The sequence below is a fragment of the Pseudoliparis swirei genome, chromosome 24 (assembly GCF_029220125.1).
Source record: "Pseudoliparis swirei isolate HS2019 ecotype Mariana Trench chromosome 24, NWPU_hadal_v1, whole genome shotgun sequence".
Classification (NCBI taxonomy): Eukaryota; Metazoa; Chordata; class Actinopteri; order Perciformes; family Liparidae; genus Pseudoliparis; species Pseudoliparis swirei.
Genome location: NC_079411.1, coordinates 15,134,733 through 15,206,821, shown reverse-complemented (window position 1 = coordinate 15,206,821; position 72,089 = coordinate 15,134,733). Strand labels below are relative to the sequence as shown.

Genomic DNA, 72,089 nt, shown 5'->3' with positions numbered 1-72,089 from the left:
TCTTTCTTTCTTTCTTTTCCTCAGTAATGCTCTGGTTAAAACATGTTTTTAAGTGCACTTTATGAGGAGCGAAATCACGTGACAGGGGTCAGAGGTGCGACTGATGGGCCCATCAGCGGGGAGCGACGTGGAAATACAGTGTGGATAAGTAGAAGTCTGCAAACATCAGTGATTACAGAACACTTTAATCAAAAATCTATTTTCATTTATTTGTCACACTGATTACAATTGTTTCAAAGTAACAGGGGAAAAAAGTAGATCACAAAGACGTTTCATAGACATATGCCAGATTTGACTGTTTATTGATTACGTTTTATATATTTTATAAAAATAAATAGAAAAATGAATATTTATTTTATAAAGATATATTTATATGTTGAACTCCATCACTGTATTTGAGCTGTTGGTAGGTGCATTGGAGCGGCACCGGCTGCATCTGAAACATTAACGTGGCTACGGGAAGGCGACGCGTTTGATCCGAGTCGTAATGATTCACTTCAAAGAGGGAGCGTAAACCCTGAGCAGAGTAGAGCTGCTGCTCATGTTGTGCATGCACTGAATGAAGACTCACATACATCGTGCAGCACAAAGGCCTCCTTAAAATCTGGTGAAGCTTCGGTGTGCAGAACTTTTTTGGTTGTTGTCATGTACTGTAAATGCAATGTATAAATAAATTTATTGCATTTACTTGTCCTGTGTGTGCTTTTGTTTGTCCATTTCTGACCAAAAAGTTTAAGAAAATTTCTGTTGCTTCAGGAGAAGATTGTGTATGAGCAGGTGGTCTGGGCTTATCGGACATAACGACAAGGTTATAGTATGTGGCGGCATTTTACTGTGGAAGGTTAACGTCGTGGCATTTATTTCATTCTTCATCGCCACAATTGGAAGGTAAATAAAATAATAACTGTACTTGTAGTCCACCAAGACTGACTATTGGACCAATGCACTGGAATTAATGAGGCTGCACCACTTTGACGCAGTGCTATTGTTGGTCTGAACCAGGTGGCGACCTCCGGCTCTGTGAGTGAAGCCGATTCGGAAGTGTCTTAAAACGTGCATTCTCTCAACTGCCCATAAGAAGGCGACACCTGCGGGTGTAAAACAAACCGGTTGTATAGAAGTCTATGAGAAAATGACTCTACTTGTCTCTTGATTTATTCCCTCAGTAAATATTGCAAACATGAGTTTATAGTTCCACTCCCTATAGTTTCATGTCTTCTTCAATACAGCATGATGTTCATTTAGTAAATGATGGTCCATTTAGAGTCAAACAGACCATAAAACAGGGTGGCACAGTACCATTAAAGGGCATATAGGCAAGCGCCTGCTCATTAGAACAGGTGTGTTGAAGGGAAGCAAATAGCTTTTGACCGTTGTCGTGTCAAGGTGTTAATTTTTTTATGCTTTAAGGTGAGCTTACTGTGATTGACAGGTCGCTATACCAGAGTCTCTACGTTACTCCTCCTCGGTTCAAAAATGGTGCCTTCCGTTTACCGGTTACAAAAAGCAAAGATGGCGACGGCCAAAATCACCGAACTCAAGGCTTCATAACAGCCGTCCACAAACCAGCGAGTGACATCACAATGACCAGGTCCACCTGATATCTGCAGCCCGGGGTCTGAATGCGGCCTCAGAGCCCATGCTTCAGTTTTACGGGCCAATCGAGATAGTTCCAGGTTCCAGCCGCTTCACATTGTCGCCCTCCGTACTTCTTCTTGGGTCCTTTTGAACTACACAAAATGGTCATTTTCTGGTCTGCCCTCTTGCTCCAGATGACAGGCAGTGGAGCACTGGTGGTTACATTCCTGGAAAACCAAATGTCTTGCTGTTGTACACTCTTGATTGATAATTATTTTCCGGCAACCTAATTATTTGACACTTTTACCACGTGTGTGCGTCTTCTCAAAGCATGTATTTTGTTACCCCGCCAGGCGACCTCTCTCTCGGCCCGGTGGAAGCCACAGAGCTGTGGACAAATGACTCAGCGCACACAGAGAGGATTAGGTTCCCATCGCATCTTTCCATAAGCAGGAATCCTACTGCAGGAAACGTCCATGTTCGATGGAGTTGTCACAACAGTTGTGGGGACTAGATGAACATCTTTGTCCTAAAGAATGAATGATTCGTCCTGTTAGCCCTGATGGTCTCCCAAATATGTGGGTGTCCTTGTCAATTGTTCTCTTTCGCTGTCTATCTTTGGAGTTTATGGTCCAGCATCAATAATCCATGTTTCTTCATCTGGGCTAACTATTGTCTAACAACTCTGTTGGCCCTGGATAATGTGTTGACGCCAGTGAACCGGACACCGGGGCTAGATTTTAATCTTTGGGCTGACGGATGAGTTTTTTAGTATTTTCCGACATCGCCGGAGTCACAAAGTCTCTGTGGTGTTTCAGATTATAATATGTGTTTGGAATGAAAACCATTCTCAAGGAAAGCCCCTTCACACTTTGGATCTGTAACATTGCCGGGTTCATTTGTCTGTTTAAATATCGGCTTTCTGACTTTAAACATGAAGGAGGCCTCATGCTGGTACAAGTACACGTGAAAGAACGGCGAGGGGCTGCAATTAACCAGCATTTTCACAAGTAATTTTTCTCAATTCATCGATTTATTGTCAGAAAATGGTGAGGAGAAAAGATCACAATTTCCCAGAGTAAAAAAAGAAAAAGAAACACATTGATATTTAAGAACCCAAAACAAGTGAAGATGTGTCCTTTTTGTTTAACAATTACAATAAAGATAATTAAGCAATTGACCATACCAACATCAGGTTTGTGCCGCTGAGTCAAATGTCACACTCTCTTTGTTTGCTGGTAACGTACCAGCTTTTACCCAAACTTGAGCCACGAAGAAGAAACTTACAGAAATTGTGCATCTTCCAGTATTCACAGCTTTACCTCCGAGAAGGTTCAATCCGGGTCCGTAGGAATCCCACGGGAGACGGAAGTGGAGGTGAGCTGGTCCAACAAAGCGGCGAGCCGGGAGGCCCACGTGACACGAGAACGTTGTTGCTGTTGTTGTTTTATCACGCAACTCCTTCACAATGTCGCTTTTTAAGCAACATTCCTATTAGTCACGGTACGTTGAACCCGAACAGCGATCTATTCCTGAACCTCAACCTAAACCATTTTCGCTTAGACCCGAACGGATTTGTTTCCTGTGAAGACAGGTTTATTTTGTAAAAGAAGCAACATAATTGAGAATAGCTTTTTGTAGGAGATCATATGAACCGGTGTGCGAGGGTGCGTTGTTTGAGTGGAGGGTATTCAGTTGGTTGCAACCTGCAACCCCACCACCAGGTGCCACCAAATACTTCACACTGGCCCTTTTTTAAGCAACATGTTAGATTGGCACAGCGTTCACTTGATGAGCAGAGTGGAGACATTTTGATTTCATGGCAACCAGAACACACTTTTATTTTTGTATCTTGTTTATATTTTACTCTGTCCTGGATGTTGTTCTCTCATAAGTAAAATGATTACTTATCAAAAATGTAACACATGCCTTTTTTTTAAACGTTTGGTCAAATCATTGTAAATATGCGACGGAAGTCAAACTTGTTTTGGTGACGGTGCGTATTTATTATTGATTGGATTCCTCAGTGGGTTGGAATGAATTGACCTTGGCTGTAATTTTAGTTGTCTCTTGGTATCTGTGACTTAAAAACAGATTGGCTCACAACTGTTGGTGATGAGTAGTGTGCTTGAAAGATGGGATTTATTTTTTTCTTTCGTGAAAAAAAAGTGTTATTTTACATGTTGAGTTGGAATATTAGCAGTACGATCATGTCTCTCTCTCTCTCTCTCTCTCTCTCTCTGTGTGTGTGTGTGTGTGTGTGTGTGTGTGTGTGTTTTTGTTTAACTGTAAGAAAAGACAGGATGTGTGTTTGAGCGAAAGGGGTGGAGTGTGTGTTTAAAAGGGTTTGTGTGTGTGTGTGTGTGCGTGTGTGCATGTGTGTGTGTTTGTTTATATGTGTTTATGTGCATGTGTGTGTGCATCTCTTCGCTTGTGTGTGTGTGTGGTTGTTAGGGAAGGAGTGGCAGCCAGGATGCCTGTGGAAGAGGGGGGGAGGTGTGTGTGTGTGTGTGTGTGTCTGTGTGTGTGCGTGAGTGTGAGTGTGAGTGTGAGAGAGAGAGAGAGAGAATATGTGTGTGTGTGTGTTCCATGTGTGAGAGAGTAAGAGACTAAGAGAGAAAATGGTTGTGTGTTTGTGTGTCTCTGTGTGCTTGTGCGCATGTGTCTGTGTGCGCCTGCACATTGGTGTGCACGTGGGTGTATGTGTCTGAGAGAGAGAGAGAGAGAGACAGAGAGATGAAAAAAGAGAAGGGGAGAGAGGGCAGCAAAGTGTGTGTGTGTGTGTGTGTGTGTGTGTGTGTGTGTGTGTGTGTGTGTGTGTGTGAGAGAGAGACAGACATATAGACAGACAGACAGAAAGAGGGAGGGAGGGGGAGAGAGAGCAAGCAGGAGACACAATGTGTGTATGTGTGTGTGTGCCTGTGAATGTTTGCGCAGGCATGTGTGTGTGTTCCGGTGTGTGTGTGTGTGTTTGTTTGTGTGTGTGTGTGTGTTTGTTCCTGTGTGTGTGTGTGAGTTAGTGAGTGAGTGAGTGAGAGTAGCACAGCAATAGAGGGAATGTGTGTGTATTTGTGTGTGAGGTTGTGTGTATGTGAGAGCGTGAATGAGCGAGCAAGGAATAGAGAGAGAGAGGACATGTTCGTGTGTGGATGTGTGTGTGTGTGTGTGTGTGTGTGTGTGTGTGTGTGTGAGTGAGAGAGAGTGGGGGAAGGGTGTACAAGAGAGATGTGTGTGTGTGTGTGAGTGTGTATGTGTGTGTGTGTGTGTGAAAGGAAAGAGGTGACGTGTGTGTGTGTGTGCGTGCGTGCTTGCGTGTGTGAGAGTGCCTGCGTAGGAGGGAATGTGGACTTGTGTGTGTTTGTGTGACTGTGTGTGTGTGTGTGAGTGTGTGTGAGTGTGTCTGACAGAGATAGAGGGGGAGGGGTGTGTGCGGGAGAGCTAGGAGCAAGCTCTGCAAATGGTGGGTGCGTGAGAGTGTGTGTGTGTGTGTGTGTGTGTGTGTGTGTGTGTGTGTGTTACAGCAGCACAATATGTGCCTGTGCTGAATGAAAGGGAAATGAATGCGGTGTGTGTGTGAGTGTGTTAGTGTGTCTATGTGTGAGTGTGCTGTGGAAGGGGATGTGTGTGTCCTTTATTGGAACTGTGTGTGTGTGTGTGTGTATCTGTGTGTAGTAGTTTGTGAGGACTGTACAACAGTGTGTTGCTGTAAATGTGCACTGTGAATGTTTGTCTTCAGTGAAGATTGTGTAGTTTTGTGAATACGTGTGTGTGTGTGTGTGTGTATTTGTGTGTATGCGAATACACACTTGTATTGGGGGTATTGGTGCGAGTGATGAAGTGTTCATGATAGTGTGCACACGCAAAGAGAGCAGAATTACAATTAAACCAAACTCCTTCAGCTGCTCCCAGATCTCCATACATTCCCTCTCACATCCTCGTTCTTCTCCTTCTTCTCCTTCTCTTTCTTCTTCTTCTTCTTCTTCCTCCTCCTCCTCCTCCTCCTCCTCCTTCTTCTCGTCTTATCTCAGCCCAGCATCATTTCGGTGCTCCTTGCTAACTGTGTGTGTGTGTGTGTGTGTGTGTGTGTGTGTGTGCGTGTGTCGGGATGTGTGCTTCATCGATCTTGAAATGGCCTTCATCATTTCTCCTCATAATTTCCAGTATGTTTGGTGAAGCCTCCATCAGTGGGGATATATAAAACACTAAAATAACAACTTGGCTGATGGTGTGTGTGACTGTGATCACCAGAAGTGGAGTGATATCAGTGTGTTGGTTTAGCTGTCAGACTGAAAAGCAGGGCCTACTACACTGGCTTCATGGAGTGTGCATGTACCCCCTAAAGGGGCTCTCCAGTGATGTAGTGTTAGTCAGTGCGTTTACATGATGGTATAATTCGAATCTTGCTTTAGTCGGACTATGCTATCTTTTGGGGGATCTGCTGTTATCCCAATATACATGGCAGCGAGTAATTCGAATCATTGGCTGAAAGCATGTCATATCCGATACGATAGGTGGCGCTGTTTTCATTACAACTCGTGGTGATACAGACATTTCCGCTTGACCTCTTCACCACTACCAACAACAACCAACAACAACAACATCAACATTTCGAGAAAGATGGCGAACAGAGAGCAAGGCGAAGCTACATCCCTCTACTATTCTTGCATGATGTTAATAGGAGTACAGCGAATGCAAATGGCGCTATTGGCGTTGTTTGTTTGTTTTCTGCCGGCCAGGCTCCCGGCAGTGACAACTTATCGTCTCTTTCGACTTCCGGGTCACGACATGGGAGGGAGGGAGGAGGGCGGCGGGATCTCAAGCATGCGCAAAGACGCAAAGTCCAGTTCCTAATCCAATTCACCGTTACATGCCGCGATAGTCGAATTATCAACCGGATCGGATCGAATTATCCAGGGGTGTTAATCGGATCGTAGTCGGACCGCACATAGTCGAACAAAGGTGTTTACATGAAACGGAGAATTCGATTTCAGTCCGACTAAGCCAGTTATTCGAATGCATGTAAACACGGTGAGTGTTGTCCATAAAGTTGGGTTCCTCCCATATTGAGACCAATCGAAGGAGAGTGGTCTCGATCCAAACAGTTTCAGTATCAGCCCAGACGAGCAGAAACGGAGACCTTTGAAAACAAACGATGACTCGGACACCCACAATGTCGTGATAGAAACCAGTATGAATACTTTTAGGAGGTGAATTTGAACGTTGCACTCATTCTTGCATGCGTGTTAGTGTTTCTACATTGCATTGCATCTTTACCACGTGTCACACTCTCATAGACGTTTGTGAGTTCGCTGCTATAGCATGCCCAAAGGAACTCCAGTGATGAACAGCAGCTAGTAGCAGTGATACACAGACACAGATGACCCAAAGGGAATTATGAGTGTCCCAAAACACCAATGGGCACAGTAAATACCCCCCCCCCCCCCACACACACACACACACATACACACACCTGCAACAAAAAAAACTGGTTACTCAAGAGCAGTTTCTTGTAGGAACTGTGATTGAAAGAAAGTAGTTCCCACATTTAACGTTTAAAAAAATCATTTGATTCCTGCCATTAGACTGTGGCACAAGTTAGAGCCCAGTTACGCCCATTCTACATATTTTAGCCTATCCACAAAGTTAGCACGGTATGAGTAAATCCTGCTGTTTACTCAAAACATACCACGCGCTAGATGCGTGCCAAATGTTTGGCGTCGGCGCAGAAATACTCAGATTACAGACGATACGAAGCCACCAGTCTCCAAGTTGCACATCGAAACGCTGGAGCGTGGCTGCATTGATCTCAGAGCCTGACGAACGTCCGCACAGCTCAATGAGCAGCCATCACAGGGGGGGCCGTCCCACCTTAGGAACAGGCCTTTTCTTCCTCTCCATATGAAACCCAGCAGGAGCTAATGGCTAACTTTGGGAGCTAATGGCTAACTTTGGGAGCTAAGGAGAGGCCTCCTCATTGGGGCAGGGATCATTTTCAGACAGTACTTTTGCGATTCGGCCTGCATTTACATCTCACTGATGTCAGCTCGTCTATAGGTCATGGCCCAGATATTCCAAATCACTTCGATGACGTCATCATCTTCATTGCATCCTTTGCAGTAAACCCGTTGATCAGCCCGTTGTGTCTGTGAGATACAACTCTTCTTTAATTAATACTGACGGATTAGATTTGTGCCTCAATTGGTCTGATATTAAACCTAATTTTAGTGCCACGATCAGTCGAGTTTGACCTATTAAATACACAGCAGCCGATACATTATCAGCTTGCTCCAAATCTTGGAATTTTTTATTGGTACACATTAATGTTTTCATGTAGCCCCGGGGAGTAGCGAAGTAGAAGAAGCTGCAGGTTCTGGAAGTACACCGCTGTTAGAGACTTATTTTATTGTTATCCTGAATGTTACTCAATTTCGAAACACTGGAGTTTTCTGGAGAAACAAAAAATGCTGTTGTAATGAAATTAGTTTAAATTATTTCAAGTAAAAAAGTAAGTCGAATTTTTTTGAAATCTGAAACAAAGTAGGACATTTCCATCAGTTGTGGTGCATTTCTCTAAATACTATAATACCCATGTGCCTCAGCTGACGTTACTTTGGAAAAGAGGTCAAACTGAGATTTTAGCCAATTTTAGCCTCATCGTTTTTATAGTTTTTACACAGAACCATACCTGCTTCACCCAGAATAGACCCAGAATCCCAGAGGGATGTATTATCTGTATTATCAGGTTTCCACAAGGCATACTTTTACTCATCTTCCACTCACTGATAGCATTACCAGAACAGATGCTTTAGTTTTGTTATTGTATGTTTCTTTTACCCTTTTTCACCACCAAAATGCGTGTGTGTATGCAGGTTTTTTTAAACAACTTTCCAATAATAGGCAATAGACACCTTTCCCATTGCCAGTAGAGCCATGAAATCAATCGATCTTCGAGAACATTATCGAATGATTATCGAAGAGTATTTTTGCTTGAAACGTCCATACCTATACTTATAGCATATATATTTACTTTAAAGTGCACCATACATGAAGGGGGTGGGGAGGCAATAGATACCTGCCGAGTAAATTTGTCCTTGAAATGAATGCCGATTCTATCCACTGAAGACACAAGCCAGATGCTAGTGGTTGTTAGTGCATTTTTTTAATGTCCAGAGGTAAAGGGTCTTTACAGAAATGCCTCCTTAGGTTTTTGTATACCCTGGTTTACCTTTGACTTTTCTAACACATTTGCTCATCTTTTGTACTGATGATTCATGTGAGTGTTCAAGGCTTGGAAGCATTCCAATTGCCAGTCGCCCACCATTGTCTATGCACCAAATGAACGGGACTTTTATTTCTGGAGCGCTGGATACCTTAGATAACCCCTCCTGACCGCTTTGATAGCCAGCAAGGCCCACCATTAAAATCCAATCCTTCATTGGGGAGGGAACACAATTTTTTTGGTGAAGTGCCAGATTTGGCATATTGGCTGCTATTCGTAGCTTTCCAGCCTACTGTTGTTTTTATGGTCAAATCAGAATGGGATACTGTAAAGTGGTTTGAATCTAAAAATGGACAACCTGTCTGCAAACACTTGATCAAATTCAGCGAACCAAGGAGTTTGACAGAATCCTCACCAGATCTGTGGTCAAAGCCTCATCAGGGGCTCACTTGAGCAACATTGTATTTGCAGGTGTTTTTCGACCTCTCCGGTGTTCTCCAGATGAGGAATCAGCAATAGACCCAAAGATCAACCAGCTTGGAGACTAGTCCAGAGATGACAAGGTTACTTAACAGGTGAAATTTAATCCATATGCAGCTATTTGATGGATGCGAAGATGCCTTCCCTGGTTCTGTTGTGGCACCTGGTGAACTGTAATGGGTCAACTTGCCAGACAGGCATCAGTCCAAATACATGGACAGTATATGGGATTTTCTATTATACCATAAGACCTCACGACCCACCTTATCATTGTCTTGCAATGCCATGGATGAATTAGCTTGTCAGATGTCATTTCTGCAAAGACTGTTCCATAGATCTTTGATATTTATTTCAATAATTTACCCATTAACCGGATTCTTTCTGCCTGGACGAAGGCATACGTTACTTTACTTCTGATATACCATCTCAACATGGATGGCAGCAGTTTTCCACACGTATCTCAAGCTATCCACCATAGATCCACCACAATTATTTTTGAATTCATAGACGAGAAATAGGTTACACAATTGCTTTTTTTTTTGTCGATGGCATTTGGGAGTTTGGGGTGAAAAAGCAAACTACATACTTGAAGAGGTTGAATTTATTCTTGAGTGGTTGTTTTAGGACCTACGTGTGTTCCACAAAGGTCGTAAGACTGAAGCGTGTCGGTAAAGCATCAAGTATAGATGAGTAAGTTGGCTTTGAATACTTAGACTTGGTTTTATAGTCTTGTTTACTTGTTCACTCTCTTGATCTAAAACATAACTTTTATGTGGCCGGTTTTCTGAAGATGACAGACAACATGATGCATTGAGAAGTTTGGCATATTTTGCTCATTGATTTTTTTTTAAAGGGGGTTCGTGAGAGATTATTTTTAGATGGCCTCAAACTGATGTTGGGAAGTGGCTCGACATTTGTCGCTGTGACGCAGCACAGTGGTGGAACTCTGGGCTTGTGTGGTGTCAGTCAGTCTGTCCCCCATCGCCTTGGTCCAGAGCTAACCTGCCAAATCGCCATCAAATTATAAACGGATATTTATGTCGCCCGGGGTGGTATTTCCTTGTGACCCCCTGACCTTTGACCAGTCCCTTTGTCATGATTTTTTTTAAAATCATGACTAACATGACAAGGTATCTCTAAAAACAGATAATCAGTGCTGTCACCGTGGGAGTTTTTAATCCATCCCACCAACGATTTGGAAATGAAACTGACAAACAAATCATACAATTTAAAAACACAAATACAGTAACTTAAGTGTTGATTTTGTATTAATTTATTTTTATTAAAGAAAAGATAATTGTTGGATAAGGGGAGTTTACAAATGCCCAGCTTCAGATGGCCAATGATGCTAAATGGACAGGAAAAACTCATTAATAGGATCTTGTTGACAGCAAGATGTGAAATGCACTATCAAGAGTGGCAGGAGGAGACCTAAAACAAAGACGTAACGAGGGATATTTGTGCATGCTGAGATGAACCAACTCTGTACAGGTCTGAGTCCACCTTTAATGGCATCACACTGAATATGTAACCAGCCAAATTAGGATCTGAGGGATGTTTGCAGCTATACAGGGAACGTAAGGAAAGCTCAAGTTAGTAGACCAAATGCTGTTTTATTTGCTAAAATAGATTATTTTAGAATATTGTTATATGTTGTCTCTTACCTCCTTATACGTTATTAATGGCCCTTTCAGAGCATTGGTGGAACCGTTTGACCTGTGTACTTACCAACAGACACAAAGTACAGAGTACTTGTATGTGTATGGTGGGTTGCTCTGGCAATACTACGGCTTTAGATTTCCCATTAGGACCAAATGGATAGTTTAATGTACAATCACTGACATTTTTTCTTTTTAATAAAATTGTCCTTTTTGATTTTCAGTGTAATGCATTGGCAATAACGAAAAGTTTCACCAAAAAAAGTGAACAATCATGATAATATAATGAATAATAAATAAAGAGCCCCCCAAGAGTCCATCCGTACAAAGAGTGCATATTGCTGATGATTGTTTTCTTTTGGAGGTATCAGTTTTCCAAACATGATCCCGGTTCAGTGGCACGTTTCCCATGTCTTTGGGTCCAGACCCGGTCCACATGCAGAGGTTTGTGAGAAGATACAGAACGCTTTAAGAACAGTTTACATACTCATCCCTTTGCTTGACCTTGTATTCAGAATAGCATGCAGTGGTTCAGTCCATGGTGCACCGTATGCTTTAATCTGCGGCCTTTTAGATATAGTTAGATAGAGAACAAATAATGAGCCAGGTAGGTAATATGTTTGCCATTCAATGAGCTCAGATCTTTCCCACATAGACATTTGCTTTACCATGTTGATGATGAATATGCTGTGAATACATAATAGATGGAAGACCTGAAAATTGACTTCTGAAAAGAAGCCCATGTTAGAAAGAGATGCATTCTCGGAAGAGAGAGGTGCTTCTTGTAGGCTGTGAATTTGGAGGTGCCAGCCCTAAAATATCAATAGAAAATATGAATTGGATGCAAGGCATTTTTTGACAGTGCCAGAAACTGATATTTGTCATTCATAATAAAATTGGATGTACCTGAAAATGCTGCTGTGGGTGTAGTATGTGTTTAACAACACAATGTTTCATCTGATCTCCCGAAAACTTCCATGAAATTAGAAATAAAGTGGAAAAATCGTATGATGTCATCATAATTGGTTTGTTTCGAGGGAGATTTATTTATTTGTGTGTATTTTAACACATTGTATGATTTACTTCCAGTATTGTACAACAAAAGAAAATTTCACTTATTACTGTTGTATGTGACCATTGTATCACACTTTGTTTTTGTAAATTACCTTTTGATTTGAATCCTTACAACTTGGTCCAGAAATCAACGTCTTACAACATGAAATGTGTGCAAATCAGAGGTGGAGGAAGTAGCCAATCAGTATTGTAGTATGCTTTCCACAGTGATTAGCATTTCATCAGCAAACCCGTGGAACACAATGTAATGTGTGCCACATACGTCCGTCCAGCACAAGCCTCACCCGCTTCCCTTTTAAACCCTGTATAAATTATATTCTTTTAGTTTTCTCACCCTATTTGGTCCAAGCTGTGTGTCAAGTGTACTTTATACTTATTCTGGATAGTGTCTGCCCCATGACATATCAGAAAATTGCTAAAAATAATAATAAAATAATTTGATTTTTAAATGAGGTGTTGGATGCTGTTAAAGGCAATGTCCCGGCACGTTCTGTTTTCAAAAAGGAAAATGTATAGAGTTTCTGAAAGAAACACAGTTTGAATGAGGTCTGTTTTGAAAAAGAATGTGATTAATAACTAATCAATGATCAACACCTTTACATGGTGTTATATTTTAAACTCACCAACACAAAGGACTCATTGTGTTAATATCATCGAGATAATTATTTTTTCGGACTTACATTTCAGGTGTAAGAAAAGAACATACACCTGAAGAAAAGTGTATCAATCACACATCACAGTTTGTCATCGTCACTAATGCATAATAATAATTTAAGCTGATACTGTCAGCTTTTCAGGTCATATAATTACACTATTGATTGCAAATGACATATTAATGTCAATTGGGAAGTTTTGAATCGTGATATACAGAATTAACAAAATGTTTGGGTCAGGATTTGTATTAACCTGTTGATGAAACAAGATAGTGCGCATATGCGTGTTTAAACAGTCCGCTACGAGAACATAGTTCTCCCCATACCTTCATGTTATTCTGTTAAATAAATACAAACTTGACCTTAATGTCGCCACCACTTTATTTTCAGGATTTCTTCTCTTAGTTCACGAGCTAATCACTCTTCTTAGTAACGGTCTACGATTTCTTTTCTCATCTGCTTGGTGGGCGCGTCCATTCCTCCATAGGGGTGGACGACACCGAAGTATTTATTAAAAGTGGGCAATAACTCAATGTCTACCACCCACAGGGCGGCTATGTGGACTGACTGTTATGAAATGCACGCCTTCGCGAGGTATCAGCTCAGCAAAAGGGCACAATAGCCCGTATTGACGGGTCATTATGTCGCTTGCGGCTTGCCGCGCACCCCCGCCGCTCCGTCGCGGTGGAAGCGGCTGGAATAACCTTGGTGTGAGCCCAGTTGAGCGGCAGGAGAGACGAGCGAGAGAAGCTGAACGGCGCGGCGGCGGAAGATCAGCGATCTCTGGGGTGAACATGGCGGAGACCGTCCGCTCGCTCTTCGACTACAGGGAGACACACAGCCTGGACAGCAACGGAGAAGGCGTCAAACCGGCACCGCCGTTGCGAGGGTGAGCGAGTCAGTTACCCCGCGACATATACAATTGTGAAAGAAAACTGCTTCATGACGGTGTTTTCCTCCCCAATGACAGCGAGACTCTGGTGGGTGTGCGCGCCCGAGTGTGTGTGAGAGAGTGAGGGTGTTTTTGATGGAGCTAAAGTTGTAAACACACGTCGTGTGTGAAGTTAAAGTCCAGTTGTAAGTAAATGATGAGAGGCCGCCGCTCGTTCGTCTCGTGCGAGGTCGTTTTTTTTTCGAACGTGAAACGCCACCTTACAAAGCTGCTCCGAAGAGGTGTGTGCGCGAGCGCAAGTGCGCGTTCGTTTTCGTGTGCGCGCCCCCATGTGTGCACTGTGTGAGTGTGTGTACTGTGTGAGTGTGTGTGACACTGAAATTGGCTATTGAATTCTAACATTATTAAGCGACTTTACCAAATACGCACTATTCCAACAACAGAGACACGTGATGAGGGCCGAGCTTGAATGCGTTCAGCCAAACCATGGAAGTTTGATAATGTTGTTTCTTAAACTGTAAATAACCAAAACAAACGTTTTCAGGATCATAACTTACAATGGAGCGGTTAAATGTGGTAAAAGTTATGAACATGTTGGAATTAACATACTGTCAGAGCCTCTCTCTCTGCGCGCGCCTGTGTGTGCGCGTGTCTCTGTTAGTGCGCGTGCGGATCCGCGTGTAGTGTGCGCGCGCATACACGTGTGTTTGTGTGAGAGTGGGAGAGAAAGGCACACACACAGGGAGGGGGAGAGAGCGTGAGAGAGAAAGGAGCAGCTCTCTGTGTGTGTGTGTGTACGTGTGTGTGTGTGTGTGTGTGTGTGTGAGAGAGTGAGACAGAGGGAGGGGGAGTGGTGTGTGTGGTGTGTGAGAGTGAGACAGAGAGGGAGGGGGAGTGGTGTGTGTGTACATTTGTGTGTGTGTGTGTGAGTGTGAGTGAGTGAGAGAGTGAGACAGAGAGGGAGGGGGAGTGGTGTGTGTATATTTGTGTGTGTGTGAGTGTGAGTGAGTGAGTGAGTGAGAAAGAGAGGGAGGGGGAGTGGTGTGTGTGTATGTGTGTGTGCGTGCGCTAGAGCAGAGGAAGGAGGAGGGAGTGTGTGTGTGTGAGAGAGAGATGGGAGGGGGAGAGAGTGTGCGTGACAGAGACAGACACTGTGTGTGTGTGTGTGCATGTGAAATGGGGAGAGGGAGGGGGAGCACAGTGTGTAAGAAGTGTGTGACAAAGAGAACAGGAGTGTGTGTGTGTGCATGCGTGTGCGTGTAGTATTGAGTGAGTGTGTGTGTGGTTGAGAGAATGAGTAAGTGTGTGTGTGTGTGTTGGGAAGACAGGGTGTGTTTGAGAGAAGGGAAAATGTGTTTTTTAGAGTGTGTGTGTGCGTTAGCAAGAGAAACTAATAGTGTGCATGTGGAAAAAGAGAGCAGGGAATATAGGTGTGTTTACTGTAAGAGTCTGTGAAGGACATGTATGTGTGTGTATGTGTACGTGAGTAACAGCATATAAAAAGTGTGTGCTTGTGTGTGTGTGTGTGTGTGTGTGTGTGTGTGAGAGAGAGATAGAGGGGAAGTGTGTTAGAGGCACAGGGAAGGGGAGGGGAGAGTGTGTTTGCGCATACGTGTGTGTTAGGAGAGTGGGGGAGGGAATGTGTTTGTTTGTGTGTGTGTGTGTGTGTGCATGAGTGAGTGAGTGAGAGAGAGAGAGATAGAGAGTGTGAGTGAGAGGGATGGGAGATGTGTGTCTGTGTGTGAGCACGAAGGACTGTGTTTACGTGTAACCAAGTTGTGTGTTGGTTTCAGTGTGTTTAAAGGGGATGGCAATCAAATGTGTGATGGGTAAAGAGTGTGTGTGATGTTTTGGATTTTTTAAAAATTGTGTGTGTGTGATTGGTGTTTAAAAAGTAAAAAAATAAAATATAGTTTTTGGGGTGCAAGAGATGACGCTGTAGAAACGATAAGAAAGTGGGAAAGGAAAGGGTGTGTGTCTGTCTTTAAGAAACTGAGAGACGTGTGGGTGTGTGTGTGACAAACGGAGAAGGGGAGGTTGTGTGTGTGTGTGTCTCAAAGAGAAGAGAGAGGTTGGAGGGTGTGTGTTGCAGAGAGATAGAAAGAGAGCACAGGCTGAGTGTGTGTGTATGTGTTTAAGAGAGAGTGAGAGAGGAGAGGAGAAGGGTGTGTGTGTGTGTGAGTGAGTGTGTGTGTGTGTGTGTGTGCATCCAATTGCGTGCGCAAGCTTTTGAAACAGAAGGGGAGGGTGTGTGTGTGTGTGTCTTGGAAACTGAAAAAGAAGGCTTGGTAGCTTGTGTGTGTGTGTGATTCTTCGTGTGTATGTGTGTCTTTTCTGTGTTTGTGTATTTGCTCTGGAAGGAGAGGTGTGTGTGTGCCTGTCTGTCTTTGTGTGTGTGTGTGTGTGTTTGTTCTGCAGTCAGTAAGAGAGGGAGGGTTGCGTGTCAAGGGGGAGAGACAGACACAAGGTTTGTGTGTGTGTGTGTGTGTGTGTGTGTGTGTGTGTGTGACTCCTAGACAAGGGCAGTGTGTTTGTGTGTGTCATACAGAGGGAAGGAGAGTGTTTATGCATCTACTTTGTTTATGAAAGAGGAAAGGACTGTGTGTGTGTGTGTGTGTGTGTGTGTGTGTGTGTGTGTGTGTGTGTGTGTGTGTGTGTGTGTGTGTGTGTGTGTGTGTGTGTGTGTGTGTGTGTGTGTGTGTGTGTGTGTGTGTGTGTGTGTGTGTGTGTGTGTGTGTGTGTGTGTGTGTGTGTGTGTGTGTTTACGCTTGCTCAAAGGAAAAAAGTATCTTGGTGCGTATGTGCACACTGTGTCGGTGGTATGGTATATGTGAGAGGAGGGGGATTGGTGTGTGTCTGTATCTGTTTTATTATTTAGGATTCTGTGTGTGTGTGTTTGTGTCTAATCCAAACGTATGTCGGAGAAACAGTTTCGTGACAAGTGGTTGTGTGTGTGTGTGTATCTGCATGCAAATGTAATATATGGCTGAGAAAGAATAATGTGCTTGATGGAACGTGTGTGTGTGTGTGCACGCAATATAACGGTGGAGAGAATATAGTCTACCAAATATGCATGAGTCTGAAAATCTGTAATGTGCATATTGCACGGTGTGTGTGTGTGAGTGAGTGTGTGAGAGGGAAAAAGTGTGTGTCAGAGATGGAATATGAGACTGTGTGAGAGAGAGAGAGAAAAAGAAGAGAGAGAGAAGGAGAGCTTTCCCTAATGTGTGTGTGTGCATGTGAGTTTTAGAGGGGGGGAGGGGTGTGCGTGCACGTGAGCTTGGCTAGAGAGAGGATATTTGTGTGTACTCTGTGTGTGTTTGCGTGCCTGAGAGGGAGGGGTGGGTGGGTGGGTGGGTGTGTGTATATGAGTGAGCGTCTGTTTGCATGCCTGTGTGTGTGTGTGTTTTCTACATGCATGTGGGCCAGATAGGGGGAGGTGTGTGTGTGTGTGTGTGTGTGTGTAAGCTGGAGTGAAGAAGGGAGAGAACTGCAGGGAGAGAAGAATGAGAGAATCGATGGAGAGGGTGAGATGGACTGAGACAGGAACGGAGGGGAGAGACTGAGGGGTCAGCTCACTGTAGAGGTGGAGGTGAGACAGATTTTGGTTGGCAGGAAATTTCCCAGAAACCCATTGAACCAGAACTAAATATACAGCCCCCCCCCATACCCCCCCCCCCATCCTCCACCCCTCGCTTAACCGCAGCAAAAATATAAACTCCGAGTGTATTTCTGGGAAAAGCCGGTGACCTGTCGGGACCCGGCGCTCGCTGTCTGCCTGTCTGTGTGAGCGTGGACAACTGTTGAAGATCTGTTTCACAACTGACTCCAGGTCTGATTACAAAAATGACCGATCGTTGGTTTTTTTAAAACTGCAATCGCACGATCGTCTCATCATTCTTTTTAAAGGCAAAATGTTGTCGGAAAAAGGAACTTTTTAGAGTTTAGTCCAAAGTATATTGACAAAAGTGACGAGCTTGATTAAAAAAAAATTTTTTTACGAGTTGAAAGTGTCGTTGCTTTTCACCAGAGCTTCTGGCTGCAGCCCCGTCGTCTCCATCGTGTCTCAGAGAACGGCTGCATTTAATTTATCCGGCTGTTTTTCCCAAAGGTTGTAAATGAGCAAAACATTCACATTCAACTCAACTTGATTATCTTTCATCCTCGGTAAGATATTTATATTAATATCACTGCGTTGATTTCCTGGCTTTGTGTACGCTGGTAAAAAAAAGTAGCTAATTTTGCTTTGATGAAAATGAGACATTTGTCAAACCCAGCGGTGAGTGTTTGTCGTTTAGGGATGTTGGTCGCCACAGAGGACGTTGAATGGTCTTATCTGGGCGGTTGGGCCATTATTATTATTATTATTATTATGGTATTGTCATGCTTACAGAGGTGTGATGTGTGTAGAATACCACAAGTCGGCGCAGTAGCACAGAGGAAAGTTGCTGGAAGTGGTGTGGCCTGCGTCTCATTTGTTATAGTGTATTTTCTTTTTCCAATTTTATATGTTCAAAGGCGAGATGTGTGGCTGGTGCAGATTGGAAAGAGAGAGCGAGAGAGAGAGAGAGAGAGAGAGAGAGAGAGAGAGGATCAATACAGAGACAGTGGGTCTGGTTGATCTCTCTCTCTCTCTCTTTGTGTCTCGTCTTTTTCCCTTTTGCTCCCTTTTCCTTTCTTTTTCTGTTCTATTTTCTTTCCCATCCCATTCATCTTCTTGCCTGTCTTCCTTTCCTCTATTTTCTTCTCATTTTTCTCTTTCTTCTTACACACACACACACACACACGTGCACACAGCAGAGAGTAATGAACACCTCAAAATCCAAAGCACGATCTTCCTATGGCCTACTTTTTAGGAGCCTCCAATGCCACGCGAGTAAAAAAAATCGACTGACGGAAAAACAATACAGAGATCTGTGGCAGCAGAACGAGCACGCACGTTGTTTTTGGCGTTGATTTGCAGCCCTCGAGAGAAAATCTCACCCGGACGGTCATGGCTCACAGAGGTGGCTGCCGTTTAACGGCACACTCCTTAGCGGTGATGCGGGACGGGGGGGTCAGAGCACTCGACTGTGGACACCAACCTGATCGCAGGACCCCGCTGTGGTGCGTGTGGTCTTCATTCGTACATTCGTCTTCATGTAGTCTTCACATCCAGCGCCAGTCAGTTTGTTGTCGATGGTGTGTGTAACTTTTTTCATCGTTTCCTCGGATGTTATTTGTCTGGTACTTTAAGTCATAAAAACTAATTTAAGAAAATGACTTAACTGAAAAAAAAATAGCTGTTTGTACTCCTTGGTTGTTGAGGTACACAGGAAACCAGTATCACTGTAAAAGTGAACTCTTTAAAAAAAAAATTGTTGCAGTTCTTTAATGGCTGATAACCATTTTTTTCAGTTCCTCCCAAACTGCTGACACAGTTGCTTCAACATTTAAAAGCGAAATAATGGCTCAGGGTTACGAATGCGCTGGAAAGATTTGTCCTACGGTGGCCCACAGGGGACAGTATTCACAGATCAGTGAAATACATGTGATTAGGTCAAAAAGCAACGGGGTTTCTGCTAATTACTGGGGGGGGCTTAATCAAACACTCTTCTCACCTTCACAATAATCTGGTGTATATGGAGCAAAGATGGAAACGTTTTTTAAAAATCTGTAAAGATCACCAGATCCCAAAACTACCCGTAAGAAACGGGAAAGAGCAGTTTAAATGGTCGTCATCCTGTTAACGTTTGATAGTTTCTGTGAATTTTGTAATAATATTTGTTTGGGGGGGACTACAGTATTGTTTACTCATATAGGAGGGAATCGCAGTTCTTATGGATCCATCGGGCGGCCATTGGTTTATCGGTCACTCTCTGACCCTTATTGATGTTTGGCTAGTTGGTCGATTGATGAAATGATAATCGTGGGTGTGTGTGTGTGTGTGTGTGCTCTGCAGGCGCGGCTGTGGGAGGAAAAGGAAAGGGACGCCCGTGAAAGTCTTTGTCACACACATTGAGGAAGAGAGCGTGCCTGAACACAGCTTCAGCCCAGGTGTGTGTTATAGCTGCATGCCATATTCTGTGTGTGTGTGTGTGTGTGAGAGAGAGAGTGTGACCTACTTTTGTGTGTGTGTGTGTGTGTGTGTGCACGCTCCTAGAGATGAGGTGATGACCTGTGTGTGTGTGTGTGTGTCTCTGCACTTTTATGTAATTTTTTTTATACTGACTGTCGCTCTGCTCTCAGGTGATCGTAAAGAAGTAGCAGAGAATAAGCAGTCCATGCTGGACGGGCCTTTCTACAACACGGAGCCCGCTCCCCACTACTGGTGAGTGTACATTTATTTACATTAATATATATATATATATATTATACAGGCATGAGAATGCCTGACCTTTCGGCGAAATTCGCCGTTTCGAAACCAAAATAGGTGACTTACGTGAATCGTGTAGATCCGAAGAGTTTTTGTTTTGGGGTAGGGGGGGGGGGGGTCAATTGGCCGGCCGGCGTTTATGAGACTTGAAGACTTGTTCACGCCAAAAAAAAAGGAAGTTGGTTCATGAATGACCTAATTATACACAATATTACTATTATTATAGGCCCGATCACTGACTTGGTGTCAGAATGGAGGACCTACAGATTATCATACAACGTCCGACATCGATGTTCGTGGAAGTCACCAGCACCCCCCCCCCCCCCCCCGCGCACGCGCGCCTATCCGTCTCACCTTTTTCACCCCTGACCCGTTTTCATGCCTGATTATATGAACACACCGCTGTTTTTTTGGAACGGCTGCCGATCTCGACTTGGCACTCGAGGGCACTTCTGAATTCCACCGGTCCTCTGGACTCTCCAGCCCTGAAGGTTCTCAGTTGAACCAAATCATCAGGCCTATTTACACCTGAGAAGTCGGGAAGAATGCAGCCGACTAGCCAGTAGGAGAGGGAAAAAAAATCTGAAGCACTCTTTGAGGACTGCGGATTGAGAATCACCGGCACGGAGCGCTGGCATCGGCCTGAATGTGTGGACTGTTTGCTTTGCACTCCTTCAGCTGCGGTGCATCCCGACAGCAGAGAACGCAGCCCTACGGCTAGACGCGTGTCAACACAATGAGAAGGCATCACCATTCTGTCATTCCTGCTCATTTACCTCCCAATTGCAGCTCGTGACACCGGGCCGAGTCCGAGCGGAGCATCCAAGTAGCCTATAAAACATCACATTTGGAAAACTGGAATTAATAAATGTCAATTGTTGTTGTTTCATTATCAATTGTTGATGTTTTGTTCATTTAAACTAATTGTTTAAATCACAAACGGGTACCTAACAGGTACACTGCATTAAAACAACAAACAAACAATGCATGTATTGTCTGATGACGGGAGTGTATTTAACTCTTTATATCCCCCCCCTCATTCACCTCCCAGCGGCCCAGTGGCGCAGGCTCATGACAAAGTCCCAGCTGGATACAAGACCAGCTCCGCCTCGGCCTCCACGCCGGCCCCAGCTCCCGCTGCTTCCTCGGCCTTGACCCCAACGCCGCTGCCCGCTCCTGCACCGGCGGCCTCGGCCCGGGCCCCGTCTCTGACCCCCGCATCGACGGCTCCGGCCCCGACGGCCGGCTCGTTCCTGCCGTCCCCGAACTGCCGCATCCGGGAGGTCCACTGTGGAAGCCAGGTGCGGCTGGTCGTCATCGCCATCCGCGACATCACCAAGGGGGAGGAGATCACCGTGGACTACAGCCTGACCGAGTGGGGAGACAACTTGGTCAGTGCCCTTTTGAAGACACAGCTTTTTAGCTTAATGCTTCAATGTTTTTTTGCGAGTGCAATAGTACAAGACACAATACAAACAAACAAACAAATTAAGAGAATAAAATAAGTTGGTTATTAAGTGGCCAATGTATATTTAAGTGAAGTGCCTATAATTGTGCTCAGGACATAAGAGTCTGGGTCTGTGCTCGCTGAAGAATTGGAGTGTCTTGCATTTGATTTTCCTTGCTGCTGAATTCTAAGATGAACATGGACAAACCTGACTGACTTCAGCAATCCCACAAAAACAAACTAGGTGTCGAAGTTAAATAGCAAGGGCGTCATGCAGGTTTTACACTTAACTTTCAACGGGGAGTTGTTACAAAGTATAATGCCTCCCTCCACCAACAGAGGCCCTCAGCCGACCAGAAGACAAAGCAGCCACAGGACAATGTGTTTGGATTAAGCAGAGCTGCTCATGCATGCTCCCCCCTGCTGTTTCTTTTCCTGGTTGAAGTTGTCTCACCTTGAATTTGAAGCCTAACCTGAACCAAAACCCAATTTTAACATTTATAATCCAAAACCAGCAGGAAGCCGGCCTGTCCTGAGCTACTTGGTCCTCAAGTAGAGACAAGCATTTTACCCAGCGTGCATATCTCTGATGACAGATAGGCAGCCATATGTGTTTTCACACACTGTTGATCAGTTTCACACAATCGCTGTTTGTCACGCGCACACACACACACACACACACAAAAGCTAAGCAAGCCATGAGGTTACCATGGTGATGGTTGAGCTCCAGTTCCCTCTCTACCTATAGTGCTTTAGCAACAGTAACCATGGTTATTACATGACATCTGTTCCTTTAATGGATCTCATTAGATCGGATCAATTATACTAAACAGAAAGATGACACCAGATTACGTTTATGGAAGCGGAGTTGAAAAACGTGAGGGACCAGTGGGACCACAGTCACTCACAGTTCCTTAAAAAACATATTTTAATATCTTGAATTTGGCTGAGATAAAGTTTTTTTTAGGTTTAATGATATTATTGGCTGACTGATTTGTCTTTGAGTGTTCCGGCCTGATCGATGTGTAGTCGACGGTGTTTTGAGACGCCTTTATTTCTGTTCACTTCTTTTGTTTAGCTTGTTAGAGATTTGGAGTCGTAATCGGCTTCAGGGGTGCCCACCTGACTCTCCTGAGTGACAGCAAACATTAAGTGAACGGTGTGCACGGCCATTTCTTAACGACCGCTTTGTGTCTCCTGCAGGGTTTCCGTGGGACCATGTCTCCAGGGCAGCACGAGTGTAATTCCGACACAGAGAACAACAACAACAATGTCAAAAAGGTAAGAGAAGGGACCTTTTCCCTAAAGCTGCCTTCAGATGTGAGGTCCCGGGACAGAGGATGATGTATGTGTACAGATTGTAAAGCCCTATGATTTTGGGCAAAACACAACAAAAAGTAATGTAATTAAATAGCTGAGAGAGAAAACATCCCTCGGTTTGGTTACACTTTGAATGGCCGGCCCTCTCCATGGAAAGAAACAAAAGGAGCAGCAGCTTAACAGCACAGTTAGACCAAAGAAAGTCAAGTTGTATTATTTTAGGAAGTGACAACAATTGCCAAATCTAGGCTACCCACTGCACACTGCCTGCTCTCTAAATGGCAGATACAGTCAGCCACCAGCTGGCGAGCATTTAGCAGCTGAAGAATCCACAAAAAACCACAAATGCAGCCGAAAGAGAGAGAATATTGGATTAATGCCAGAAACACGGCTCCAAACCAATAATAGTGTTGCCAGCTGCTGGCTGTTTAAACAGGCAACTGTTTGCTAACCAGTTCAACATTTCAACTTAAAATAAGATAATCCTGAAGTTGTTGTTGTTGTTGTTTATGCTGTCCCCAAGTGGCCAAAGTATACATTTACAGGGCTCTCAAGTCTCACGCATTGAGCGTGAGACTCACGCATTTCGGTCTTAACTCCCGCACTCCCGCCACACATCGTATTTCTCACGCTGAAAAAAACTCTCGGCTATTTAATGTTTGAATGCAGGGGTGCTCAATACGCCGATCGTGATCGATGGGTCGATCGCGGTCGCTACAGAGCCGGTCTGCGCGCATCGGGGCAGAGTAAAGAAAAAGTCACTAGCACCCCCCCCCGTCAACAATTCTTCTTGGCTCGAATGCAGGTGAGCATCGGGTGCTGATGGAAATCTCACGCTTGCCTGTCTTCAAAACTTGAGAGCCCTGCATTTAGCTCAGGTTTAAGACACAATTTCCTCCGAATTCACCTTTAGGTTTCCTTGGAGACATCGTGATCTTCACTAGAATCCAAAATCTGCTATTGTTGGACTGCCAACATACTGCTGTTAAAGTGTAAAGTAAATATATTAAAATAAGATGTATAAATCTTTGCATCAAAATAAAAAATGAACCTTTTTTCTGATTCGGTGGACTCGCATGATGAGCAAACGCATTGGATCAGCATAGATGAGCAATGCCACCCAATGAGCATACCCAACGGCCCAATAATTCCGTGTGAGGCTCAACTTCCTGCCCCATACGTCCTATATTATACTTTAGAGATCATAAAGGACTATTGTGTGTTACAGTCGATGGTGTGTTACCGTCTACGGTGTGGGCACACATAAGGAGTAGGGATGCACCGATCTGATCGGCGCCGATCCATATCGGCCGATATTCCCATTATCGGTTTTGATCGGCGTTCTCAAAACGGCCGATCAGATGACGTAACATCTGCGAGAAAAACTATCAGAGACGTGAGTGAGAGGTCCACGAGGGGATCCTCACCACCGAGCGGTGTCCCCGTCCCCCGAGTTGAATCACTGGGTCAACTCAGCCGACTCTCACATGTCTGAGCCCCTATAGACTGATGCTCACGGTAAACGCATTCGATCGGGAGCGCGCGAGGGTTTTGATAAAGTTAGCGGAAGGATTTAAGTGACAACATCCGGTTTTGCAAAGTTAGCGGAAAGAACCACGTGAAACAACATCCGTTTTTCAAAATAAGATGTCGACAAATCATACACTAGCATATAAAAGAAAACAATGAACTGATTTTGTATCTTTAGCAGTGGCGGCTCCTGAAAAAATTCTCAGGGGGGGCAATTTTTTTGATAATGATTAACCCAAAACCACAGACCTTCAGACAGCTGTCTATGTGTAGCTTCGTCACAATGCCATCAAGTCATGTGACTCCAGTCAGTGTGACGGCTGTGACTGAACTCTGCCTGTGAGCTTGTAGTTAGTTCATAAGCACAGACAGTCTGAGGCCGTCTGTGAGCTGTCTGTCAGTAATCCAGCTCCTGGTCTTTGATTTGGTGATTTTTTTCAACAAGATTTAAATAATTAGAACAATAATAAATATCAGATCCCCATTTGTGACTCCTGCATCTGAGCTTTTTCAAATAATAGAATACATGCAATTGTAATCACTTTCAAGTAAACCAGATTGCTCCACCAGACAAGAAAAAAGCTCAATGTTGAGCTTTTGTTTTGAAGGGCAACACCAGAAAAGCCGAACTCACGGAGGTAAAACCTGGCAAGTCGCCAATAATTTCGGCTGTCGCGCATGCGCAGGCGCAACTTGTTAATGTCGTAACGTAAACATTTACACTAAGGTACAGGCATCTCAACATTTATTTATTGATGACTTAGTTTTATGTCTTTGTACTTTGACCTTGTGTAACATGTGAAGTTATCAATAAAGGTCTTTCTGCATTTCCCCTGCGCCTCACCTGTCGTCCTACGTTCCTCTTTCAGGAGCACAGCTGACAACACGGCTGTCAGAGAACCCGTTTACAGGCGTTCATTAAAATCAGGCGGAGATCTTTTCTGACGTCGATCGTCAGGAAGAAAACGTTTCAGAAGACACTTTAGAAAATGTTCGAGAATGAGGAACAATGTGTTTCTGATTTTATTTTCATTTTATTTTGGAGTGACAGCGAACGTCTCCGAGATCGACGTGTTGGCGACCGCTGCTCTAGGAGGTCCGACTTATATTGTTGCCAATGTGTCTTCATTGTTACGCCGATCGAAAGGAGTCTTTCAAAGAAAGAATTGAATCGCTGCTGTTGGCCTGAGCACCGGCCATCTCGACTGAATACGCCTCTGTCGAAGCTGTATGACGTACTGAGACGCTTTTACGTCGATTACTGATGACAAGACCTGGAGGGGCGAGTCCTCCCGGAAGCCATAGAGTGCATTGAGAGCTCTGTTTTGTGAAAAAAATGGGTTTAACATTGGAGTCAATGGGAGAGGTCTGGGGCGATTTTCATTTCGCCCAAAGTCGCCCCAGAAGGGGCGGGGCCATTTGAAGCACGACTTTAGGCGGACTGAATGACTGTTACCTGATTGGACAATGACATACAGAGGCAGAGCAGACGTCTAGTGGTAGAATGCGACTTTTTTCTTTTCTTTTTTCTTTTCCCCCGAGGCAGTGCGTCGCCCCAATCGCCCTTATGGACAAGCCGCCCCTGATCTTTAGAGATCGTTTCTGAGATTTAGCTTAAATTATGCTAACATTAAAACATTTTTACTGTACCAAGGAAGAGTTTATAAAAATAAGTCAGACTTTTGTATGTTAAAAGTCCTGTAAATAGATTTCCCCAAGAGTTCCAGGAAATGAATAATGCAGATGTGTTCCACACATATCTGAAATCCCCTACAATAGCAATCAAACAATTTTAATGTATCAATTAGGACATTTTTCAAAGTAAAAGTCCTAAATGTTTAAAGAAATCTGTAATTTCTTTAATGTTTGAGGTGCTTTATATATGTATTTCCTCATAGTCCTAGGCAATAATGCTACACAATAAATAGAATGCTTCAATCGACACCGTGATCGGTGATCGGTATGATCGGATCGGCAGATACTGATTTCAGTGATCGGTGATCGGCACCAAAAACCTGATCCGTGCATCTCTAATAAGGAGTGTTGTTCATGTGGTGTCACCTGACGGTCATACTGTCGGTGACACCACATGAACGGTGGCTTGGCGGTTCGAGATCTTCATGTTGATATTATGTTGTTCTAAAAAATTAATCAACATACACTTTTGATTCAATTCAATTCAATTCAGTTTATTTGTATAGCCCAATTTCACAAATTACAAATTTGTCTCGGAGTGCTTTACAATCTGTACACATAGACATCCCTGCCCCAAAACCTCACATCGGACCAGGAAAAACTCCCAAATAACCCTTCAGGGGGAAAAAAGGGAAGAAACCTGGAGGAGAGCAACAGAGGAGGATCCCTCTCCAGGATGGACAGATGCAATAGATGTAATGTGTACAGAAGGACAGATTTAGTTAAAATACATTCAATGAATATGACAGAGTGTATGAATAGTTCATAGTAGGCATATTCCACGATGGAGACCTCCACGATCCATCAGGCAGATGGCGGTGGGGAGGAGGAGGGCGGAGTCTCAACAGTGGGCGGAGTCTCAACAGGACAGTGGCGTAGTCATGAGCAGGAATTCCATGACCCAGACGATCCGTCAGGCAGATAGGATCTATGCCGTCTCATAGGGTCCGATGACCCCATGAGACGTGAAGTCAAAAGGACTCCGGAGAAAGCAGAGTTAGTAAGGTGTGATTGAGAGATGAAAATTCATCCTTAAGGAGAGAAAAAGAGGAGATAGGTACTCAGTGCATCCTAAAACGTCCCCGGCAGCTATAAGCCTATAGCAGCGTCTCCAGGTCTGGACCAGGTGAACCTGATTCAGCCCTAACTATAAGCTCTGTCAAAGAGGAAGGTCTTAAGTCTACTCTTAAACGAGGTGACTGTGTCTGCCTCCCGGACTGAAATTGGAAGCTGGTTCCATAAAAGAGGAGCTTGATAACTAAAGGCTCTGGCTCCCATTCTACTTTTAAGACTCTAGGAACTACAAGTAGTCCCGCATTTAGTGAGCGCAGCTCTCTAGTGGGGCAATATGGTACTACAAGCTCCTTAAGATATGATGGAGCATCACCAATCAAGGCTTTGTAGGTTAAGAGAAGAATTTTAAAAGTGATTCTTGATTTTACTGGGAGCCAGTGCAGGGCAGCTAGTGCAGGAGTGATGTGATCTCTTTTCTTAGTTTTAGTGAGAACACGAGCTGCAGCATTCTGGATCAACTGGAGGGACCTAAGAGATTTATTAGAGCAGCCTGATAATAAGGAGTTGCAGTAATCCAGTCTCGTAGTAACGAACGCGTGAACCAATTTTTCTGCATCTTTTTGAGACAAGATGTGCCTGATTTTTGAAATATTACGTAGATGAAAGAATGCAGTCCTTGAGGTTTGCTTTACGTGGGAGTTAAAGGACAAGTCGATCAAAGATAACGCCAAGATTCTTTACAGTGGTGTTGGATGCCAGGGCAATGCCGTCTACAGAATCCACATCACCAGATAATTGATCTCTGAGGTGCTCAGGGCCGATTAAAATTACTTGGTTTTGTCTGAGTTTAACATCAAGAAGTTGCAGGTCATCCATGTTTTTATGTCTTTAAGACATGCTTGAATTTTACAGAGTTGGTTGCTCTCCTCTGGTTTTATCGATAAATATAGTTGAGTATCATCTGCATAACAATGAAAGTTTATGAAGTGTTTCCTGATAATATTGCCCAAAGGAAGCATGTATAAGGTAAATAAAATTGGTCCAAGCACAGAACCTTGTGGAACTCCGTGATTAACGTTGGTGGTTATCGAGGCGTCATCGTTTACAAATACAAACTGAGATCGATCTGATAAATAGGATTTAAACCAAATTAGTGCCGTGCCTGAAATGCCAATCGACTGCTCCAGTCTCTGTAACAGGATGTCATGGTCAATGGTGTCGAATGCAGCACTAAGGTCTAACAAGACCAGGACAGAGAGGAGTCCTTTATCTGCTGCCATTAAGAGGTCATTTGTAATTTTCACCAGTGCCGTCTCGGTGCTGTGGTGTTTTCTAAATCCTGATTGAAATTTCTCAAATAAACTATTATGATGTAGAAAGTCGCACAACTGATTTGCGACCACTTTCTCAAGGATCTTGGAGAGGAAGGGAGGTTAGAGATCGGTCTGTAGTTAGCCAACACCTCTGGATCCAGAGTGGGCTTCTTCAGGAGAGGTTTAATAACAGCCACCTTGAAGGAGTGTGGTACGTGGCCTGTAAGCAGAGACACATTGATAATATCTAATAGAGAGCCGCCAATTAAAGGCAAAACGTCTTTAAGCAGCCTCGTCGGGATGGGGTCCAAGAGACAGGTAGACGTGTTCGAAGTAGAAACCGTTGAAGATAATTGGTCACGGTTGATGGGAGAAGAGCCCTCCAAATATACACCAGGGCATACAGCGGTTTCCAAGGCCATTCCACTTGAGGACAGATTGGCACTGGTTATGGGCAAGAGATTATTAATCTTGTCCCTAATAGTTACAATCTTTTCATTAAAGAAGTTCATAAAGTCATTACCACTAAGGTTTATAGGAATGCTCGGCTCCACAGAGCTGTGACTCTCTGTCAGCCTGGCTACAGTGCTGAAGAGAAACCTGGGGTTGTTTTTATTTTTTTCTATTACTGATGAGTAATAGGCTGCTCTGGCATTACGGAGGGCCTTCTTATATGTTTTAAGACTATCTCGCCAAACTAAGCGGGATTCTTCGAGATTAGTTGAACGCCATATGCGTTCAAGCTTTCGTGACGTTTGCTTTAGTTTACGGGTCTGAGGGTTATACCAGGGAGCAAACCTCCTCTTCCTCACTGTCTTCTTCTTCAGAGGGGCTATCGAGTCCAGTGTCATTCTCAAAGAGCCTGTGGCACTGTCAACAAGATGATTCAATTCAATTCAGTTTATTTGTATAGCCCAATTTCACAAATTACAAATTTGTCTCGGAGTGCTTTACAATCTGTACACATAGACATCCCTGCCCCAAAACCTCACATCGGACCAGGAAAAACTCCCAAATAACCCTTCAGGGGGAAAAAAAGGGAAGAAACCTGGAGGAGAGCAACAGAGGAGGATCCCTCTCCTAGGATGGACAGATGCAATAGATGTAATGTGTACAGAAGGACAGATTTAGAGTTAAAATACATTCAATGAATATGACAGAGTGTATGAATAGTTCATAGTAGGCATATTCCACGATGGAGACCTCCACGATCCATCAGGCAGATGGCGGTGGGGAGGAGGAGTGGGCGGAGTCTCAACAGGACAGTGGCGTAGTCATGAGCAGGAATTCCACGACCCAGACGATCCATCAGGCAGATAGGATCTATGCCGTCTCATAGGGTCCGATGACCCCATGAGACGTAAAGTCAAAAGGACTTCCGGGAGAAAGCAGAGTTAGTAACGTGTGATTGAGAGATGAAAATTCATCCTTAAGGAGAGAAAAAGAGGAGATAGGTACTCAGTGCATCCTAAAAACGTCCCCGGCAGCTATAAGCCTATAGCAGCATATCAAGGGGCTGGACCAGGGCAAACCTGATTCAGCCCTAACTATAAGCTCTGTCAAAGAGGAAGGTCTTAAGTCTACTCTTAAACGAGGTGACTGTGTCTGCCTCCCGGACTGAAATTGGAAGCTGGTTCCATAAAAGAGGAGCTTGATAACTAAAGGCTCTGGCTCCCATTCTACTTTTTAAGACTCTAGGAACTACAAGTAGTCCGCATTTAGTGAGCGTAGCTCTCTAGTGGGGCAATATGGTGCGACAAGCTCCTTAAGATATGATGGAGCATCACCAATCAAGGCTTTGTAGGTTAAGAGAAGAATTTTAAAAGTGATTCTTGATTTTACTGGGAGCCAGTGCAGAGCAGCTAGTGCAGGAGTGATGTGATCTCTTTTCTTAGTTTTAGTGAGAACACGAGCTGCAGCATTCTGGATCAACTGGAGGGACCTAAGAGATTTATTAGAGCAGCCTGCTAATAAGGAGTTGCAGTAATCCAGTCTCAAGTAATGAACGCGTGAACCAATTTTTCTGCATCTTTTGAGACAAGATGTGCCTGATTTTTGAAATATTACGTAGATGAAAGAATGCAGTCCTTGAGATTTGCTTTACGTGGGAGTTAAAGGACAAGTCGATCAAAGATAACGCCAAGATTCTTTACAGTGGTGTTGGATGCCAGGGCAATGCCGTCTACAGAATCCACATCACCAGATAATTGATCTCTGAGGTGCTCAGGGCCGATTAAAATTACTTCGGTTTTGTCTGAGTTTAACATCAAGAAGTTGCAGGTCATCCATGTTTTTATGTCTTTAAGACATGCTTGAATTTTACAGAGTTGGTTGCTCTCCTCTGGTTTTATCGATAAATATAGTTGAGTGTCATCTGCATAACAATGAAAGTTTATGGAGTGTTTCCTGATAATATTGCCCAAAGGAAGCATGTATAAGGTAAATAAAATTGGTCCAAACACAGAACCTTGTGGAACTCCGTGATTAACGTTGGTGGTTATCGAGGCGTCATCGTTTACAAATACAAACTGAGATCGATCTGATAAATAGGATTTAAACCAAATTAGTGCCGTGCCTGAAATGCCAATCGACTGCTCCAGTCTCTGTAACAGGATGTCATGGTCAATGGTGTCGAATGCAGCACTAAGGTCTAACAAGACCAGCACAGAGAGTAGTCCTTTATCTGCTGCCATTAAGAGGTCATTTGTAATTTTCACCAGTGCCGTCTCGGTGCTGTGGTGTTTTCTAAATCCTGATTGAAATTTCTCAAATAAACTATTATGATGTAGAAAGTCGCACAACTGATTTGCGACCACTTTCTCAAGGATCTTGGAGAGGAAGGGGAGGTTAGAGATCGGTCTGTAGTTAGCCAATACCTCTGGATCCAGAGTGGGCTTCTTCAGGAGAGGTTTAATAACAGCCACCTTGAAGGAGTGTGGTGCGTGGCCTGTTAGCAGAGACACATTGATAATATCTAATAGAGAGCCGCCAATTAAAGGCAAAACGTCTTTAAGCAGCCTCGTCGGGATGGGGTCCAAGAGACAGGTAGCGTGTTCAAGTAGAAACCGTTGAAGATAATTGGTCACGGTTGATAGGAGAAAATCCTCAAATATACACCAGGGCATACAGCGGTTTCCAAGGCCATTCCACTTGAGAACAGATTGGCACTGGTTATGGGCAAGAGATTATTAATCTTGTCCCTAATAGTTAAAATCTTTTCATTAAAGAAGTTCATAAAGTCATTACCACTAAGGTTTATAGGAATGCTCGGCTCCACAGAGCTGTGACTCTCTGTCAGCCTGGCTACAGTGCTGAAGAGAAACCTGGGGTTGTTTTATTTTTTCTATTATTGATGAGTAATAGGCTGCTCTGGCATTACGGAGGGCCTTCTTATATGTTTTAAGACTATCTCGCCAAACTAAGCGGGATTCTTGAGATTAGTTGAACGCCATATGCGTTCAAGCTTTCGTGACGTTGCTTCAATTTGCGGGTCTGAGGGTTATACCAGGAGCAAACCTCCTCTTCCTCACTGTCTTCTTCTTCAGAGGGCTATCGAGTCCAGTGTCATTCTCAGAGAGCCTATGGCACTGTCAACAAGATGATCAATCTGGGACGGACTAAAGTTAGACCAGGAGTCCTCTGTTATATTGAGGCGTGGTATCGAATCAAATACAGAAGGAATCGCTTCTTTAAATTTAGCTACAGCACTGTCAGTTAGACATCTGGTGTAGAAACTTTTGACTAACGGAGTACACTCCGGTAGTATAAATTCAAAAGTTATGAGGTTGTGGTCTGACAGAAGAGGATTCTGTGGGAAGACGTTCAAATGCTCAATGTCAACGCCATAAGTAAGAACAAGATCAAGCGTGTGGCCAAAGCTGTGAGTGGGTTTCTGTACTCTCTGACAGAAGCCAATCGAGTCCAACAAGGAGATGAATGCAGCACTAAGGCAATCATTATCAACATCCACATGGATATTAAAATCTCCAACAATAATAACTTTATCGGTTTTAAGAACCAAACTTGATATAAATTCTGAGAATTCAGATATAAACTCTGAATATGGACCTGGTGGCGGTACAGAATCACAAATCGAATTGGCTGTAGTGTTTTCCAGGTTGGATGTGAAAGACTAAGAACAAGGCTTTCAAATGAGGTGTAGTGTAATTTTGGTTGAGGATTAATTAATAGGCTCGATTCAAAGATGGCTGCTACTCCACCTCCTCGACCGGTGCCTCGAGGAATGTGAGTATTAATATGACTTGGAGGAGTCGATTCATTCAGGCAGACATATTCTTCATGGCTCAGCCAGGTTTCAGTTAGGCAACATAAATCAATGTGATTATCTGATATTAAATCATTTAGTAACACAGCTTTAGATGACAGAGATCGAATATTTAGGAGACCACATTTAATAGACCTATTTTGTTGCACTGCTGAAATAATGGTGTTAATTTGTATAAGGTTATTGTGTACGACTCCTCTTCTGCTTACTTTTGATTTATTTAATTGAAGTGGCCGTGGGACAGACACAGTCTCTACTCTAAAGTCAAGGGTGGGTAACTGCTCGAATGGAAGAGCAGAGAAGGGTGTTAAACTACAACTCTGCTCCCAGTTCCTGATCTGAACCCTGGGTGGTCATGGATTAAGTCCGGTGATCAACTTGGTCATATTCGCAGAAATGAGACGCGCTCCGTCCAACGTGGGATGAATGCCGTCTCTCCTCATCAGATCAGGTTTTCCCCAGAAAGTCTTCCAGTTGTCTACGTAGCCCACATTATTCGCTGGGCACCACCGACAGCCAGCGGTTGAAAGACGACATTCGGCTATACAATTCGTCTGTCTGCAAATTTGGGAGAGGGCCAGAGAAAATTACGGTGTCCGACAACGTCTTGGCATAAGCACACACGGATTCCACATTAATTTTAGTGAGTTCCGAGCGGCGGGCTCGGGCGTCATTACCACCGGCGTGTATTACAATCTGACTGTATCTCCGCTTGTCCTTAGCCAGCAGTTTCAAACAAGACTCCACGTCGCCCGCTCTGGCCCCCGGGAGGCACACGACGGTGGTCCGCGGCTTCGCTATTTTCACGTTCCTGACTATAGAGCTCCCGATAACCAGGGTGTGTTCCTCAGCGGGAGCGTCGCTGAGCAGGGAAAACTGGTTCGAAACGTGAAGTGGTTGGTGCACAGCGGGCTTCTGTGTAGACTTACTACTCCTGCGAACAGTTACCCACGATCCCGGCTGCTCGGGGACCACCGGGGAACAGCTATCAGCTGACTGTAGCTCCGCGCCGGCTACGGGAGAGGGCGGGCTAACTAGCATAGCTGTCTGAGCTTCAATGGCGCGGAGCCGTGCATCTAACCCACTTAGACCTGCCTCCAACCTAGCAAATAAACTACACTTGTTGCATGTATCGTTATCATTAAGGGAGGCAGGGGGATAACTATACATGAGACACACTGAGCAAGAGGGAGCGGGAGGGAGAGAAGAAGAAGTCATGCTCGCTGTTGAGCTGGCAACCAGAGCTTACCGGAAGAGTGAGATGATGCGTTCAGGAGCAGCTGATAAATGGTGAAATGGATATATGACTACATGTAGAATTATATTAGCATTTAATTTGACTTGCAAGGTCAAACAGGACATGGTAACATAATTATGATGTTCAAAGTAATAAAATAAACAATCCATTCTTGAAACAGCAAGGTAATGTCAAGTGTCTCTGGACCTCATACATTTTGTTTGCAGAGAAAATTCTAAATGATTGTGTGTGTACATATATATAATATAACAACAAATATTAACTAAAAAAACTATCTGGACAGTGGATGACATGTTGTGTTTCTTCCAACCTGTCACTGTCTCATTTCCAGGAGGAAGAGCCTCTCTCTCTGACATCCCAGCAGCAACAGCAGCAGCAGGAATACGTCACCCCCTCATGGTCCCTCTCCCCCTCCTCCTCCCCCATCTCCCACTCTGACGCCAGTGACTCAGACGCTGGAGACGAAGACAACGGCAGCCCCCGGGGGCGAGCGCAACGCCGGCGCAAGAAACGGCGCGGCGCTCATTCAAAGAAGACCCCCTACCGGACCCCGCCGCTGGTCACCCCCACAGGCATTCCTCTTCACAACTGTCCGCTCCCTTTATCCCACCCTGCAGCGAAGTCCTCCCCTCCCTGCTCCTCCTCTTCCTCCTCCTCATCCTCCTCTTCAGCTAAGTCTGTGTTCAAAGCCCCGGCTCCGCTGGGCTCCAACACCACAGGCAACGTCGGCTTAAACATCCCCAGAGGGGCGGTGTCCATAGACTCCATGCGCCAAACCTGTGAGCACTGTGGACGCCACTTCCGCTCCCTGGGTCGCCACTTGGATAAGCACCACGCCCACCAGCCGAACGTGTGCTCCGCCCTGGTGGAGAGCTACACGCAGATGCCCCGCCTGCACGCGCACAGCCCAACCCTTGCCACCGCTCACGCTCTCACTCTCACTCTGCAGCACTCTTTGGCGTCGCAGGCCGCGGGACAGGGCCCCGGTTCAGACCTCACACAGCTCGGTGTCCAGGACCTCTCCATGGCCCCGCCCAATCTCACAGCAGCCAACCAATCCCCCGCCTCCGCTGGAAGAAACCCCACCCTGCCGGGCCTGACTCCCCCTCGAGGACAGAACGCAGTACCGGTGTCGGTCCTGAAGCGAAGCCCGCCACCTGTGTGCGCGGCGCAGTCGAGGAGGCTAAAGACAGAAAGGCCGGGGGAGGAGGAGGACGAGGAGGACGAAGACGACGTGGAGGTCGTGGAGGTGAAGAGGCCCAAAGAAGAGGAGGAGGATGTTGAAGTGGTGTGCCCTCAACTCTTCAGCAACATGTTGGCCAAAGAAATGGAGCTGCCAAAAATGGAGGAAAATGAGGAGGAAGAGGAGGAAGAGGACGAGGAGAATGGAGTGATGGAGGTGGAAGATGAAAGTGGGGCAGAGGATAAGGAAAAGGACTTGCTGAGGTAACTTGTGGTCTTCGCCTGCGTTGTGAGCAAATTTGAGAGTCGGGCTGCAACTAATTTAATGTTGTTGCTTCATCACTTTGTCAAAGACAAAACCAAAAAAACAAAACACGCCCATTGGTAGAATAGATTCCAGTAGTGGCCATGGAGGATTATTTTCACAGACTCCTGTGATCCAAACATTTCCAATAATTCCAGAGAGTTGTCAAAAAAGTTCACGTTTGTGTAAAGTCCAAAATTCACAACAAGACTTTATCTAACAGAATATTCTACTTCAGTCCATATTCGTTGGAGTTTAGTATTTTAAAATCAACATTGAAGACCTCCTGCTTCCTTGTTGACGCGCGCTGATGAGTTACAGATGAGCGACACATTCATGAAAGAATAAAGACTCTTTTATCGAAGGATTTGTGCGTCCAGGGATTTATTTCCCCCGGATATCGTATCAGGTGTCTGCTCGCTTCTCCCTCGGCACAGAAAAACCAAACGGTTGGCGACATTTACCAGATGCTGATTATTTATATGACGTAATAAATCCTTCGGGCTCTTTTTAATAGATCATTAGTGTGTTTTCTGGCCTGATTCGCTGTTTAAAAAAGTAAAAAATCCGACAGACGGCAAAACCAGCGCTGCAGCCGGCCGCTCGATGACGATCGTGTATAAAAAAGAAGAGAAAAGAATCAAATTCTCACATTTGACAGGTTTCTTATTATTACAAAAAAGAATCGGCAGATTAATTAATGAGTCAAATTTAATTAATTCAGTAGTTTCAGCCCCAAAACCAACCAAACGTATGGACGATGAACACAACGATTCCATCTCTGTTTGATGGTGCATGTTTCTGTAAGTTCTCTGGAGAGGATCAGATGTCATGAAGTAACCCGTTGCTCTCCACGTCTCCTTCCAGCGGCTCGGGGCGTCACCACATGCTGCCCCTCCTCTCGTCCTTGTCCTCTCTGGTGCTGTACCTCCGGCGGCTGCAGCACTCGGCCTTCCTGTCGCTGTCCCGGCAGCTCCAATCGGCCGAGGCCTGGCGCCTCCTCTGCCACTCCAGCCTGGCGCTCCTCATCCTGTACAACCGGCGGCGCGAGTGCGAGGTCTCCAAGCTGTCCATCACCGAGTATCGCGCTCGCCTCACCCCCCAGTGCCCCGTTCCCGCCCCGCCCGGCGCCCCGCCGGCCCTCACTCCACTGGAGGCCTCCCTGTCCCCGTTTGAGCGCCTGGTGCTCCCCCACCTCCCCAGAGTGGGGGTCCAGGGCAAGCGTGGCCGCGTGCAGCCCCTCATCCTGCCCCCTCACTGCGAGCCCTGCCTGGAGCTGCTCCTGGAGACGCGGCAGGACGTGGGGGTGGACCCGGCCAACCCGTACGTCTTCGCCAGGCCCTACCACTCCCCCGCCACGCCACTGCGAGGCACTGACCTCCTGCGCAGCCTGGCCCGCTCGAGCGGCACACGCAACCCCCGCGCCCTGACCCAGACCCGGGTTCGCCGGCAGGTGGCCATACTGACCCAGCTGCTGCTGCTGGGAGAAGGGGAGGAGCCTGGGCAGCCCGGGGGCAGCGCGGTGGAGAGGCTGGAGCACTTCCTGGAGAGGGAGTACCACGTGACGCAGAACTGCGCCGGTATTGGCCAAGACCCGGGCCTGATGGGCCGGGTGGGCCGAGTGGTGCTCTGCGGGGAGAGAGACGGAGTTCTGTTCAGAGGAATGAGCCTGAACCACATCTGCCTGGAACTGGATGGTGAGAATGAACGAGTGGAACTCTGTCCGTTCCCCCGTGGCCAGACACCGCGTGGCTCGTGTGTTTGATGGAACATGGGGAGTCATGACGGGTCAAACTAATTCAGTTCTCTTGCCTCTGTCCGAACCTTTCTCCTCTTTCCAGTGATGTCGGGAAACTCTGCTGACTCCTACTCCGAGGGAGAGTCCGACGGGGAGCAGGCCAAGGAGAAGACGGAGGCGCCCGCCCCTGCTCCGGCTCCGGCTCCGGCTCCGGCTCCGGCCCCCACACCCACCCTGCTGTATGTCCGGAAAGGCAAGAACAACGGGCGGGTGGGGCGACCCAAGAAGCTCAAGAACGCGCAGCTAGCCGCACAGCCTCCGGCTCAGGCTCCGACTGGGAACCGCAGGAGAGGCTCCGGTCAGCCCAAATCAGGTTTGTAGAAGTGTGACTGCACCAATTCACAAAACTAAGGAAGATAAATGACTCAAATTGTGCAGGTGAGATAAAAAAGGTGCTTTGCTCGAAGTCTTTTTTCCTGCGTACTCTTTTCGACCCTTGACCCTCGATCCTCGTGAACCTTGTTTTTCCTCTTCCTGGTACCGTATCATCCATCAAGGAAGAGGAAGGTTTACACTTTTTTTATTTTTTAAGTCAGCTAACATCCCAACCAGTAATAGCCCACATTTAAGCGTTGTTGATATTTCTGATTGGCTCCTCTGTGTTTGTGCGCCGCAGTGTTCGCCACCAGAAGGCGAACAAACTAAACGAAGTGTGAGTGAAAGCCATAAACTAACCTCGACAATGACGAAGAGGGATTGGAATTATCTGTAAACTCATATCACATATTCATAATTTACTTTAGTGTCTTTGTACAAACCCCGTTAATAAACAAGTCAAGTATTACATGTATTATAAAGAAACAAAGGTTGAATATCATGCAAGCAATTTGATTTGGCTGCAAAATATTTAGTCAGATGTCAAATATGAACGCCTCCTGGTTCTTAAGCATTTAATTAAAAAAATATTGTAATCACAAAAAAATGGCATTCGACATGTAAACAGTTTTTATCCGTGAACTATTGTCAGCGGCTTCACTCCAGCGAGTATGAACTCCGCTTCATACGGCAACAGAGTAAAAAAACAACTCCTTAAATGCAAAACTAGTAGGGATGCACCGATCTGATCGGCGCCGATCCATATCGGCCGATATTCCCATTATCGGTTTTGATCGGCGTTCTCAAAACGGCCGATCAGATGACGTAACATCTGCGAGAACTATCAGACGTTTCAATCGCCGCGCACATAGCGGAGACGATCGCCCGGCGAGGGCGCAGAGTGAGAGGTCCACGAGGATCCTCACCACCGAGCGGCGTCCCCGTCCCCCGAGTTGAATCTCTGGGTCAACTCAGCCGACTCTCACATGTCTGCCCCCAGGGATGGATTAACCAACGGGCCTACCGGGCCCAGGCCCAGGGGCCCATGAGCTCAGGGGGCCCCTGGGCCTGAGCCTCCGCGTGGCGTCGCTGTGATTAACATTGTATTGATATGAATATGATGATATGACACGATGCGCGTGGCGGTATATGCTGGGCTTAAGTCATTCATGTCAGTAACAGGGCCCCAATAGTCCTACTGAGGGATGGATTAACGAGAGCCTACCGAGCTACCGCACCAAGGGCCCATGAGCTCAGGGGGCCCCTAATCCAGAGCCTCTGCGTGAAGTAGCTGTTATTAACTTTGTATTGATATGATGATATGACACGATGCGCCATAGCCGGTATATGCTAGGCTTAAATCATTCATGTCATGGTCATATAATTCGCGTTATGTTGTCTGCTCAGCTCCGGTATCGTTGTTCCATACGGACTGTTTTGTTAGCGATGTAAAAAAAAAAAACATATAACCTTTTATGACTTTTTTCTTAATCCGTCCATGTCTGCCCCTATAGACTGATGTTGACGATAAACGCATTCGATCGGGAGCGCGCGAGGGTTTTGATAAAGTTAGCGGAAGGATTTAAGTGACAACATCCGGTTTTGCAAAGTTAGCGGAAAGAACCACGTGAAACAACATCCGTTTTTCAAAATAAGATGTCGACAAATCATACACTAGCATATAAAAGAAAACAATGAACTGATTTTGTATCTTTATAGATCGTTTCTGAGATTTAGCTTAAATTATGCTAACATTAAAACATTTTTACTGTACCAAGGAAGAGTTTATAAAAATAAGTCAGACTTTTGTATGTTAAAAGTCCTGTAAATAGATTTCCCCAAGAGTTCCAGGAAATGAATGATGCAGATGTGTTCCATACATATCTGAAATCCCCTACAATAGCAATCAAACAATTTTAATGTATCAATTAGGACATTTTTCAAAGTAAAAGTCCTAAATGTTTAAAGAAATCGGTAATTTCTGAGTTGTTTGAGTTGCTTTATATATGTATTTCCTCATAGTCCTCGGCAATAATGCTACACAATAAATAGAATGCTTCAATCGACACCGTGATCGGTGATCGGTATTATCGGTGATCGGCAGATACTGATTTCAGTGATCGGCACCAAAAACCTGATCGGTGCATCTCTAAAAACTAGACGCCTGGGACTAACTGGCTCAAACACGCTGGAACACAAAGTTCTGTTTGGCTCCGTGGTGCACACACACACACACACACACACAAGACCCCCACTCACCCCTCCTCTTCTTGCTTGCAGGAAAGCGCGGCGTCCTGAAGCGGCCCTGGTCGGAGGCGGAGCGTACGGCGGTGGAGGAGCACCTGAACCAGAACATCGCTGAGCTCCGCGTTCCCGCCAAGGCCGACTGCGAGCGCTGCCTGCAGCAGTGCCCCCTGCTGGTCACCAACCACCGCGACTGGAGAGCCATCAAGTTCTACTGCCACAATCGCATCCAGCTGCTGAAGAAGAACCAGCGGCGGGAAAATGAGCCCATGCCGCTCATCGTCTGCTGAAGAGGGGGTGTGTGTGTGTGTGTGTGTGTGGGGTGGGGGGTGCAGGTGATCAGAGCAGATTCTCAAATGGTACCCAGCTGCCCAGGAAATTCACTAGCTCTGAGTTAATGGTCCTACATTTCAGTTTATTTTCTAATTTCGACACCTGATGGTCAGTTTTGTTTTGAGCCGAACAACAACAACAATAACAACAGAAACCTGAACGATTTTTTTTGCTGCTCTACTTTAAAGGTCTTAAAGAAAATGACACTAGAGTGCTGACGGGGCTCCTGGTCCGAGGGGGTCACAGTGCAATTCTTGTCAAAAGCAGCGCAGCTGGACGTGTCTTCAGAGACCACGCCCCCGGCCGCAGCCTCTCTGGTGTTGTATATGGACTTCTCTCCTTCCGATAGGGATACACTAAAATGTGCACGAGGGGGCGTTTGAGCCCTCCGGTGATGTTGAACGTGGTGAAGTAGCGTCAGTGTTTTATGCACTTGGAGACTTCCATAGGACACACTTTCCTTTCTAGTGGCTGTATAATTAGAGTAGGCCGAACTACTTTTAACCTAGAAGAATAACCAGATCTTTCACGCAAGCTAGTTCGTCTTTTTCATACTGCTGACTGTGCAATTCTGACAACGGTTTTGCTGTATATTCAGACCATCATATGTAACCGTACGGTACTGGGTGAGGACTTTTGTTTAAAGTGGAGCACCAGATTACGATGGAGAGTTTATTTGACTTTTTCTTGACAAACTCCAGAGCGGGTTCCACGAGACGGACGATGAAAAGGTTGCAGAATGTAGTGAAGTTCCTCACAGATGCCGAAGATGTTTAGTTAAGACACAGAAACATGAGAACTGTTCCGGAAACGCCGTTGGACCCGAGAAGTCAACAGCTTGGGTCGTGTTTCCTTTTGTTGTTTTTCCTGCCTGTTGCACATTTGTTATTCAAAGCAGTAAAAAAAGAAGATAAAAAAGAAGTGCTGGAGGCCAATGAGCAGGATATCACTTTATTTGTGGAGAGGAGACTTCCCTTGGTTGTGTTTCAAAGTTTCTTAAAAAGTGGGCATTAATCAGAGACGTGATGGTTCCGTTTGTTGCCACGTTCGTTGTGCGCGTCTTTCCCCCGTTGGCCTCCTGAACGACACGCAGCTCCACCGGACGAGAACCTCGATGAAACCTCAAGACGGATTACTTGAAGTTATTTAAATCTTTTTTGCTAAATCTTTATGTTCTCTCTTGCTCTAGCAGTGCCAGTTGCATTGTACATAACAAATATATTATCAATATGGCTAACTGGTTGTTTGTGCTAGACTAAATGTAGCCTTGATTTTTTTTCTCCATTTCTGAGCTGTTGCTATCTGTATATAAGCCTGTTTGTAAATACTCATCAGAGAAACAAAGAAAAAACACAATGTACGACATGCCTTGGTTATGTTTTTTCTTTTTTTTTATAAGTCTTATAAAAATGTAAAGCTCCACGATTGTGTTATGTTTTTTTTAGGGCTGTCAGCGTTAACGCGTTAATCTATGCGATTAATTTGGCCGCGTTAACGCACTAAAATATTGTAACGCAATTAACGCAAGTTTTTTTTTTTTTTTTTTTTTTTTTACGGCAGCAGTACGGTTTGACACTGGTTCCGTTTTTAAAACAATCATTTCTCCGCGAAAATAAGGAGCAGAAATCAGTTTAAACTCGTGGATGAATCAGTCGGGTTTCCTCCTGCTCCTCCTCCCGTCTCCCCCTCTGATAAACAGAGGAACGGAGGGCGACGTGTCGGGACACGCGGCGCGGAAAGAACTCGTCACACGAAACCTTCACCGTGATTGGTCAATCCGTTTGTCTGTCAACATTTCGGGGGGAAAAAAACCAATGAACACTCAGTAAATCACAAAGGACCTCCCACCTCACAGGTTAGGCTCATTTAGCAGCCTTTCAGTCAGAGAACCAGAGGACACGGCGCGAGGACAATGAGGCTCATTTCAGAGCTGAGATTGTTCTGGAATGTTTGATGTAAAACACGTGGGGGTGTGTCACATGCAAAAAACTTTAAACGGTGAATTTAATTTATTTTGTAAAATGTATAAAATGAGCCCAGCCTCCAGAGGGTGAACGTGACATATGTGAATGTCAGTCAGTTACCAAGGCCACTGGTTCTGCTGTTGTTCAGTGTTAAAGATGACAGGACCAATGGGGTCTCAATATACTTCTTTTTTTTTACTAATCTGATGTTTCACTGAAGAAACAATTTATCATCCACGATATTAAATACCTCGCTGGCACTTTATATGTAGGAGCCTCTTTGAAAACACAGCTCTGTGTGAAGTTTTGTGTTTAAAAAGAAGAGAAACACTTTTAACCCTTGTGTTGCCTTTGGGTCATTTTGACCCGATTCAATGTTTCACCCTCCTGTTACCTTTATATTTACTAACATATTTTACCCTTTGGGTTCAATTTGACACCAGCAATTAAAACCTCCAGAAAATTATTAGAATTAATATTGTTTTCCAAGTTTAAGTGTGAGGCACTTTATGTTTGTTTGTTGACTACCGAAAGAACACCGACATTAAACATTGAATGGGGTCAAATTAACTGGCGGCAGGAGGGTGTAATATTGATTCGGGTCAAAATGACCCGAAGGCAACATAAGGGTTAAACGGTGAATTTTTGTTTGTTTGTAAAATGTATAAAATGAGCCCAGCCTCCAGAGGGTTAACGTGACATATTTGAATGTCAGTCAGTTCCCAAGGCCACTGGTTCTGCTGTTCAGTGTTAAAGATGACAGGACCAATGGGGTCTCAATATACTTTTTTTTTTTACTAATCTGATGTTTCACTGAAGAAACAATTTATCATCCACGATATTAAATACCTCGCTGCCACTGTATATGTAGGAGCCCCTTTGAAAACACAGCTCTGTGTGAAGTTTTGTCTTTAAAAAGAATGAACTTTTAACTTTTAACTTGTAATTGCGATTAATCGCGATTAATTAATCGCAATTTCAAACTGTGCGATTAATTAGTTAATTTTTTTTAATCGATTGACAGCCCTAGTTTTTTTATTCAATGCCCTAAAGTTAAATAATTTTCTCTGTTGAAATTGTTTGACATCCATTAGTAACTTATGTTACGACGTGCAGTTCACTGTCAATGCCACTAGATGAAGCTGTTGGTTCATAAATCATAAACCTTTCTGAGCAATCAAAGGAAAGGTTCTGAGGATACATATTTCCTCTCCAATGACACATCAGTTAAAGATTAAAGCAAGACGCATCATCCCAAATGGGACAACTACACAATAAACGAGTCTCCACCTTAATTGGACAACGCCAGCTGTGTAGAGGGATGTGAGTCAGACACCACTGAGACCTCGGGGAACAATGATACATTTATTAGGCCTTAGTTAAACCCTGTTTCAGACGCGTTGCCCGTCAGAAATAAATCGTTCCCGTAAACTAATGTCTCACCACATCGGGAGTCCCGTGGAGTTTGCCGTTAGCAGTCTCGTGAACGCCTACCCTATACGCAAAAACCCTATACGTCCCCCAAAAAGAAGTCATCTATGGCATCCTAAGACAATTTGCATTTGTGAGATTTCTGCAGATGTGTAAGATACATTGTATAAATGTTACTGGGCGTGTGTAAATGGAAAACTGGATAAATGAAAGATTTTTCCAAACAAAACTTAGAGGAATTAACCCTCTGGAATGACACGGTAGCAGCCGACAACCTCGAGCCAGCCGTATCACAGTAGTATCACAGAGTAGATGTAAGATTAGAAAAGCTCTATACAGACAAGTTCATTGACCATTTACTGGAGGTATTAATTACATTGAAATACAATTGTTTTCAGCTTTGTTATAAAATAAATATATCAATCAGACCCGTATTCATGTTTCCATTCAGAGAAAACCATAACCTGTTGGTTGGTCTATGTGGAATACTCTGGACTGTATTCAAACTCAATGCCTGTAGGACTAGTGTAGTAGCACGCGTCTTCCGCCAGAGGGAGACATCACGTGTTCACATGCAAGGCTCTGAAGACACGTGGAATCAACCAAAACATGATTCAGAGACATTGGAGTCGCCACTAGCAGCGTTGACATGTCCGCCCACACAACTTAGGACCACACAACATCATCGAGGGTTGATGGACCCTCCTGTTATGTTACGGGTCAAAAAGTACCTTTTCTGTATAAAACTTCTTCTGCTTAACTTATTTAGTGTAATCAACGTAAAACAAAAAAAATAAATATATAATGTATTTGCAACCCCCCATGCTGGTCTATATTTCAGAGATGATGTTCAGGTCAATTTGACCCCTCAGTGAAAGTGAAGGCTACAAGAGGTCAGAAGCGTCAAGTTTAGACTATTTATTTCTTTGTAAATGTGAAACAGTCTTTCTTACTCCCTCCACCATGTTTCACAACATTTCTCTCTCTCTCTCACACACACACACACACACACACACACACACACACACACACACACACACACACACACACACACACACACACACACACACACACACACACATATAAAGTTGTACACATTACAACTTATCTTCTTCTATCTCTCTTATCTTTTCACTTTCCCCTTAAATATGGTGCAGTCGTATGTATCTGCAGATACATACGACTGCACCAACAGAATGACTGAGTGCTGGCCTTTGGTCATCTTCTATAATATAAGTTATGCAGCTCAACACTGTAAATAAACATAATTAAAGTTTACTTTCAGTACAAATCTTTATGACTTATTTGGCTTGATTTTGAGTGAGCGGGTGTCTCATCTCTATTTATCGACATCACCCCACGAAAAGCAAAAGTTACAAAATGCAAATAAAATGTAGGATCTTATGGTGATGCGATTCATATCTAGATTTTTCCAATGTACCTATACAAAATAGTTTGAACATGCATTTTTCATTAAAATGAATGAGTTCTCCTGATTGAACTCGGATCTATGGAGGGGTGAATAACTCCATTCCACTAAAAACTGATTGAATCGTTAGTCATGGTGTTGGTGATGAGGAACAAACTATAGTTATTAGGATTGTTTGGTTTCTGACAACGTCTGGATGAGTCAACATTCAGCGGGTCACATTGACCCGGAACATCACGGCTGTATGTAAGACACATAACAGGAGGGTTAACGGTTCCTTACTCTCCCGTAAGACATTCAAGCATTATCAGTTATGTTGTTTTTGTCTGCAAAGCTGATTTAAAAGCCCTCTCTCATCAAGGAGTACCATGACACTTACCATCACCACGGCAACCCTTGATTGCTTTTTAGTAAGGCTTTTCATAAATAATTCATGTTTATTCCCTTATTGGTTTCAGTCATTTTCATTAGTCCATTAATAATCTTTCCTCCCTAACAGCTCCCGTCGCTGCATATTGGATTCTTTTTGATTCCTTCAATAAAACCGTTGACTCAATTTACAAAACACGTCTCTGTCTCCCATCAGCAACGAATTTGTGTGCGTGAGCGATTCTCAAAACAATATTTTAGCTTCCTCGGTCTGTACGTCCGTGGGTGTGAATCCCCAAAAGGGGTTGTTGAGTTCCTCTTGTTTTCCCCCTGAAGAGAGACTGAGAGGGTCCAGTGAGCTGCATTGTAGACAACAGCTGATAATAAAAGTCATTTTAGCAGACGACATCAGCTATACATACGCAGGCTCTAAATACTAAGGAAACATATAATAACATCCACCACATTGAGCATGTTGCATCCATGACCATGCTGCAACACTACCCATAACATGTTTATTTCACACCATTATTATGAACTATTGGCACCCTGCTTACCATTTACTGAATGGTTTCCCCTGTACGTACCATTTACATACAACAGCACTTAGCTACATTACATCATTATTTGTCATACATTACATTACATTTTATCCAAAGCGACTACAGCGATGGCATTGCTACCGTCGTCTGAAGCTAACGGTTAGCGCTTCAGACTGCGTCTGAGAGGAGCGGTTACCTCGGCCACGCTGCGTCAAGACTGAAACCACACGTGGCCTGCTTTAAAGACGGAGCGCCGCCTCACGGAGTGCTGCAGTCACGCTAGCTGCCGCTGCGCTCGCTTTTGCAATACCTGGATTTAGATCTGGATCCGCCCTCCTCTTCCTCCCAGTTTCATCTCCAGGTGTTCATAATTCAACAGGTTCTTCGTCGAGGGGAAGCCGCCTCTCCTTTCTCTGACGCCTTGGGTCACATCGAAAGTCTTCAGTAGATGTGACAACGGCACCGGCGAAGCTAAGACGCCATCAGCTACTGGAGGAGGAGCTCCCGAGGGTCACCGTACCTTTGCATTAGCACAGGTAGGACAGTGAACCTCTCATCTGACATGTTTTTATTAAGCAAAGTGAACAATTATACTTCATGCACAGAACCCAGAAACCCAAAACCAATAATCTGTAAAAATCATACATGAAAATATAAATGAGACAATGATGAAAAAACATAGACAACATATGTAAGGATTTATTAAATAGCTTTACTCTGGTTTACAATATACTTATTCATTTAATCTTTGTATGTCTTTACATTTATTTTCTCATTTCTCTTACATGTCTTTAATTGGTGTTGGGCATTTGTCAGCTCTGTACCGTTAACATCAAAGTGTTTCCGGTAAAAAGCCTGTATTTCTAATCACCACAGCAGGGTTTCGTTTATATGCTGTGCTGCATCACACTGAGACACACATGCAGGGCCTCCCTAATGCCGGGCTTTAAGGGGATTCAAGGGAACATCCCAGAGCTTTAGTGGTTTTGGTGAATACAGTTTCTCCCAGGAACCACAGCAGCCTACCAAGCTCTGCAAACATGGCTCTGAAATAGTACACGTTTAATATCTGCTGCGTCATTTGCAAGTTCAATGCAGTTTCAGTATCAGTATGGGGACAGAACGACAAGGTACGAACCACTCTGCTTCACAGCACCCTCCTCCTCTCCCCTCTCACAGATAGACGGACCAGTAGACAACATTGAAGAAGAGGAAGGAGAAGGGGAAGAGGGCCCGTGCGTAGAGGTCGACGCGTTTGGCCGCAGCAGGTATGATCGCCTTTGGTGGCCCTGGTTTCTTGTTGGTTTTGTTCTGGGACTTTAGGCGCCCCAACACCTCAACCGCTTTACCGTAACAGTCAAAGTTTGACAGCTCAAAGTCTCGTGGGAGGGATCCAACGATGCTGAAGTCGTTGGCACGAAGGTCCGACTTGGAGGTGCAAACTTTCTTACAGCGAGTTTCTACCACCTGGTCAGACACAGAGACGAACACTGAGTCAGATCATAAGAAAAAAACGAGTCCATTCTAAATTTTTTTCGACATTAAGGATTGCCAATGTGCCTTCTTATGCGATGTCTTTGTTTGTGGGTATGATGCTGCATCCTAACGACACACACAGTCTCAGCATTGATTGAGGGGGAGCTTGTTTTTAACACTCTAAGGAGAAGGCAGTGGCAGCACGTTGAGCTGGTTCAATAACATTCTGTCTCATTTACTCGTTACAAGTTTCATATTATTCCAAATGAGCCTGTTTTCTCTTGATAATAATATCATCCTTCACATGTGTTGCCACAATGACATAATGTAAGCGACAGAAATATATGAATGCACGCTGCTTCTCTCCTTCAGGATTCTGCCTATATATTTTTTAATGATTTTTTAGGGGGGAGTTTTTCCTGTTCCCATGTGAGGGTCCTGGGACAGAGGGGATGTCGTCTGTAAGCTCCCTGAGGCAAATTGTGATTTTAAGCTATTGAGTTGAGCTGCTTGCGTGGCCGATTTACCTGCAAAGTGTTGACATGTATGGGCGTTCCTCCAGTCCCATTCGCTGCGTTTTTAGCTCTATTTGCCATCTTTTCTTCTTTCTTTTGCAACACTTTCTCTTTCCTTGCCATATTGGCTTTCTCCTCCTCAATCTTCGTAGGACTGTTCAGCATCACCTAGAGAAGCGAGGGAGAGGGAGAGAGAGGGAGAGAGAGAGAAACAAAAGAAAACAGAATATGTAGTCACTGTTCGACAGGTGAGGTTGAGATAGAGATGCACTTCCTCCTAAAATGGGATAAATAAGAATCAGAAGAAAAGCCCACCCACATTGTTGCATCATCATGCCACAACCAGGGACAGTGAGTGACCAACACACACACGCACACACACACACACACACACAGTAATCGTTTATTGTGTCCCTCCCAAGAAAGAGGGGGCGACTGTCACTACCGGTAGTTATTTCTGTATCATATTATTATTATTATCCATATGAATTGTATATTTTTTGTGTTGCTATGTCTTGGTGCTTTGGCAATATTATTGTTGCAACATCCATGCCAATAAAGTCGAAAGAATTTAATTGAATTGAGAGAAGGGAGAGAGAGAGGGAGAGAGAGAGAGTATGGATTTTGTGAATTCCACCAGCACAGCTTGCCTCCACAGATACTGATAACATTTTAAATTTCCAATTATTTGATGTCCAAAAGCTTTTCCTTCACTCTCTGTGTGTTTGTGTGTGTGTGTGTTTGCGTGCATGTGTGTGTGTTTGTGTGTATGTTTGTGTGAGTGTGTGTGTGTGTGTGTGTGTTTGTGTGTTTGCGTGTATGTGTGTGTGTTTGTGTGTGTGTGTTTGCGTGCATGTGTGTGTGTTTGTGTCTTTCTGTCCGACCCGTCCAAGCAGGAGCCTCCTGTTGACGCTGAACCCTCGGTGCGCTCATAACCACAATAACATCATACTTCTTCCAGATTTGTTAAGGTCATGACATCATAAAATATGATGAGAGACGTCCAAAGCTTCATTTTAAAACCACAATGGAAGCTTTGAACAACATTTTTAAAAATACTTTCTGCACAGCCCGAATTTCGACAGATTTTTATCATTAATGAAAATGAAACTATGGGTATTTCGTCTGGTTGCTGTTTTCTGTACATTTGTGTTGACCTTCACTCCCAGACCCCTTAACAATCATACCGTTTTACATGCCAGTTGTTAAGAGAGTCTTAATAAACATTGGGTAATGCTGTCTGCCACAAATTCATAATAATTTGTGCCACGTCGTAGGGTCGTTGTCTTGTTCTGTGACGGTAACAACAAATCAGCAGTTATTTTGTACTGCAGCCTATATTATATAAGAGTAGATCGTCTACGTGTGTGTACAGTCAGCGAGAAAACTTGACCCACATGAGAATACAGAATAATAATCGCTGTAACTGTAATACTGTATACAGTGCATCACAGGTCCCTTTAACTCCAACATGACAGAAAAGATCTCCTTTCTCTTTTCGAGTCATCGAGGACTTTGCACCGCCCTTGTTGCTCGATTCTTCTTCCATAATCCTCAGACTCTTTAACCCCGGTGATAGGTGTGGAGAGGTACTGTGAGTTTGAGTGTAAGAACTGACCTGCACGACAGCGTATTCCACCAGTGATGAGAAACCAAAAAGTAGACAGGTTAAGAGCCAGATATCGATGGCTTTTACGTAGGAGACCTTTGGCAGCTCCGACGCCAAGAGCATGCTCTCACTGGACAGAGAGAGAACCGATAAAATACCTGGAAACACACACACGTTCACACATTAATGCCACCGCGTGGGACGTGACATAATATTAGTGTCTTAATATTACGTAATGCTCCTAATATTGTATGGATGCCCCAGGAGGGAACAAGTGTCCAGGGTCCACCTCCCCCACAGGCACCTCGGTTGCTGTGTCCGAAATAACTCCTTGTCTTCCTCCTGGTAGTCGCCGCCATACTCCACAGAGAGACGTTCTTTTGTATGCATCAGCATTCACTTCTCATAAAACATGATTTTATTTTTTCAATTTTCATTCGTGCCAGCAGATGAATCGACAGATCCAGCTAAATGCAGCCTGTGACTACAGCATGCGAACAATTTTGAATTTATCTCTAAAAATGTTCCATTAATTATTTATAAAACAGGCAGCAGAATCTGTTCTGGAATAGCATCCTGATGGAGCGTAGGCGTCACTTGACAGCATGATAAAGTCAAATCCATCAGGAGCTCACTGCTGTTATTCGATGTCTTACGTTGGCTCCGGGATTAGAGTGGCACACTAGCTGTCAAACTGAAGGGGAATTGGCAAACATCCACTCCAACGTTAAGTCTCCCAGCCCTGACAGAAGAACAGATTAGCTGCTGCCTTGGGCAACCAAAGGGGCGTGGACAATCCCTGCAACACTTTAGCCTGGATTTATCTTGACTTCACCTCTCATTACTTGTGTCTCCTTTGTCCACGAAGACAAGATGACAGTCCATTAGACAGGCAACACAGACATGTCATTCTTTTTAATGAGGGCCCGAGCTGTCAGGGTTACCACGGAGCCCACACGGTCACTAACTGCACTCCCTGAATTAATATTATCCTCAAAAAGTGCCATTTATGGGACAAATCCAGGATGTGGAACGGATTCAGCGGCAAAAATAACGGGTGAAAAAGATGCACCGAAAAGCCAAAGCCTACAGATCACAGTGTCAGGTGAACCGTCACATGACCTGGCCATCACAACTGAAGACAGAACAGTGTTCCTGTGAAGCCCGGTAGGTCTGTATTCAAGTTGTCATCATTAAAAAGCCAAAAGAGCATTTTTTACATTTGGTACGCCTTAAGCTGCTAGCGTAGCATAGGAGTGCTAATGCTAGTTAATGATGAGCTAACATGCTCTGCTCATGTTAGCTCCCCAGCTTTTTACGGGGTAACATTATGTTTTAGATATGTACATCTGATTTAAACGAGTATCACTATTTAACAACATTTAATCATTACTATGTTGAAATGCTCAACATACCGGCCTTAAAGTGCCAAATATGTAATTGTCAGTGTTGATCTTATCTTATGATCTTATTCATCTCATGATCTTATTTATTAACTGAAAAAGCTTTTGTGAAGTTTTCCAGTTAGAATGCACGGCGAGGGGTCTTCCTCCAGGTGGTTATGCTCAGTGACCAAGTCTAAAAATAAGAAGGACACTTTTAGGACCAAGCTCTAGAGATCTGAGGAAATAGAAGAAAATAGTTACTATCCTAAGTGGAGCATGCTCTGTTGAAGAATACTTTGCATGTTGAACATGGATTAGAAAATGACTAAATGAGAGTTTGAAGAATGCCTCTATATGAGGTCTCTCCAGTGGAGATACAGTAACCTCCCTCAATTCCTGGATGAAGAAACAACTGTTTCAAAGTCAAATATCAGTGAGCAAGGATAGTGATACAGATATTTATCAGAAACCCCCTAAAACATAGACAGTGGCAGAAGTTAAATTATTTACCAAAGTTACTGACGGTGAGTGTGCGTAACTTTGGTAAATAATTAAATATGGCATACTTGAAAGCTAATCGATGCAAATGCATCATGTCAAATGTACACGTGTGGTACTCACCCAATGGCACCCTGGCAGCGGAGGCATCAGGGTTGATCCAGAATGATAACCAGGACAAAACCACAAGCAACAGAGTTGGCGCATAAACTCCCATCAAGTAGAAACCAACCTGCCGACGCAACGTAAAGATCACTTCAACGCAGGTGTAGTATCCTGGAAACACACAGAGGACAAACATTTGTTTACAGCTTTTGTATGGATTTAGCTGACTTCGTATTCACTTTCACAAAAAAGGCTACATTTTAAAGTCTAAAAACACCCACAATGTTTTTATTTTTATAACGCTGACATTTAGAGTGCTTTCACAACTGACCAGCTTGGTTTGGATTTAAATGAACTCTTGTGTTTGCCCCTTTGGTTTGACTGTCATTTTGTTGTATTAAGATGAATACACCATCACAATTAATTCAATATTACCAGACGTATCCTTTAAGGCAAAGGTCTGAAACTGCACATGGCCGGGCATTGTTAGATAAGAAGAGAGCCGCTTACGCAGGTTACGCGGGGCTTTGCTGGTTGTTTGGCTGCAGACACATTGCACTATTTATCTGTGGAGTTTAATAGAAATGTTAGTTGCCTGATATGCAAAGAAAAAGTAGCTGTTTTAAAGGAATATAATCTCAAGCGTCATTACTCAACTAAACTCGGAGAACAGTATGAGAAGCACCTGGAGACGAGCCACGCAGTTTCAGAAAGGACACCCATCTCAGCAAAGTATTTTTCATAAGGCCGAGAAGGACGGCGATGCTCCAGTTGAGGCAAGTTTTATGTGGTGAGTGAGTTAATCGCCAAAGCAGGAAAGCCGTTCTCCGAAGGGCAGTTTCTGAAGGATTGCATGTTGCATATCGCTGATATTCTGTGTCCAAAGCTTGTTCAGCGATATCTCTATCGGTTAAACGCGGTGGAAGAGTGGATTAACGAGCTATCTAGAGACATTTGGGATCAGTTAGGCGAGCAAGCCTGAGGCTTCACTGCACACTCTGGGGCGCTCAACGAAAGCACAGACACAACCGAGAATGCTCAGCTAGCCATAATCAACAGGGGCATTAGTGATAAATTTGAAGTGACAGAAGAATTGCTGAGTTTGTTGTGTCACACTTGTGTCGCACCACAGCCAAATGTTTTAAAAAATGGCGTTCTTGCCGGACTTGAACGTTGAAAAAGGAACCTGATTCAGCCCTAACTATAAGCTCTGTCAAAGAGGAAAGTCTTGAGTCTACTCTTAAATGAGGTGACTGTGTCTGCCTCCCGGACTGAAGGTGGAAGCTGGTTCCATAAAAGAGGAGCTTGATAACTGAAGGCTCTGGCTACATCATATTCGTGTGGTTAGTCAACAGCAAACTTTGGGTTCTGAGGTCGAGCCTTTGGGGCTTTAGCCAAAAGCTGAACTACTACACGACTAACATCCCATGTCCCCTCAACTCAACTCCTCTTTAATACCCACTGAGCCAATCAAGATAGGGTCTACATAACACATTGTGGCAGCTGTCGCTAATTTGGCCTCGGCTGCTGGTGATTTGCAATCAGTCAGCAGCCGAGGCCACGCTCATAAAAGCCCTCAGTGGAGAGTGGAGCAGGGGAGTGAGCAGAGGCATAGTGTTGCGGTCTGCTCGGTGTGTGTGCGCGCTGCTGAATAAAAGCATGTCTTCCAACCAAACCTCGTGGTTCCGGGCTGATCTTTGGTGCTGGGGGGGGGGAAACCCACAGGTAACGGACGTGGTCCTGTTACACTGGAGCCTAACGTGGGGCCCCCGGAAACCCAGCACCTGGAAGGGATGGAGCCTGGGAAACCAGAGGAGGAGCTGATGAGCAGCTTGGGCCAGATACTGGCCCGAATTGAGGAGATGGGGCGGGCACAGGCGGAGGAGAACCGCCTGTTTCTCAAGACCCTCCAAAACCCGCCGGCGCTGTGGCAGACTCCCGTGACCCGTCGCCGCAGCCGACCCCCGAGGTCCAGGACCCGTCGGAGCTGCCGACCTCCGAGCCCTCGGAGCTGCCGACCCCCGAGGTCCAGGTGCCATCGGAGCTGCCAAACCCCGAGGTCCAGGAGCCGTTGGAGCAGCCGACCTCCGAGCCCCAGTACCAGTCGGAGCTGCCGACCTCCGAGCTGCCGACCCCCGAGGTCCAGGAGCCGTTGGAGCAGCCGACCTCCGAGCCCCAGGACCCATCGGAGCTGCCGACCCCCGAGGTCCAGGAGCCGTTGGAGCAGCCGACCTCCGAGGTCCAGGACCCGTCGGAGCCCCAGTACCAGTCGGAGCTGCCGACCTGCGAGCCGTCGGAGCTGCCGACCCCCGAGGTCCAGGAGCCGTCGGAGCTGCCGACCTCCGAGCCCCAGCACCAGTCGGAGCTGCCGACCCCCGAGGTCCAGGAGCCGTTGGCGCAGCCGACCTCCGAGCCCCAGTACCAGTCGGAGCTGCCGACCCCCGAGGTCCAGGAGCCGTTGGAGCAGCCGACCTCCGAGCCCCAGGACCCATCGGAGCTGCCGACCCCCGAGGTCCAGGAGCCGTTGGAGCAGCCGACCTCCGAGGTCCAGGACCCATCGGAGCCCCAGTACCAGTCGGAGCTGCCGACCTGCGAGCCGTCGGAGCTGCCGACCCCCGAGGTCCAGGAGCCGTCGGAGCTGCCGACCTCCGAGCCCCAGCACCCGTCGGTGGAAGGCCGACCCCAGATCCCCGGGCCCCGGCGGCGGCGCCAGCTACCCCATCTCCGTCTCCATCCCGGCCGGCCCCAGCGGCCCGTACCCCGTCCCGGCGGGCTTCAGCTCCCTGTCCCCCCGTCCCTGTCGACCCCAGAGCCCCCACGTCCTGAGCCCGGTCCCCCAGAGCCTCCTCGTCCTGAGTCCGGTCCCCCAGAGGCCCCTCCTCCGCCCAAGCTCTCAGGGGGGGAGGGGGAGTAGGTTAGGCCGGATGAAGCCCCGGCCTAAATCTGGTGGTGGGGAGTGTGGCAGCTGTCGCTAATTTGGCCTCGGCTGCTGGTGATTTGCAATCAGTCAGCAGCCGAGGCCACGCGCATAAAAGCCCTCAGGGGAGTGAGCAGAGGCATAGTGTTGCGGTCTGCTCGGTGTGTGTGTGCGCGCTGCTGAATAAAAGCATGTCTTCCAACCAAACCTCGTGGTTCCGGGCTGATCTTTGGTGCTGGGGGGGGAAACCCACGGGTAACGGATGTGGTCCTGTTACACACATGTTGATAAAATGTCATTTGAATGAATCCAATCATATCTATTATTTTGATAATTACAGCTCTGATAGTTTGCATGCCATTTGTTAAATATAAACTCAGCTGTTTTTTCGCGAAAATAGCAAATATTGGCAAACCCATGTTTAAACGAGTCTATCTCCTCAACCACAAGGGCTGTTTGAATAATGTTGGTGTTATAATAAATGTAATGCTTGTGAGATCTGTGTAAAAAAAAAAAGAAGCAGTTCCAGGATTATTATCTCCTTAGAGTGACGCAGCTGAAAGGTTTAAACCAAATCATAGCCCAACATGTAAACAGTCTCTCTGCAAAGAGAACACTGTGCAGAACTTTTTTTTGAGAGGTCTTAGTAGGCTACAGATCGTTCAGGCGATTCTACAAATTTGGATTTGTGTAAATTCATATCTGGTAATGTTATACTTTGGTGGTTGAGTTGTGTTTGTAACATGTACAAGTGGCTTACTTATTCTTGTAGCCCAGGCTGTTTAATATGGTGGATAACATCATTATATTATTTCATAATATTCTTTCTTGATTAGTCCAATTCATGTTAAATCCTTTACAGACAGATCCCTGGCCCAGCCGGTGGGCTTTGCTTTTTAACGCAATTAAAGTTCAATCATTATCCTTGAGTGTTACCATAATACCTTCCAGTAGAATACCAACATCATGAAAAAGTTTTCATTTGCTAAATGCATGTTTATGTTAAATGATTATAATGATATGATTAATACATACTAACCTGTTCCTTTGTAGAATTTTGTGCAGTTTTTGTATATGATGTCCTCTTCTCTGATATCAAACTGCGGGAGAGCAATTTGATCCATCTGAACTGGGTCCGACTGCCACATGAACACAAGATCACTGGTGGTATAGCCATCTAAAACATTGAACATAAAAATTAATCATATTTATGTTCAGCATCAACACCGTTGTCACATAAGTTTCAAAACATATCCAGTTATCTGTACATTATATCATGCAAGATTGTCTCATTTTAAAATGTATTTCCAAACTCTTTGTTTTTTTCTCTGTGATGTGCTAGTGACGCCTCGCAGCGGGAGGGGTCACTAGCACATCAAAGGGAGTTGTGTGTCCTCCCCCATGTCAGCTTCTCCGGCTTCCTCCCGCAGTCCAAAGACATGCAGGTTGGAGTAATTGATGCCCGAGGTGAGCGTGAGCGTGAATGGTTGTCTGTCTATGTAACAGCACTCTTCATCGCGTCCTGTCCAGGGTGGACATGCCTTCACCCCAACAACAGCTGTGATCAGCTTCAGCACCCCACGACCCTGAATACGATACAGGGTTACAGGTAATGGATGGATGTTTTGCCCCTTTCTTCTTCGTGCCCCCCCGCCCCTTTTTATCCGCCCTGTTACTGCATATTCCCCCACATGTTTTGTTCCAACGTGTTTAATTGTGTTGGGTATATTCACATTGGCTCTGTGAGGATTGACTGGCATTTGTAAATGGCCTCAATTGGTCATTTTAGTTTTTGTTGCATTTCCATATCGGCTGCATTTGTTTTCCTCACATAGTAAATTCAACATGAGGCAAACATTGTGTTACGTATACGATTGGAAATTGAGAAGAGATTTTCTTGCAGAGGGGAAGGTAGTGGCTAATGTTCTGCTGACTCCCGATTCCTCCCTGCCGAGGTCAGTTGATGGTTTGAGAGATTTGTTTCCATATTTAATGAGAAAAAGTTGTAAATGTTCTTTAAAATGTTTGAGGCACGGCGGTGGTCTGATTCCAATCACCCTTTAATGTGTCAATGTGTGTTAATCAACAATGCTCAGGAGGTTCATCTGGACTGAATGAACTGGCTGAGGACCGTTTTGGGCTGCAGCCGTAGAACAAACACGGGGCTCCTGAGGCCCACAACATTTGTACTGAATGGCATAAACATGTCTCTGGAGAAGAGGCTGTTACGCGAGCTTTGATCTTTGGTAGCGTTGCAGCATTCATGCAAGTATAAAGTGCCCTGCAGCAGCAAAGTGGCAGAAAGAAACCTGAGGGAGCAACTATGGGGGTTGGGTGTCTTGCTCAAGGACACTTCGACGGCTACCTTGTGGTTACAGGACGACCACTCTCCCCATGAGTTGACTTCAACACCTGGCAACAGCTGTTTCATTCCCTGTAAATATCAAACAGTGTGTGTGTGTGTTTGTGTGAGTACTCACAGCTCTCCATCTGCATCTTACACCGCTGTGTGTCCATTGGGAAGAGTTGAAGATCCAAGGGACAAGCCAGAGTCACCGACAGCCTGCACACACACACACACCTCTTGACCTGATGACAGCGCTAGGTGAAAAGTTATAGAAATGTCTGAGTCAGATTCCAAGGCAATCCTTCCAATAGTTGTTTTAGATACAGATATTTTATTGTGGACTCCCCCACCAACAAACCAACATTGACGTGTGGTAACTTTGAAAGACACCATGCGGCTCTGTGGAGAGAATGCTATTCAAAGTGTGAAGGACGTTGCAGATTACCACAGAAACATGATATAAGCTGAGATGTGATAATAACAATGATGACGAAAACTATCTTTAACCTTAAATTTGAACTAATAAACTTCCAGAATCTGTCCTCAGGCAACTAAGCGGTTGGACACATGCCTGGATAGACTCACTGTAGATAAGATACAACAACTTTATGAAGAATAACACCCCCTTTTTATACTAATTCATGGGTTTATAGTTGATTCATGATTGGGATTTTACCATCAAATATTTTGATATGAACTATTATACCTAATATCTATCAAATCTGCTACAAGCTAAAACTCCTGGAGATTGATGAGAACACATGAGTGTGGGAGTACCTCATACTGATTAAGATATCTCCGTTCCTGAAGATGAAGAGCAGAATGTTGTCTTGTGTGACATCGTGAAAGTTTGCGGTCTTCTCATTAGCAAAGAAAAGGTCTGGTTTCCACAAACACTGGAACATGTTGGGGTCAACCGTCAGGGAGTCACTCTTGTAGTCAGTCGGGAGTTGCAGGCGAGGGTCGTTCCATCGCTGGCGGAGGAATATGTTCAACCTGTAGTCCTGGAGAGAGGCAGATGTTGGTAATGGTCTCCATGTGCTCCTGCTCATTCTTCTGCTGCCACTCCAACGACTACTTGTACATCCTCTGCCGTTACTACAATGTTAACATTACCACAATATTAACAATGTTAATGTTACTCGTAATAATATCACCGTGTTTTGACCATAGTAAAAGGTTTGGTTCACCTTAATGAATAAAACATTTCCAATTTTGAACCAAATAGAAAAACAACGCTGCGTGTGTCTGTGGTGTGTGTGTGTGTGTCACCATGGTGGTCTCCTGGATGGACCCAAAGCTGTTGATGAAGATGTTCACCCGAGACTGAACTGGGCTACCTGAAACACACATAGACAAACATGAAGTGATATAAAGCCGGATCGTTCTATTCCATGTACAACAGAAGTATTAACGTCTCTAAAAATATGATTGACATAATTTTTTTTGCTTCATATTTCATGACTTTTCCTAATTTATTGGGGACAACTGGGAAAACATAAAATTCACATAATCATATGTTTTCAATGTCCTGTACACAACTTGTACTCATCGGTGTTCTTTGGGTTCAATTTGCCCCCAGGCTGTTTTTCACTGTTGTAAAACATATAAGAAATATCAACTTTTTAATTTATTTAAAGGGCTATTTAGGTATTCAACAAACAAACAAACAAAAGGTACCTGACATTTAAACTTAGGAAACAATATTAATTCTAATCATTTTCTGGAGGTTATAATTGCTGTGGTCAAAAAGGGTTAAATATATTAGTAAATTTGAAGGTAACAGGAGGGTTAGAGAAACACCTTCTCCAGCAGGACATTCCATATATGGATACACTAATAGTACACTCGGTGGTGGCACTTCAAAGTGCCCCACCTTTCCACACACTATGCTCCAGCTACATGAAGTCCAACTGCGTTCTCTTTTCTGCCACAAGGAGTGAAAAGTAACACGTCAAGGATCCATCGGCCCGAACTGGGAAGATAATACATGACATATATGCCCCGATATCAAAAGGGATGTTGATATGTTCTAATTTGTCATGATCTGGAGTTTTCCTTTCTTATTTTGAAGTCCCTGTCTCTCGTTTCCTCTGTTTCCCTGCACTTCCTTCCCTGTGATTATCTTATTTGTTCCTGATTGTTTCCTTCCATGTGAATATCTAGCCCCGCCCTCATTATTTCCACCTGTGTCTTGTTCCCCAGTGTATCTTAGTCTGTGTCTTCCTGCATGACGTTGTCAGATCATTTTTGTTTCCTCCCGTTGCGAGACTGTGGTTCTGCTTGGTTCAATTAAAGAAACCTTTTATTTGAAGACTAAACCGGGATCTGACTCCTTCTGCTGTTTTTTGCCCTCACTCTACAACATATATAGGATGATATATTGTCACCACATAATACAGATCTGCATATATCAAGATATATGTTTAGAACGTATAGGAAATCTATCCATGAGAAATATTTATATACAGTATATATGAAATATTTACATGATGAATGTTTATTATTATATGGTATTATTATATATTGTATTATGTTGCAACCATATGTGGTAACTACATTCATTAACTATATTACCTGTGTATGTTGTTAGTAGGGATGCACCAATAGTATTTTCAGAAATATTACAAATACTTACATTTGGGTACTTGCCGATAGCTTGTACCGATATGAGGACTAAAGTATACCGTTACCATTTTAACAAGGATTTTGAACAAAACACTGTGACAAGCGAGACACGGACACTTATCCTGTCATGATCTGGAGTTTGTGTCTCGTTTTGTGTCGTATTTTGAAGTCCTTGTGTCATCTGTCTCCCTGTGATTGTCTGCCCTGGTCCTGATTGTTTGCTTCTGTGTGATTGCTGGCCCCACCCTCATTGTGTCCACCTGTGTCTCGTTCCCCAGTGTCCAATCACCTGCACCTGCCTGTGTATGTAAACCCTGTTCGTCTCATTTCCCAGGGTGGCTTCGTACCGTTTGTTCCGTGTTTTGTCGTCCTGTCTGGTTTGTGGAATTAAATATTAGTTTTTGCAGTTATCTCAGCATTTGGGTCCTCTCTCGCTGCGACATCCGTGACACCTCATGACATATCCAGAGAATGAATTCACCGACATGGAAACTGCACACACACTGCACTATATTCACTCAACACACACTCTCAAGCTGACATCAGCTAAATAGACTTAATAAAACAAAAGTAAAATACTCATTATGCAGGAATAGTATGTTATTGTGTTTTATATTTATGTATTGATTTTATTTCGTTTTAATTGTAAAGTAACTGCAAAAATTACAATAGAAGTAAAGTAAGTTGATGTTATGCTTTTTAAGGCATTCATCCAAAGACAAACATAATTTGATGAATAGTATGCTATTAAAAAACAAATGCACCCGATCCAATTCAAACTGTTATGACATAAATATATGTTCTTTGGGTTATACTGTAGTACTTTATTATGATTCTGGACGAGCATACAGAAGCATATACAGTATTTGGTCCTGTCCATCTTTCCGTAAACCAAATGTGTGTCACTACTTACCTACACAGTCTGCGGCATTACCTTGAAAGTTAGGCCTTATTCTCGCGTCATAACTGAGCATCAGACGGTTCAAGATGTTGGAGGTGGAGTTAGGAGGGACCTGGGCCAACTCGTCTGCTGTCAAATCGCTGTTAAATTGGAATACAAATTATTAACACACATATTTAAAACACTTGAAATTTTCTCACAAAAATGCTGAGTTTAAGAGGGTGAACATTGGACACAACATTGACAAAATGGGCCTAACAACAGAGCAAAGCAGAAACAGAAAAGAGCCAGAATTAAATATTTATGTTACGACCTCAGACACTTAGGAAGTAGGACCCAATTGCACGACCCGGGAGACAGAGATAAAGTATTTGTAAGTACTTTATTTTTCGGTTCTGCAGTGAACAAAATGAAAGCGCTCACGTAGTGAGGGATCAAAAACCTTTTCAAGAGCATAACATAACCCGACCTGATCATGGCAAAAGACCAGACGAACTGACAAGGAACACTGGGAGACAGGGGAATTTAAGCACATGGTAACAAGACACAGGTGGGACCAATCAGGGGCGGGGCTGACACTGATGAGCATAGGAGACAGGTGTGATGACAGGTGAAAACAATCAGGAAGCCTGGAATGAGAGAAAGCGAACATAAATGACATGAACCTCTCTAGCATATCTGTCGGTGCACAACAGTACCCCCCCCTCTAGGGCCAACTCCTGATGGCCCAGGCTGATTGTAAAAGTCGTGGATAAGAGTCTTGTCTACGATAAATGAAGCAGCTATCCAGCTTCTAGCCTCAGGACCGTAACCCTTCCAGTCTACCAGGAATTGCTTGCCCTCCCTATTACGGACCTCCAGTAGCTTACGGACCTTAAGCGTCACCCCTTCAAAGAACTGGGGCGGTGGAGGGGGCTTGGAGGCGGGAACAAGTGTGCTCTCACACACCGGCTTGATCTTACTAACGTGAAATGTTGGGTGCACTCTCAAGGTCCTGGGGAGTTGCAAGCGTACCGACGCCGGGTTGATGACTCTGGACACTGGAAACGGACCCACAAATCTGGAGCCAGTTTCATTGAGGCGACATGGAGTGGTAAGTCTTTGGTAGAGAGCCAAACCTTTTGGCCTGGACTGTAGGAGGGCGACCCTGCGATGAACGTCCGCAACAGCCTTCATCCGAGCTGAACTTCGGAGAAGAGACTGGCGAGCACCAGCCCAAACTCTGCGACAACGTCTGATCATGGCATGTGCCGATGGAACCCTCACCTCTTCCTCGTTGTTAGGGAAAAGTGGAGGCTGGAAACCATTGACACAATGGAATGGAGAGAGACCTGTGCCGCCGTAGGAAGGGTATTGTGGGCAACCTCGACCCATGTGAGGTGGTCACTCCAGGTGGTCTGGTTCGCGAGGCGGTGGCGTAGTCTCTAGTTCTTGGTTCAGACGCCCGACTGTCCATTTGACTGAGGGTGATATCCTGATGACAGACTGACGGTGGCACCTATGAGTCGACAAAACTCTTTCCAGAAGGCGGAAATGAATAGTGGACCCTGTCGGAAACAATGTCATTAGGGAATCCATGGATCCTGAACACGTGATTCATCATGACCTCTGCGGTGACTTTGGCAGAGGAAGCTTGGTCAATGGGATGAAGTGAGCCATCTTTGAAAATCGATCAACCACTGTTAGAACCGTAGTCTTGCCTCTGGATGAGGAAATCCTGTCACAAAATCCATCGAAATGTGTGACCAAGGACGATGGGGAATCGGCAGCGGCTGGAGCAAGCCCATCTTAACTTGAGATGAGGTCTTATTACACACACACGGACAAGCCGCTACATACTCGGCCACATTTTTCTTCATGGATGGCCACCAGAAACGTTGTTGAATCCTGAACATTGTTCTTGCTACTCCCGGATGGCACGAAAGCACAGATGAGTGAGCCCAGTGGATGACCTTGGAGTGAAGAGACTCAGGAACAAACAGCAGATTGTTGGGACACTCGCTAGGCGCTGGATTCATGACATTTGCCTCTTTAACGTCTGACTCCACTTGCCAGGAAAAGGCTCCGATCACCCGGTTAAGTGGAAGGATGGTCTTGGGCTCTACCGCAAGTGGTTCGGGATCGTAAAGACGAGACAAAGCATCGGGTTTTAGGTTCTGAGAACCGGGACGAAAAGAGAGTGTGAAGTTGAATCTACTAAAGAAAAGTGTCCACCTGGCCTGACGGGAGTTGAGACGCTTAGCCTTTCTTATATATTCTAGATTCTTGTGATCTGTCCAGACTAAAACAGTTGCTCTGCACCTCTAGCCAGTGTCTCCATTCCTCGAGGGCAGCTTTTACAGCTAACAATTCCTTGTTTCACGTCATAATTCCGCTCTGCCGTTGTCAACTTCCGCGACAGGTAAGCACATGGATGCATCTTGTTGTCTTCTGCAGAACGTTGAGACAGTACTCCTCCAATTCCCTCATTGGAAGCATCCACCTCGACCATAAACTGGCGCTGGGGATCTGGAATGGTGAGTATGGGAGCTGATGTGAATCTATCTCTGAGAAGTTTGAAAGCAAGATCCGCCTGGGGGTCCACTTGAAGGAACCTTAGGAGAAGTCAGAACATGCAGAGGAGCAGCAACAGAACTGAAATTCCTAATAAACTTCCTATAGAAGTTAGCAAATCCTAGGAACTGCTGAACCTTTTTCCTGGAGTCTGGTGTGGGCCACTGGGATACTGCACTGACTTTCGCAGGATCCATTTGGATATGATTAGGTGAGACTATGTATCCTAAGAAAGACACCTCTTCTGTGTGGACCCCTTACTTCTCTGCCTTGACATATAGCTGATTATCCAGTAGTTTCTGCAAAACTTGGCGGACATGGTTAACATGATTTTAGCGTCTGGGGAGAAAATCAGTATGTCATCCAGATACACAAACACTGAAATATTCAAAAATTCGCAAAACCTCATTCACAAAAGCTTGAAAAACAGCGTGCATTGCACAGTCAAAGCATTACCAAGTACTCATAGTGACCATTCTGAGTGTTGAATCCAGTCTTCCACTCATCCCTTGTTTTATTCTAACCAAGTGATATGCATTTCTTAAATCCAACTTGGTGAATATCTTGGCCCGTTGAAGCAGTTCAAAAGCAGATGACATGAGCAGAGGAGGATAAGGTTTCTTCACCGTAATGTCATTTAGTGGACTGTAGTCTATGCAAGGTCTCAGAGACCCGTCTTTCTTTCCACAAAAAATCCGCTCCGGCTGGTGAAGATGAAGGACGGATAATCCCTGATATGAGTGAAGTGGCGATGTATTCATCCATTGCTGTTCTCTCAGGTCTCGAAATCGTGTAAAGTCTCCCTTGGGAATGGGGGCTCCCGACGAGATCAATGGGACAGTCAAAATCTCGGTGAGGAGGTAGCGACAAGGCTTTAGACTTGTTAAAGCTCTTTTAAATCATGGTAACAGGAAGGTACCTTCTGTAGATCAGGATAGTCAGGGTGATCTATAATGATCCTACTAGAGTCTGTTGGTGCATTAACAGGTGCGAAAGTTTACACCTGCCCTTACAATCCTCTCCCATTCCTTAACTTTCCTGAAGGCCAGTCTATTTGAGGATTGTGGATCTTCAGCCAAGGAAACCCCAAAATAATCGGGTACTGATTCGACTCAAAAATATGAAATTGCATGCTCTCGGTATGGTCCTTATTTATAGTAATCCGTATGGGCTCAGTGCAATGGGTAACTGTGAACAACAAGCGGCCGTCTAAGGCACTGGCACTAACAGGATGAGATAGCGGGACAGTTTTTATCTTTAGCTGTTTGACTAGGCCCCAGTCTATAAGGCTTTCGTCCGCCCCTGAGTCTATTAACACACCCTGGTCAATGGTCTGATTGTTAATACAAATGTCTACCTGAGTAACAGGTCGAGGAGGGAAGTCTGCGGAAACTTGCTCACCAGCGCCCTCCTTTTGACTGGTGAGCACGATCTTTCCGGGCGAGTTGATGACCCGGCTGGCCGCAGTAGAAACAGCAACCCTCCTCAGACGGCGCTGCCTCTCCTCCAGAGAAAGCCTGGTTCTTCCAAGCTGCATGGGTTCACCGAGTCATTCGAAGTGTAGTCCTCTGATGGTCCGGTAACATGAGCTGGAAATCCTCCGCTGGCGCGACCCTCGAGGCGAATTCTGGAAGCTGGGAATAACATCTTTCGGCGCTCCTCGGTTTTCGACGCCCTCTCTCTTTCGAAGACGGTTATCGATCCGGATGGCCACAGCGATGAGGATTCCAGATCCGGGGTGTCTCCAGTGGAGCCAGCTGGTCCTTTATCGGTTCCGAAAGTCCTGTCATGAAGGCGTCACGAAGAGCGGAACATTCCATCCGCTGTCCGCTGCTGCTGTACGAAACTCGATGGCATAATCAACCACCTGACGGCTGCGCTGACGCATTCGAAACAGTCTTCTGCTGGCCTCCGTAGCAGGCGATGAGTGGTCAAAAATGCGCCTCATAGTCTCTATGAAATCGGCCAATGAGTAACATAGTTCGGTGTCTCTAGACCATTCTGCAGTAGCCCAGGCTGCAGCTCTTGTATTTCCCGGCTGACTTTGTCCAGTTTTTCCTCGTGATGAAAAATCGTCACGCCCTGTACCGACAGAGCGGCGTGAAGCGTTCTTGGGTCGGCTGGGTCCATAATGTGGTCAGTTCGTTCTGTTACGACCTCAGACACTTAGGAAGTAGGACCCAATACTGCGACGGGAGACAGAGATAAAGTATTTGTAAGTACTTTATTTTTCGGTTCTGCAGTGAACAAAATGAAAGCGCTCACGTAGTGAGGGATCAAAAACCTTTTCAAGAGCATAACATAACCCGACCTGATCATGGCAAAAGACCAGACGAACTGACAAGGAACACTGGGAGACAGGGGAATTTAAGCACATGGTAACAAGACACAGGTGGGACCAATCAGGGGCGGGGCTGACACTGATGAGCATAGGAGACAGGTGTGATGACAGGTGAAAACAATCAGGAAGCCTGGAATGAGAGAAAGCGAACATAAATGACATGAACCTCTCTAGCATATCTGTCGGTGCACAACAATTTACATAAATATCACAAAGGCTTCCAAAAAAGGATCCTACCACGAGACATCATCAAGGCTATCTTTTTATATAAACTATTTAATTTGTCAGTATTCAATTCAATGCAGTTTATTTTGTATAGCCCAATATCACAAATTACAAATTTGCCTCAGGGGGCTTTACAATCTGTACACATACGACATTCCTATCCCAGGACCTCACATCGGATCAGGAAAAACTCCCAAAAATTGAAAAAAAACCTTCACAGGGAAAAAAGGGAAGAAACCTTCAGGAGAGCAACAGAGGAGGATCCCTCTCCAGGATGGACTGAAGCAATAGATGTCATGTGTACAGAAGGAATTATTACAGAGTTAAAACACATTCGATGAATATGACAGAGTGTATGAATAGTTGGTAGTAGGCATGGACCACGATCCAGACCTCCACAATCCATCAGGCAGATGGAGGTAGAGAGGAGGAGTGGGCGGGGCATCAGCAATGCCATGGCTTCAGACCCAGCCAGGTCCGATGGATCCGATGAGACGTGAAGTCACAAAGACTCCTGGGAGGAAGCAGAGTTAGTAATGTGCAATGGAGAGATGAAAATTCATCCATAAGGTGAGAGAGAAGAGGAGAGAGGTGCTCAGTGTATCCTAAAACGTCCCCCAGCAGCCTATAAGCCTATAGCAGCATGAAGTGTAAGAGTAAACACAAGGTACAAACAAGTACAGACCCACTAATAAATAGTAATATGGGTGAGATTCTTCCGGTAGAAATCTCTCAAAAACAGAGTTACCAGAAGAAGATTGGGTTTTCCATACATGATATCACTATTCAAGTCTTTTTACCAGCACTGATTGTAGTTGTATTTATTTAGTTGAAGCCAAAAACACCAGAACAACTTCTTTCCACTGGCCGTCTCTCTGATGAACAATTAATCAGAGTCCTCCATCTGCACTACTTGCACAATGACCACCTTTCTGCACTAATATCCCAAATTCTCTGAAGTCATTGTTCTTATGTTCATATATATTATTCGATATATATTAATTTGTTGTACATACTAGTAATGTGTTGATGTTGGTGCTTAGTTTCAGGACAGTTCCTGAATGATAGCGTGTTTCCTGTGAGCTTTATTGTTCTGTGTGTCGTGAATTAGACAAACTGCCTCGTCCTGTTCAATGCTATGTTGAGACCACCTCAATTATTGGACTTGCTCCGTGTTTCAGTGTTGATCACTTTTCCATTGATTGTGTTGTCCCATGCTGCAGGCCCCTTCTTGTGTTGGCATCAGTGAGATGCATCTGATCAGTTCGAGGCCCGGAGCGACAGACATGACCCCAAGAACTACTCTTGAGCCCCAGTTAGAAGGCTCTTTGTTTTGAAGGCTTTCCCCTCTCACTCTTTTACTAACCTACACACATGCGCCCACAAACACCCATATGCGTGCTTGCCTGTTGGTCTTTATGCTTGTTTATTGCAGGTGTCGCGGTCATAGCTGTTTTTTGATTATTGATTGGTAATGCTGAAGTTATATCAACTTTATGGTATACTGTTAGAGAGCAGTATCTGTGATTAGTTGTGCATTGTGTTGAGTTACGTGTTGTGATGCCAGCTGGTTGTGACGGCCAGGGCTTGGATTCAGTCCTCCACTGTGCCGCTTATGAATCAGTGCGTTTACATGCAATCGAATTATTGGCTTAGTCGGACTGAAATCGAATTATCCGTTTCATGTAAACACCTTAGTCGGACTATGTGCGGTCCGACTTCGATCCGATTAACACCCCTGGATAGCTCGGTCCGATCCAGTTGATAATTCGACTATCGCGGCATGTAACGGTGAATGTGATTAGGAACTGGACTTTGCGTCTTTGTGCATGCTCGAGATCCCGCCGCCGCCCTCCCTCCCTCCCTCCCTCCCTCACATGTCGTGACCCGGAAGTCGAAAGAGACGATAAGTTGTCACTGCCGGCAGCCTGGCCGGCAGAAAACAAACAACCAATCCCGCTGCTAACCATGTTGGTGCCCTAAGCATAACTCCTCATGATGCCCCCCTGAGATAGGGTCTGTGTGCGCGGATGTGTCGGCGCGCATCACGGCAGAGCGATGCGACCCGAGAAGTGTTAACGGGGGGGGGGGGCTGAGCGATTAAATATATCTCTTGTTCTGCCTGTTTTGTGATATACATGCCTAAAAGGCGCCTAATATTTCTAGACTGAAATAATATCGGCATTATAATTATTATAACTGAGCATTTTTTTAGTTGCCTATTTTGTGGTGCCCCCTCAGGACTTGGTGCCCTACGCGCAGAGCGTAGTGCGCGTTATGGGAGCGGCGGCGCTGCAAACAACGCTATGGAGAACACAAGAGCCACCTCACATTTCTGGACCGAAGAGCAGACAGAATTTATGCTTAATGTATTGAAGGAGTTGAACATACTAAAGTTCATGGTTCTTTCTCGAAATGTTGATGTTGTTGTTGTTGGTTGTTGTTGGTGGTGGTGAAGAGGTCAAGCGGAAATGGCTGTATCACCACGAGTTGTAATGAGAACAACGCCACCTATCGTATCGGATATGACATGCTTTCAGCCAATGATTCGAATTACTCGCTGCCATGTATATTGGGATAACAGCAGATCCCCTAAAATCAGAATCAGAAATCAGAATCAGAAACAGGTTTATTGCCAAAGAATGTTTTCACAAACAAACGAGGAACTTTTTTTGGCGGAAGGTGCAAGATTCGCGCACCAAGACACCGAGGCGCCGTCATGGCGCCATCTTGGAAGGGGTGGATGAAAGATTACAGCATACCATGAGGGAAGAGGCGAGAAAGAAAAAGCCACCCCGACTATGCCCCTAGAGAGGTACAGTGTGGGAGCAGGAGAAACAAAAACACCATTGCACATAAGCACATACATCTTAGACATGACTTGCAACGAGTAGGAAGGGGGGGAGGGGAGGTAATCCAAAGACTGGGCGATAGCCCCGCCATTGGGGGCAGAAGGTAACCAGCACCGACAAGCAGCCAGCCCGGTCCTTCGCCGTCACGGCGCCGGACGCAGACCCCGTCCTGTCACCCTGGGGGGGCAAAGCAGGCGAAGGCGTGGGATGGGGGGTAGTGAGTGCATTTCAGTGTGTTGGTTGTGTGTGTGTGTGGCCTGATGTATCGTCCTCCCCCAGTCCACAACAGACAAAGTTCCCAGACCGCAAGATGGTCGTTGCCATGGAGATGGCCTTGAAGGGTCCTGGGGAGAAAACAACCACAGGTGTCTGTGGATAGGGGGAAGGGAATGAGAGAGAGTCTCGCTTCAGTGATCTTCGGGGGAGTTGTTGTTCCAGTCACGATAGCATAGTCCGACTAAAGCAAGATTCGAATTATACCATCATGTAAACGCACTGAGTGTCAAATAGTTTCTAAATACTGACTTTATTGACTGAATCATTGCTATGGTTACGGGGATGCTGGTTGACGCGGCGGTGCATTTCCATCAGTGAGGTGGGTGTAGATAACAAGGATGTTTTTTTACAATCAAATGCAATGTAGATCAGTACCGGCTTCGCATCTATGTAAGTTACGTGCTTTAATTCAATTCAATTCAGCTTATTTTGATTAGCCGAAAATCAAAAAACTAGAAAATGCTGAAATAAATTTCAAATAATTGCTGAAAGTAGAGAAGCATTTAAGGGCACAGGCATTGCACCGCTGGAAACATTTACAAAAAAACTGCTTCGTCCAGGCCACAGTGAACTAATTTGACCATTTAGGCCATTATTTTGAAAATCTAACCCTTGTGCGGGAAATGTCTTTTTACCAGCTGGAAGCTTTTATTTGGAATGCACGGGCTTCCTGGTACACTACTGTGCCTTTTTTCAAAATCCCGCGTAAACTTCAATATCATTCAGGCTTTTGAAAATGTGGGAGCTCCCGTTACCTGGTCGATACTTTGCTTAAAGAAGCTAAAATGTATAATATTGTAAAAGCTGTAAGTTGAGGTAATTGGCTGAAATTCTATAAGAAATGACGAAAAAAAGTTTTGTATAAGCATGAAAGAGAAATAAGCTAATTGTTGGTATATTGCCACAGACATTAGCAGTGGAGGAATGTAGCAAAGCTAAATATTACAGCTTAGCTACATTCCTCCACAGCCAATCACAGAATCAAGAGTATGTCTGTGGCAATATACCAAAAATTAGAGAGAAGCCTAATAGTATAAAGATGAATGAAAGCATATGTAAAGAATATATATTTTAGCTTAGCACAGCCTAGTATTGTTTGCATAAATATTATGTGTAAGATGGAAAACACTGAAAACACTGAAGCAGAGGTTGAGGCTACGGACTGGGTGCACACACAAAATTAACACTGGCATTACTCCACATTTGAGAACATGTAAAGAACTGCACACACATCGGAGGTCCAGTTAGTATTAAGAGACACATGTTTAGACACATGCTTGCACACATAGTAGAGAGAACACTGATCATGGGGACACTGACAAAATGCTTAACTTATTTCCAGACACTTTTAGGACTGAAGGGTGAACTGATGTGTGACTGATTCCGATAGCTCCCGTAGAGATAGAGTTAAAACCGCGTACGATTCCAATTTAATAGTCACCAGCATCCCTTAAGGATGGAACAGACTGTAGATATATTTTCTAAAACAATAGAATGGTTGTTATAGGCAGGTGTACTGGAGAGGACGAGGGCACCCTGGAATACATTAATTAATTAATTTCCTAAACCTGGAAAATGGACCTTGATTTGGGGCCAATAAATAAATGTGTAACCCGTTCTTTACTAATTGGGCCGACTTATTATGACATTCCTAACCCAAGCACAATGATGACGCTGTGAGTTCAGACAAGACATGGTTCTCCTGCATTGATTTGACAGACGCATGCATTTTTTATTTTATTTCTCTCCTTTCTTCTAGAGGTTGACTGTTTATTAAGACTATTATTATTATTGAAAAGGATGGATTTAGGAATTCCATCCTATTTCAAAAGAGGGATATAAGCACACAACAATCTATATTGATGCCAGAGTAGATAGAGAAGGGCCAAACAATTACAGACTAATAGATCAGATATCAGTAGGTTTAGAATCAGTGACCCCAGAGAATCCTAAAAAATAATTTTTTGAAATCATAAATATGCTTGATAAATGAAAAGATGTAATCTTATTTGTGTTCCTTCCATAGTTGTGGTGATAGTAGATGGGGTTCAACGTCGACTGATTCGAAGAAGAGCCGCCACTCCTGTACACATAACTTGCGAGTGTTTGACCACATCCCATATAGTGCACACATGCACACACTCAAGGTATAGATTTACAAGACGCATCAGGTCCGACAACGGAACACATTTTAACAACAAACTGCTGGGGAAAGTTGATATGCACTGGGCATAACCCACAAGTTTGGGTCCATATATCACCCTCAGTCTCAAGGATTGGTCGAGAGAGCCAATCAAATTATAAAGAGGATAATGTGCGAAGGCGCTTCCACTAGGTACTGATGACCATGAGAGCAGTACCAGGGGGGTAGACGTCACCAAGTGAGTTGTTAACAGGAAGAAGTATGTCAGAGCCACCCAGAGATGGAGGTCATATGCCACCTCTGGATGTCTGCAAAATTGAAATGTCAGAATACATAAAAGCTCTAATTTCTCTCTCACCAAAGCTCTCTCAAACCAGGTTGTTCGAGCCCAGACGACCGATCAGGAGGCAGCAGAGCCAACCAAAGTAAAAGTAGGTGACTGGGTCAGGGTCAGCGTTCACAAGAGGAAGTGGACTGAGCCTAGGTGGACTGGTCTGTACGAAGTGAAGGAGGTTACTTCACACATGGTCCAGGTCAAGGGTAAGGCAGAGGCACCTTGACACCACCTGACACATTGTGCCCCAGCCACCTGTCCAACAAGGACATTGACAGAAACACGATCGGATCTAAAGATGTTGATGCCACAGAGGCCGTTCCGTAGGTGTTTCGGGGAGCCTGATAGCCCAGCTAGAAGCCCCCCCCCGCAAACCACTATAGGAACAGCTGGAAGTCAGACAAACTGTTCTAATAGTCATGGGACTAACTCTTGCCATTATCGTAGGATTAGTCATGTGAGGTTTAGAGAAGAACCTGCCAAAAAAGACATTATAATAGAAAAGATTAGGGAGAATATTGTTTTTAATGTATGTTGCATGAGAGCGACTGTATGTTAATATTATAAATTGACGAAGCCAGTTGAATTACGTGAAGTGACTTAGAATAACAAAGACAGGACTTTTATTATGAAAATGATTTTAATTTGAAAATACTTGGTTAGCGACTTGACCGGAAGCGACGTTTTGACCGTGGGTTAGTGACATTTGACCCCTACATTGTTCTAGCAGAACTTTGAACTAATCACTAGGTGTTAAAGGCTGGACTCACCTTTGAGTGAGGATTGGCTGACTGAGTCTAAGACTCTGGGGATCAGAGATAGCGGGGTCTCATCAACAGATATCTCGACGCCGGAAGGCTGAGGAAGCAGAGGAGCCGGGAGCCAATGAAGAGCACGCTCTACCACCCACGATGCTGCCCATGGGAGTCATGTCGTATCCAGGGCCCATGCGACACCAGTGGAAGAAGAACAACAAGCCTGACCAGGACGATCCAGACGAAGTCAAGTTCGAGACCACCGGATAAAAGACCCCATCGACAGCCGGAGGGGACGCTGACGCGGACCAGAGGACCAGAGGACCAGAAGGACTTCCAGGACCCAGACCAGGATGAAGCAGACGACGCGGACCCAGCCAGGGTTGAAGCAGACGAATTGCAGCAGGGACCGGATCGTCAACTGGTTATCAGGATGCCAACCTGCTACTCACCAGCCGCTAGGATACAAGACCCAGGCCTGCCTAACCACTCTCAATTTCACCGCTTTCCTTTTACACCTGCACATTACAGATTTAACGCACACACA

General features: G+C 44.8%; 2 protein-coding genes across 2 annotated transcripts; one reads left to right on the top strand and one right to left on the bottom strand.

The window, feature by feature from the left end:
- The first annotated feature begins 13,434 nt into the window (after positions 1 to 13,434).
- Positions 13,435 to 41,369, top strand: si:dkey-117m1.4 (uncharacterized). Its single transcript, XM_056410142.1, has 9 exons — positions 13,435 to 13,551; positions 19,496 to 19,590; positions 19,783 to 19,864; positions 20,961 to 21,300; positions 22,560 to 22,637; positions 34,103 to 35,217; positions 36,125 to 36,954; positions 37,099 to 37,368; positions 39,651 to 41,369. Exons 1-9 carry the CDS (start codon positions 13,457 to 13,459, stop codon positions 39,902 to 39,904), a joined length of 3,159 nt encoding a protein of 1,052 aa, XP_056266117.1. The 5' UTR covers positions 13,435 to 13,456; the 3' UTR covers positions 39,905 to 41,369.
- A 5,073-nt stretch (positions 41,370 to 46,442) lies between these two features.
- LOC130190634 (glycine receptor subunit beta-like) lies at positions 46,443 to 60,151 on the bottom strand. The gene is made up of 9 exons (XM_056410144.1): positions 60,097 to 60,151; positions 57,807 to 57,874; positions 57,312 to 57,538; positions 56,668 to 56,750; positions 55,227 to 55,364; positions 51,289 to 51,441; positions 49,292 to 49,440; positions 47,686 to 47,841; positions 46,443 to 47,149 (listed from the first exon to the last, which is right to left on the bottom strand). The coding sequence occupies exons 1-9, from the start codon at positions 60,134 to 60,136 to the stop codon at positions 46,856 to 46,858; spliced, it is 1,308 nt and encodes a 435-aa protein (XP_056266119.1). The 5' UTR covers positions 60,137 to 60,151; the 3' UTR covers positions 46,443 to 46,855.
- Between the last annotated feature and the right edge of the window lie 11,938 nt (positions 60,152 to 72,089).

Bases quoted from the DNA above. Each gene is read 5' to 3' on its own strand.
- si:dkey-117m1.4 (XM_056410142.1), top strand. From the start codon at position 13,457: ATGGCGGAGACCGTCCGCTCGCTCTTCGACTACAGGGAGACACACAGC. The intron at 22,638-34,102 runs GTAAGAGAAGGG...TCTCATTTCCAG, and splicing joins ACAACAACAATGTCAAAAAG to GAGGAAGAGCCTCTCTCTCT. The intron at 37,369-39,650 runs GTTTGTAGAAGT...TCTTGCTTGCAG, and splicing joins CTCCGGTCAGCCCAAATCAG to GAAAGCGCGGCGTCCTGAAG.
- LOC130190634 (XM_056410144.1), bottom strand. From the start codon at position 60,136: ATGCTCAGTTATGACGCGAGAATAAGGCCTAACTTTCAAG. The intron at 57,539-57,806 runs GTGACACACACA...GCCTCTCTCCAG, and splicing joins CCATCCAGGAGACCACCATG to GACTACAGGTTGAACATATT. The intron at 49,441-51,288 runs GTGAGTACCACA...GTGTGTTTCCAG, and splicing joins CGCTGCCAGGGTGCCATTGG to GTATTTTATCGGTTCTCTCT.